This window comes from Hordeum vulgare, chromosome 6H, assembly GCF_904849725.1.
Source record: "Hordeum vulgare subsp. vulgare chromosome 6H, MorexV3_pseudomolecules_assembly, whole genome shotgun sequence".
NCBI classification, from domain to species: Eukaryota; Viridiplantae; Streptophyta; class Magnoliopsida; order Poales; family Poaceae; genus Hordeum; species Hordeum vulgare.
Window position 1 is genome coordinate 325,565,024 of NC_058523.1, and position 72,089 is coordinate 325,637,112.

The 72,089-nt window shown below is 41.9% G+C and overlaps 1 protein-coding gene across 1 annotated transcript; it reads left to right on the forward strand.

The window, feature by feature from the left end:
- Positions 1-23,000: 23,000 nt before the first annotated feature.
- LOC123405965 (plant intracellular Ras-group-related LRR protein 2-like) lies at positions 23,001-25,361 on the forward strand. The gene is made up of 3 exons (XM_045099473.1): positions 23,001-23,696; positions 24,000-24,166; positions 24,305-25,361. The coding sequence occupies exons 1-3, from the start codon at positions 23,001-23,003 to the stop codon at positions 24,936-24,938; spliced, it is 1,497 nt and encodes a 498-aa protein (XP_044955408.1). The 3' UTR covers positions 24,939-25,361.
- The last annotated feature ends 46,728 nt before the right edge of the window (positions 25,362-72,089 follow it).

Consider the following 72,089-nt stretch of genomic DNA (forward strand, 5'->3'; position numbering starts at 1 on the left):
TACTTTGCCGCTATTGCTGTCACTTCTGCTACTGTTACTCTGTTGCTACTGCTGTTACTTTGGTGCTACTGGTTACTGTTGCTACTGCTGCTATCATACTACCTTGCTACTGATACTTTGCTGCGGATAGTAAATCTTTCAGGTGTGGTTGAATTGACAACTCAACTGCTAATACTTGAGAATATTATTTCGCTTCCCCTTGAGTCGAATCAATAAATTTGGCTTGAATACTCTACCCTCGAAAACTGTTGCGATCCCCTATACTTGTGGGTTATCAAGACCTTTTTCTGGCACCATTGCCGGGGAAGCCAAAGTCAAGAATAGTCTCCCGTCAACGTGCCTTTTTCTGGCGCCGTTGCCGGGGAAGCACATCTATATTCTCTGAGTCACTTGGGATTTACGTCTGCTGGTCACTATAAGGAATCCGATAGATCCAAGAACTAAAGTCTTGCCCTCCACTACGAGGACAGGTAAGGAACTGCCATCTAGCTCTGCACTTGATTCACCTTCAGTTATGAGTAAGTTTGCGACACCACCTCCTGCTAGAAATCTTGATATGTCGCGTGTGCTTGATGATGCTACTTCTGCTGCCCATGATGCTTATGATGATGCTATGCTTGATACTGCTTTGCCTGATGATGCTATGCTTGATACTGCTTTGCCACTAGGTGCCCTTGATGCACAAATTGCTAGAGTTGCTGCTAGATGTGATGATACTTCTGAAACTGCTGATACTATTGAAGTAAAACCTGCTATTTTGCCTGCTAGAACTAGCTCTCCTAGAAATGAATTGCCTGATATGCCTGAGCGTTATGTTATGGAGGGAGAGATAGCTGAGGACCTTCTTGCTTGTAAGGATAGCTATGATGTTGAGAAATTACTGCTCGAGTGGAAAGAAAAATCTCTGAATGCTAGGATTAAATACGACCCGAAGTTTGCTACTTCGCCTATCTTTGTGACCGATAAGGATTATGAATTCTCTGTCGACCCTAAGCTAATCACTTTGGTCGAATCTGATCCTTTTCACGGTTATGAGTCTGAAACGGTTGTAGCCCATCTTACCAAACTGCACGATATAGCCACCCTATTCATGAGTGAGGAAAAGATCCGCCACTACTATATCCTCAAGCTGTTTCCTTTCTCGCTGAAGGATGATGCTAAGACTTGGTTCACTTCTCTTGCTCCTGGCTGTGTGCGTAGCCCCCACTATATGTTCTACTACTTCTCTGAAAAATATTTCCCTGCCCATAAGAAGCAAGCTGCCTTGCAGGAAATATACAACTTTGCTCAAGCTGGAGAAGAGAGTCTCCCACAAGCTTGGGGGAGGCTCGTCCAGCTACTGAATGCTTTGCCTGATCACCCTCTTGAGAAGAATGAAATACTTTATATCTTCTATAATGGACTTACCGATGCTTCAAGAAACCACCTAGATAGTTGTGATGGTTGTGTTTTTAGGGAACGAACCGTAGAACAAGCTTAGATCCTATTGAATAACATCCTGTGCAATGAGAATGCTTGGACTATTTCCGAACCACCTCCTAAGCCAACTCCAAAGAAAAGAGGTATTCTATTCCTCAGTCCTGAAGTTATGCAAGAAGCTAAGAAATCTATGCGAGAGAAAGGCATTAAATCTGAAGATGTCAAAAATCTACCACCTATCGAAGAGATCCATGGTCTTGATAACCCGACACAGGTAGTAGAAGTAAATTCTCTGCGTAGGTTTGATGAGAGTGATATTCCTTTTGATAAACCTGCTAGCTTGTGCCTGGATGAATTCGATAACTTTGTTGCCAAACAACAGAGTCTCAATGATTATGTTAGCAGACAATTGGAACAGAATGCTCGTATGCTTAGTCATTTAAGTGCTTGTGTGGACAGAAATGTCAATGATCTTAAGCTCCTGAGTAAACATGCCTCTATGGTTACTACTCAAGTAGAATAAGTACTTAAGGCTCAAAATGACTTGCTCAATGAGTTGAATGACAATTCCGTTAGAGTCGTCACTAGAGGCGGTAGAATGACCCCGAAACCATTGTATCCTGAGGGTCATCCTAAGAGAATTGAACAAGATTCTCAAGGAGTTAGCTCTGATGCACCTAGTCATCCTAGAAAGAAGAAGAAAGATCATAGGGATTTGCACACTAGCAACCCAGATGTTGATACACTTCAGAGTCCAAACGATGCCTCTGTTTCTGATGCTAAAACTCAATCTGGTGGTGAACATGAACCTAATGATAATATCAATAGTGATGTTCACGTTGATGCTCAACTTAGCAATGATAAGGATGTGGAGATTGAACCTGTTGATCTTGATAACCCACAGCCTAAGAATAGAAGATACAATAAGAATGACTTTGCTGCTAGGAAGCATGGTAAAGAAAGGGAACCATGGGTTCAGAAACCCATGCCCTTTCCTCCCAAACCATCCGAGAAAAAGGATGATGAGAATTTTGAGCGATTTGTTGAAATGATTAGACCTGTCTTTCTGCAAATGCGTATGACAGGTATGCTCAAAATGTCCCCGTATGCTAAGTACATGAAGGATATTGTGACTAATAAGAGGAGGATACCTGAGGTTGATATTTCCACCATGCTCGCTAATTATACCTTCAAGGGTGGAACTCCTAAGAAACTAGGTGATCCCGGAGTGCCCACTATACCTTGCTCTATTAAAGGAAACTACGTTAGAACTTCTTTAAGCGACCTTGGAGCCGGTGTTAGTGTTATGCCTCTCTCTCTTTATCGTAGACTTGAATTGGATAAGTTGACACCCACTGATATCTCTCTGCAAATGGCCGACAAATCAACTGCTTTCCCTATCGGCATTTGCGAGGATGTGCCTGTTGTGGTTGCGAATGTCACTATCTTAACAGACTTTGTTTTCTTGGATATTCCCGAGGATGATGCCATGGCGGTCATCCTTGGAAGACCCTTTTTAAACACCGCAGGGGCTGTTATAGCTTGCAACAAAGGCAATATCACTTTCCATGTCAACGGTAATGAGCATACGGTGCACTTTCCGAAGAAACAATATCGAGTACATTGCATCAATGCTATTGAAAAAACTTCATCGATCCTTATTGGGAGCTTTGAATGCCCTATACCTCCTGTTAAGATGAAGTATGACTTGCTTGTTAGGGAGATACATATCCCCATTGAGGTGACCTAGTGCCTATTCGAAAATTCTCCATCTTCTTTTGCGATTCGAAAAGGTTTGTCAAGGAGACTTGATCAACCTCCTTGACGCATTTCTTTTGATGACCATGAGATGGATGCATCGAGGAGTCACAAACCTCTGTTCCAAGCTTTCACCTTCGGTTGCTTAGAAGAAAAATGATAGGTTTAGTTTAGTTTTCCCAGTTTTCTGTTTTAGCGTCCCGTAGAAAAGTACCCCGAAAATAAAAGTTCTCCGAACATCCTGAAAATCAAGTATGATTTTTTCTGGAATTTTTGAAAAATACTGAGACGAAGAGCTAGTCTGGGGCCCGCACCAGTGGGCCACAAGCTATGGAGGCGCGGGCACCCCCTGGCCGCGCCTACCAGGCTTGTGGGGCCCACGTGCACCCCCTCCACTTATTCTAGCTCTCATATGCTTCTCCTACCTCCAGAAAAAATCGTTTCGCAGCTCAAACCCGTGTTCTTGCCCTTCTCGCTAGGATTTTCGATCTCCTTTCTCAAAGCACCATTCTCCGAACTGTTTTGGGAAAATTGCTCCTTGGTAAGTGACTCCTCCATTGGTCCAATTAGTTTTTGCTCTAGTGCTTTATACTTTGCATATATTTGCTGCCTTGGTGACCATGTTCTTGAGCTTTGCATGCTAATTTTAGCTGGTCCCAAGTAGTTTTGATGTGTAATATGGCCTCTAGGCACTTGTGGGAGTAGTTGCTACGAGTTTAGTTGAGCCTTGTTCACTTTTCCTTAGAGTCACTCAAAATTTCAGAAAAGGAAGATGTTCAGGAGAAACTATCATGGTGGTTCCTCAAGCAAGAGAGGTCCCCATCTCGCGATTCGGGAGCCCGATCCTTACCAACCAAGGAACTCACAGGTACAACCATGTGAATGGCCTTCTGATGAATTCATGATTGAGGCAGGTTTCAAAGACGAGTTTGAAGCACTTGTCCACAACGTCGGACTCGAAGAATTCATCTCCGATAAATGTGAACAATATGTTGCTCTCACTGCCTCTGTTGTTCGTAGATTCAAATTTTCAGTTGGCCGTGATACATCTGTACTGTTTGATCTCTATGACAAATCGTATACCATGGATTTAGAGGATTTCATTAGAATTTGCAAGATACCTATTTGGGGTAGTCTCAATGATTCTCCTAAGTCTTCGGTTAGAGATTTTTTCTCTGGTATAACAGTTGGAGAAACTAGAGATATTACACAGGCCACCTTGGGGAGCATTCATTTTCCTGCCTTGCATTACTTTTCCCTCTTCATAGGCAGATGCATTAATGGCAAGATTGAGCATTGTCACCTCTGCGCACCAGACCTTAGTATTCTTAAGAGCGCAGTAACGGGTGATAGAAGTTTCAACACGGGAGCTATAATAGCAAGGAGGCTGAATAATAATGCTAATGAAGGGGATTTCTTTGGTGGGATCTATGCCACTCGCATAGCAAATTTTCTTGGAGTACCTATCCGCGAAGGAGATCCCCCGCTCCATACAACTTTCCTTGACCGTGTCGCTTTGACACGCTACCAGTTCCTTGAGAGGGATGATGAATCCCCCCTATACCGTTTAATATTTAACCGGCAGCGTGTTTTCCATATTACCCTTCCTGCTCCTGCCTTGTTTGACTTTCAGGTAAAACGGAGATATTACATAACGAGAGGAGAGGCAAAGGACTATGAGAGGGAGGCAAAGGTTGCTCGTCTCCGTGAGGCAGCTATTCAGGCAGTGGCTGCAACGCTCCCGTATAACCCCCATTATGATTTTGGGTGTCGCCCGGACCATCCTTGGCAGTAGACCAACTTAGGCCAAAAGCCTAAGCTTGGGGGAGTACGTGTTTCTCACCGACTTTATATTCTTGCTTATGCTTTCACTTTGTTAGTCGGTGTTCACACTTTGCCACTGTATCATCCATGCTAGTTTATTTCTTTTTCTCGTTTTCTTTTCTTGTGTCTGTCTAGTTTGAGAGAACCCAAAAAGATTTTCTTTTCTTCTTTTTCTTGTTGGGAGCTTTCCCGTGTAAATGGTTTTCTTTTTCTTTGGGTCAAGGTAGAAGACCATGGTTACAATGTTTAGTGGCTCTCGCATGCATATCTGTTTATCTGTTAAAGAGCCATATTACTGTGTCTTCTCCTTTGTGTTTGCTTGCAGATTCTAGCTTAGTCCAATGCACAAGCACTCTTATTATTGTTCACATCGTTCGGTCGTGCAAGTGAAAGGCAATAATGATGATATATGATGAAGTGACTGAGCCTGGAAAAGCTGGTATGAACTCGATCTATTTTGTTTTTGTTAATATGACTAGCTCATCGTTCCTAGTTCAGCTTTGTTGTGAGAGAAACATATTTGCAATGACAACTTAGAGATCATAGTTTCTGATGCCATGCTTAATTAGCTAGGAGCTCATAATGGTTTGTCTTAGATGCCCGCATGAATGTTGAGATGACTATGATGTAGTACGATAGGATGGTATCCTCCTTTGAATGATTCAAGTGGCTTGACTTGGCGCATGTTCACGCATGTAGTTGAAACAAAATCAACATAGCCTCTATGATATTAATGTTTATGGTGATTTATGTCCTACTCATGCTTGCACTCAATGTTAGTTAATCTCAATGCATTTTGATGACTGTTGTCGCTCTCTAGTTGGTCGCTTCCCAGTCTTTTGCTAGCCTTCACTTGTACTAAGCGGGAATACTGCTTGTGCGTCCACTTCCATAAACCCAAAGTTGTTCCATATGAGTCCACCATACCTACCTATATGCGGTATCTACCTGTCGTTCCAAGTAAATTTGCATGTGCCACTATCTAAACATTCAAGAAATAATCTGTTTTGCATGCCCGAACCGCTCATATGGTGACAGGGGGCTATCAGTACCTTCCATGCTAGGCGTGTTATCCTCGATATGTGTTTATTCACTATCATTCACAAGAAAGGGGCCGGTAATTGGAATTCCCAGTTCCATGCTCAAATCGAAAGGATAATTTCAAACAAAACTCCCCCTGGATTGATGTTGGTATGGACGGACCCGAGTATTCGGCTAGTCGTGGAGTGTGATTGATCGATGGTGGGGGAGTCAAAACTTTACTTTTTTGTTTGGGAACCGCCTATAGCATGTGTAGCATGGAAGATGGTGAGAACTCTTAGTCATTGTGTTGACAATGAAAGCATGCCACCCAAAATTATTATCTCTGTTTTCAAAGTTTGAGCTCTGGAACCTCTGCAAATCAATGCTTCCCTGTGCGATGGGCCTGTCTATTTATGTTCCTGTTGAGTCATCCTCGTCTTGTAAAAGCACCAATTAGAGAGCACCTCTGTCATTTTTATGCTTTGCTTTTAACTGTGTTGAGTATGACTGTGACTGGATCTTCTTTGGCATGAAATACAATGTTTAGTCAGCCCTTGGTCTTGGAAGGTGCTCTGCATTTATGTTTTGCGGTCTCAAAAAGAGCTAGCGAGATACCATCTGTCCGTACTGCTTCATGATTGTTTTGATTGAAGTGTTGACGTTTGAGACTTATTATTATTTGCTCGCTAGTTGATTATGCCATTGATATGAGTTTACCGTGAGACCTAGATGTCATTTTCTTTTGTGGTTTGCTTGTGATCTTGCTGAAATTCTGGTTATGAGTTAGACATAGTTGCAACAACAAGATCAAACAGAGTTCGTTAAAGTTTTTCTTTTGTCTCTTTCAGTTTGTCAATTGAATTGCTTGAGGACAAGCAAGTCTTTAAGCTTGGGAGAGTTGATACGTCTCCGTCATATCTACTTTTCCGAACTCTTTTGCCCTTGTTTTGGACTCTAATTTGCATGATTTGAATGGAACTAACCCGGACTAACGCTGTTTTCAGCAGAATTTCCATGGTGTTGTTTTTGCGCAGAAATAAAAGTTCTTGGAATGACCTAAAAATTTACGGAGATTTTTTCTGGAATTTATGAAAAATACTAGCGCAAGAATCAACGGAGGAAGTGGAGCCGTGAGCCCACAAACCCACCAGGCGCCCCCCTGGCCGCGCCTGGCAGGCTTGTGGGGCCCACAAAGCTCCACCGCCTCCAAATCGAGCTCTATTTAGTGTGTTTCCTCCGGAAAAAAATCAAGGAGAAGAGTTCATCGCGTTTTACGATACGAATGCGCCACCACCTCCTGTTCTTCATCTGGAGGGCAAATCTGGAGTCCGTTCTGGGCTCCGGAGAGGGGAGATCGTCGCCATCGTCATCATCAACCTACCTTCATCGCCAATTCCATGATGCTCTTCACCGTTTGTGAGTAATCTCATCATAGGCTTTCTGGACGGTGATGGGTTGGATGAGATCTATCATGTAATCGAGTTAGTTTTGATGGGGATTGATCCCTAGTATCCACTATGTTCTGAGATTGATGTTGCTACTACTTTGCCATGCTTAATGCTTGTCACTAGCGCCCAAGTGCCATGATCTCAGATCTGAACCTATTATGTTGTCGCCAATATATGTGTTTTGATCCTATCTTGCAAGTTGTAGTCACCTACTATGTGTTATGACCCGGCAACCCCGGAGTGACAATAGCCGGAACCACTCCCGGAGATGACCATACTATGAGGAGTTCATGTATTCACCAAGTGTTAATGCGTTGGTCCGGTTCTTTATTGAAAGGAGAACCTTAATATCCCATAGTTTCCATTAGGACCCCGCTGCCACGGGAGGGATGGACAATAGAGGTCATGCAAGTTCTTTTCCCTAAGCACGTATGACTACATACGGAATACATGCCTACATTAGATTGACGAACGGGAGCTAGTTACATATCTCTCCATGTTATAACTGTTACATGATGAATAGAATCCAGCATAATCATCTATCACCGATCCAATGCCTACGAGTTTTTCCTACTGGTCCTTGCTATGTTACTTTGCCGCTACTGCTGTCACTCCTGCTACTGTTACTCTGTTGCTACTGCTGTTACTTTGCTGCTACTGGTTACTGTTGCTATTGCTGCTATCATACTACCTTGCTACTAATACTTTGCTGCAGATACTAAATCTTTCAGGTGTGGTTGAATTGACAACTCAACTACTAATACTTGAGAATATTATTTCGCTTCCCCTTGAGTCGAATCAATAAATTGGGGTTGAATACTCTACCCTCGAAAACTGTTGTGATCCCCTATACTTGTGGGTTATCAGGCAGCAGCAAATGCAGAGGAGCATGCAGCAACAGAGGAGAATGCAGCATGTTTAGAGGATAATGCAGCAGCAGAGGAGAATGCAGCAAGTTTAGAGAATGAAGCAACTGAAGTAGCTATAAGATAGGAGGAAGTTATTTTGTCTATAAGAGAGAAAAGACCTAGAGAGGAGGAAACTTCAGTTGAACCATCATCTGATGTGGAATTTGAAACCATGGCTTACGAAGGTTTTGAAGCTATAAGAGAGGAGGAAGTTATTATGTATGAAGTTCCTTTAAAGATTAGTGAGCCCACAGATGACCGTCAACTGGTCATCACTTCCTCGATCAATCAAAACTCACCAAAACCGCCACCACCAGAAATGAAGATCAGAAGCAACAAGACAAAGCTTTCAAAAGCACAAAATATCCCAGCCAGGGAAACCAAAAGCAAGACGGTTAACCCATCCCGGAACATAAGGAGCAAGGCAAAGATTTGAATTTGAACTTGAATGCAAGTCATAAACTTTGAATAATTTGTAATAATAATTATGTCGTCAATTTGAAGTACTGTGAAAATTTGTAAGGTGTAATAATTCTATATGTAGACTTTGAATTTGAACTAGTGAGGCAAACTTTGAATTTGAACCAACACTTCAGTCCATTCCCCTGTGGTGTGAGTTGCACAGTTTGCTGAACTATTATAAACGTTAGGTGATCAATCCAATCTCTTTTGCGTCTACAAAACTTGTAGTCATGAGAAATGTGCTCCAAATGAGCTCCCAAGCTAGGGTAAACAACCCCATTTGTAATCAAGTTTTTTTGGACCTACTCCAAATGAGCCAAATATTTTTTATTAACACCAAATCAATCTATATAGTGTAGATTCGAAGAATCGCTATTTATTGAATTAATCTTTCCATTTGTACATTTTTTCCAAAAAAATATACTTTAATAGAAAAACCATTAAAAACACGTTTACAATATGAAAATGGAAAACTAAGTTCAGATCCTTCTTATTCACTTTGAAATCAAGCTTTGGTGATTTTTTTTGATTTTTTTTAATTTTCAAAAACCGAAGGGAAACCCTACCTCCTCTCCTTGGTTTCTATGAAATGTTGTACATGATAGCTCATATGTGTGAAGGTTTTTTCATGAAAATGTCCATAGACAAATTTATGATTTTTGGTTGGGAACATGTCACACAAGACAACATTGTGCGCAGGTTTCATATTTTTTTGATTTTTTTAAATTAATGGTGCTCATTTTACCTCGATCGTGCCACTTAGGGTTTTTTCATGAAAATGACCATAGACCAAGTTTAGTATTTTTCCTCGTTAGTGTGTCTTATAAAACAACGAACGGCGAAGGTTTCATATTTTTCGATTTTTTTTAAATTAGTTATGCTCAGTCAAAGCTTTCATAACCTCGTTGACCATCTCAAAACCCCTTTAAACCCCGCGGGGTTTCGCCTAACCCTAGCTCCCAACGTCAGCCGTCCGATCATACCCTAGCGCCAAGCGACAACCCTCAGATGTGGTCTTCTAGAAGTAATTCCGAGGGCAGGCTGTGAGCATGCTCCGCACCGTTGGATCACATGGACGGCTCCACATCGTTGGATCGTGGGGCGATCTGCGAGACTTGTTGGTTGTGCCTCCCCTTTCTTCGGGTACCCCCTCCTCTGCTTCTTCTTCTCCGACGACGAGAGGAGCCACTCCTCTGCTTCTTCCTCTCCAGCGACTTTGGGCGATATGTCGAGCTCCACTTCAGCCACCCGCCCCTCGTTCACCCAGTATGGTCCATTTCCCTTGGAGCGATGTCCTGACTGCCCATGCAGCGCGCCATTGATACGGTTGACTTCGAAGGAGGTCAAGAATGGAAACTATGGGTGCGAGTTCGTGAAATGCGAGAGCAAGCCAGAGGGGCAGGTAGGATCTCATGATTGTTCTCTGATTTCTTTTTCCATTTGCTTTTAATGCTTTTTCGATGTGGGATTTAGGGTTCATGTTTTCGTTTCAGATCGTGAAGAAATGCACACATTTTGAATGGCTGGATGACTATGTTAAGCGGATTCAATTGAATGGGGCCCCAACCCGGGAGCTCAATCTGCCTTCAGCAACAACGAATTTGGTCTCTGAAAGTGCTGCTCTAACAGTTGGGGATGCAGATCTGAAGGGGGAAATAAAGAAGATGAACAAGAACTTGAAGCAGATGATTTAATTGAACAAGCAGGCGAATCTGATAGCTTTAGGATTTTATCCCTTTTATTTTTGTGTAGTTGCTCTAGGATTTGCTTAGTTGCTCGTCATCACTAGTTAGAGATGTTATTAGTGTGGCGTCATGTGCTCTAGGATTTGGTTAAATTTGTGGATCATGTGCTCTATGCTCTATGTTGCTTAATTTGTGGATCATGTTAGTTTCGGGTACCCATCAGTTTCGTCACTTTTGTACACTTTCGGTTTCTTCAGTTTCATTGTGTTGAGTGTCATTGCGTCTGGTTGGGCCGTCTCACTGCGTTGAAACTAAGCTTTGGTTGGGCCATCTCATTGCGTTGAGTGTCGAAGGCCCACGCGCTAGCTCTATTTTTTCCCTTGATTATTACCATGGTAAATCCATTTATTGCCATGCCGAACAAAAATAGTGCATGATGGTAAATCGATTTATTGTTGGACTTGCACATGTCAAATTTATTTGTACTCCACATATCATGGCAATTTCCTTCTGTATATTGCCTACGGCACAACACTTTCATTTTTTGACTGCGGGTATTATAAACAAGCTTTTGTTGCAAGAAAAATACTGTATACACGATTTTTTTGTTTTTGTTTTTTTATTAAGAACATGTAAGGCTTAATTATGTAGATCATGATATCCATCTGAAACCACGTCTAAAATAAATCTCGGTGGCACCATTAGCCAGCATATCAATCTAGAGAGCATGTCTAAGCTCGGCTATGGCACCATATCCATCTAGAGAGCTTGTCTATGGCTCGGCTACGACACCATATCCATCGACCGATATCTCACGTACTCCATAACATAAAAAGTAGCAACCATAGCATACTTCTTACATAAAACATAGGGTATCCTAAACTATTCAAAAAGTAGCTTGTTTTTTGTTCATACAATATACGGAATAGGGCCACCAACAATTCAAAAAAATAGCTTTTGTTCTTCTTTTCAACATCATCATGGCTCATTTTTCTAGCTTTAGTTTCCTTTTTGACACTTCAACTACTCCATTATCCGCACGTTCGAAAACTTGACCCTACTCTAAATGGGCGAAAAACTTGCTGGTTTCATTGAGGAATGCAGAAGGGCTCATGTACGGCACCATATCCATCTAGCGATTTATCTCACGTCAAATAAGATAGAAATAGCAAGCAAAAACACTGATAACCAATGACATATCAAATAGGTATAGAAATATATAGCAAGCATAACCAAGTTCAGGTACAACCAACGACATAATTAAGTTAAAAATATATAAAATATAAAAAGCCCTAACACCCTAGGGCAAGACCGGGACTGGGGCTTCACCACCATCTTCACCGCGCCTTCTCTCCACTACTCCCTCTCCATGCCGTCCTGGACAATGTAATAGGTGAGGCTGTGCATACTATCGCGGGTGGGGAAGATGCAGTCGAAGTTTGTGTAGATGTTGTGGGTTGTGAATGCAATGAATTTGCATCCACACCAAAACACCTTGCCGAGGAGGTAAGACGCATCAAAACTGTTGGTGAAGGTGACAGTGAGCCCTATCGGCGGACTCCTAGAGTTTGGACCCACATCATCGAGTCGAAACATCACCGGTGAGCACGCAGGGAGGTGGGCGAAGCCCGCACGGAGGAACCACTTGGCAATACCCCTTGAACCCCTCCAGCGTGAGATCGATCACACGCGGAGCGTCCTCTCGACGACGACGCGAGGCGAATACAGTCTCTCCGGCACGATCAGGGAGAGCTCGAATTTGGGGCTGTAGTACTGCATCCTCGCCTCGCTTTGAGAGTGCTCTGGGTTTGGGGGCGGCGCAAATGGATGTTTGGAGAATAGGTGGAGGGATGGTGGTCTAAATAGGGAAAGGGGAAGGGAAGGGGAGTGTGCTACTTCTCAAACAACAGCGCGAGAAATTGACACGTTGACGGAGATTGGGCTTGCGTTGGTTTTTCCCTTGAAGAGGAAAGGGTGATGTAGCACAGGAGCAGTAAGTATTTCCCTCCGTTTGAGAACCAAGGTATCGATCCAGAAGGAGGGTCTCGTCAAGTCCACAGTACCTGCGCAAACACAAACAAGCTTGCACCCAACGCTTCAAAGGGGTTGTCAATCCTTTCAAGATTGTTTGCAAAGTGAGATCTGAAGGCGTAAAGTGCAACGAAGTAAAAAGTGTAAGGCTGAAAATATGGTGTGGAGTAGACCCTCGGGGCCATAGTGTTCACTAGAGGCTTCTCTCAAAATAGCAAGTAATACGGTGGGTGAACAAATTACTGTCGAGCAATTGATAGAACCACGCAAAGTCATGACGATATCTAAGGCAATGATCATGCATATAGGCATCACATCCGAGACAAGTAGACCGATACTTTCTGCATCTACTACTATTACTCCACACATCGACCGCTATCCAGCATGCATCTAGTGTAGTGAGTTCATGACGAACAGAGTAACGCTTTAAGCAAGATGACATGATGTAGAGGGATAATCTCAAACCAATGATGAAAACCCCATCTTTTTACCCTTGATGGCAACAACACGATGCGTGCCTCGCTACCCCTTCTGTCACTGGGTGAGGTCACCGCACGGAATGAACCCAAAACCAAGCATTTCTCCCATTGCAAGAATCATAGATCTAGTTGGCCAGAAAAAACCCACAACTCGAAGAGAATTACAAGGATATGAAATCATGCATAAGAGAGATCACAAGAAACTCAAATAAGATTCACAGATAATCTGATCATAAATCCACAATTCATCGGATCTCGACAAACAGACCGCAAAAGAAGATTACATCGGATAGATCTCCATGAAGATCATGGAGAACTTTGTATTGAAGATCCAAGAGAGAGAAGAAATCATCTAGTTACTAGCTATGGACCCGTAGGTCTATGGTGAACTACTCACGCATCATCGGAGAGGTCATGGTGTTGATGAAGAAGCCCTCCGTGTCTGAATGCCCCCTCCGGCAGGGCACCAGGACGTGCCCCAGATGGGATCTTGCGGAGACAGAAGCTTGTGGCGGCGGAAAAGTGATTGCGATTGTCTCTTGATTTTTTTGGGAATATTTGGGAATATATAGGCACAAGATCTAGGTCAGGAGACCTCCAGGGGGGCCACAAGCCTGCATGGCACGCCCCCTAGCCATGGGGTGGGGGATTGTGGGGCCCCTGGGTCTCTTCTGGCTTGGCTCCCAAGTCCTCCGATCTACTTCCGTTCCAGAAAAAATGTTTTTGGGGATTTCTTTCGTTTGGACTCCATTTCAAAATCTCCTGTGAAAGGGGTAAAAAAACATGGAAAAACAGGAACTGGCACTTGGCACTGAGTTAATAAGTTAGTCCCAGAACATAAATAAAAAACATGCAAAACATCCAATGTTTGACAAGATAATAGCATGAAACCATCAAAAATTATAGATACATTGCAGACGTATCAAGCATCCCCAAGCTTAACTCCTGCTCGTCCTCGAGTAGGGAAGTGATAAAGAATGAATTTTTGATGTGGAATGCTACCTAGCATAGTTGTCCTTTGCAACTTCTTTCACGTGACATGAATGTTCAGATCCGTAAGATTCAAAACAATAGTTTTCTATTGACATGAAAACAGTAATACTTCAAGCAAACTAGCAAAGTAATCATGAACTTTCAAAATAACAAGGCCAAAGAAAGTTATCCCTACAAAATCATATAGTCTGGCTATGCTTCATCATCCTCACACAACTAATGTAAATCATGCACAACCCCGGAATTGGCCAAGTAATTGTTTTCACACTCTTACTTTCTCAAACCTTTTATAACTATCACGCAATAGATGAGCGCGAGCCATGGATATAGCACTATAGGTGGAATAGAGTGTGGTGGTGGTTGTGAGACAAAAAGGAGGAGATGGTCACACTGACTCGGCGTATCAATAGGCTATGAAGATGCCCATTAATAGATATCAATGTGAATGAGTAGGGATTGCCATACAAGAGATGCACTAGAGCTATAAGTATGTGAAAGATCAAGAGGAAAACTAGTGGGTGTGCATCCAACTTGCTTTCTCACGAAGACCTAGGGCAATTTTGCGGAAGCCCATCATTGGAATATACAAGCCAAGTTATAAAACGAAGATTCCCACTAGCATATGGTAGTGACAAAGTAAGAAGCTCTCAATCATGAAGAACATGGTGCTGACATGAAGGACAAGTGTGGAAAAAGATAGTAGCATTGTCTCTTCTCTCTTTTTCTCTCATTTCTCTTTTTTTGGGGGCTCTTAGGCCTCTCTTTTTTTCTCTTTTTTTTGTTTTTGGGCTCTTTGGGCTCTTTTTTTATTTCCTCACGTGGGACAATGCTCTAATAATGATGATCATCACACTTTTATTTACTCACAACTCAAAGATCACAATGATGATGACTCCATAGTGAATGCCTCCGGCAGTGTACCGCGATGTGCAACGATCTAGTGCGATCATGCAATGGCAATATGAGAGTGACGACACAAGTCATGAGACGGAATGGTGGGAGTTGCATGGCAATATATCTCGGAATGGCTATGAGAATGCCATAGTAGGTAGGTACGGTGGCTATTTTGAGGAAGGAATTCGGTGGGTTTGAGTACCGACGAGAATTGCGCGGCACTAGAGAGGCTACCAAGGTGGAAGGTGAAAGCGCATCTATACCATGGACTCACATTAGTCATGAAGAACTCACATACTTGTTGCGAAAGTTTTTATTAGTAATCGAAACAAAGTGCTAAATGCATACTCCGAGGGGAAGGGTTGGTAGGTGTACGCCATCGCGCGATCCCGACCTCAACACAAAGGATGACAATCAATAGATCAATTATGCTCCGACTTCCTAACATAGCGGTTCACCATACATGCATGCTACGGGAATCACTAACTCCAACACAAGTATCTCTAGATTCACAACACCCTACTAACATAACTCTCAATATTACCGAATCCATATCTCAAAAGTAATTGAGAGGAATTGAAACTTCTCTTTCTACTCAATGCACATGAAGATGGAGGTTTTTGCATCCTCTTTGGGTACCTAGCACATGGGACTACTTTCATAGCATAAGCCAACTACCAGATCACGCACTGCCGTGCTCTAAAGATATAAGTGAAGCACAAGAGCAAAAGTATCTATCTCAAAAGATATAAGTGAAGCACAAGAGCAAAAGTATCTAGCTCAAAACATATAAGTGAAGCACAACGAGCATTCTAGCAAAATCACGATGATTGCATGTCTCTCTCTCAAAAGGTGTGCAGCAAGGATGATTGTGACACAACAAAAAGAAAAGACTCCTAAGATACAAGACGCTCCAAGCAAAACACATATCATGTGGTGAATAAAAATATAGCTCCAAGTAATGTTACCGATGGATTGAAGAGGAAAGAGGGGATGCCTTCCCGGGGCATCCCCAAGCTTAGGCTTTTTGGTGTCCTTGAATTTGTCTTGGGATGCCTTGGGCATCCCCAAGCTTGAGCTCTTTCCACTCCTTATCTCTTTGTCCATGAGAACATCACCCAAAACTTGAAAACTTCACAACACAAAACTTAAACAGAAACTTGTGATAACATTAGTACAAGAAAACAAACTACCACTTCTTTTGGTACTGTATTCTCACTTTCCCATGGCTAGTACCCCCGATACTAACCATAGTTTCATCAAAACAAGCAACCAACTCAACAAAAACAGAATCTGTCAAAAATAGACCAGTGTGTAGCAATATGTATACTTCGTATAATTCTGCTACCTCAAAAAATCTGAAAAATTACTACGGTCTGGGGAAAAAGTATATCAATCAGCAGCAAAAAGAATCAACTCAAAATATCTTCCTGAATAAAAATGAAAAATCATCTCGTGAGCGAAAAGTTTCTGTCTTCTTCCAGCAGGATCAAACAACCATTAGCAAGACTAATCATAAAGGTTTTGCTTGGCTCAAACACAAAAATAAACACAAAAAACACAAACACAACAGAATTATGAAAGTGTGGACGCAACAAAACATAAAGAAAAAGATAAATTCATTGGGTTGCCACTTGCCTCCCAACAAGCGCTATTGTTTAATGCCCTTAGCTAGGCATAGGAGCGATAGAATCACGTATCGTCGTCTTTGGTGCTCAAACCATAAGTGGCCCTCATCATGGATTCGTAAGGCAATATTATTTTATTTCTAGGAAAGTGTTCCATGCCCTTCCTTAAAGGAAATTGAAATCTAATATTCCTTTCCTTCATATCGATGATAGCACCAATAATCCTTAGGAAAGGTCTACCAAGAATAATAGGGCATTTAGGATTGCAATCAATGTCAAGTACAATGAAATTCACAGATACATAGTTCCTATTTGCAATGATAAGAACATCATTGATCCTTCCCATGGGTTTCTTGACAGTAGAATCAGCAAGATGCAAATTATGAGAACACTCTTCAATCTCATTAAAACCCAGAACATCACATAAAGACTTTGGAATCGCAGAAACACTAGCACCCAAATCACACAAAGCATTGCACTCATAGTTTTTGATTTTGATTTTGATGGTAGGTTCCCACTCATCATGAAGCTTTTTAGGGATAGAGACTTCCAATTCAAGTTTCTCTTCAAGAGCTTTTATCATAGCTTCGACGATATGATCGGTAAAGGCTTTGTTTTGGCTATAAGTGTGTGGAGAGTTCAACATGGATTGCATCAAAGAAATGCATTCAATCAAGGAGCAACTATCATAACTGAATTCCTTGAAATCCACGGTAGTAATTTCATTACTACTCAAAGTTTTAACGTCTTCTACTCCACTTTTAATGCTTTTAGCATCATGGTAGATGGACTCCAAATCATTGGGGCACTTTTCAACCAAAGTGGATTCATATCCAACCCCATAATCGCTAGGTTTGACACAAGAAAACAAAGATTCAACGGGAGTCACACCAAGCACTTTAAGATCTTCGTGATTCTCATCACGAGAACACGCCTTTTTAAGCCATTCATGTCTAGCACGATTTTGGGCGGTTCTTTCTTGGCTCTCAATCATGGAAACACGCATAGCTTTCAAAGTTTCATCCATGTTGATTTTGGGAAGAGCACATCTAACTTTCAAAGCATCAATGTCACAAGAAATTCTATCCACGCTTTTAGCCAAATCGTCAATTTTGAGTAGTTTTTCCTCTATGGACGCATTGAAAATCTTTTGAGAGTTGATGAACTCTTTGATATTACTCTCTAGATCAGAGGGTAATCTATTGTAATTTCCACGAGTATTGTTGTAGGAGTTGCCAAAATTATTAGAGGAGTTACTAGGAAAAGGCCTAGGAACATAGTTTCCTCTAAAAGCGTTGTTGTTGCCTAAGTTATTCCTACCAACAAAATTAGCGTTCAAGCTACCATTGCTACTCTCAGTCAAAGAAGACAAAGGCATATCATTAGGATCCAAAGGAGCACTTCTACTGGCAACCAAATTCATTAACTCATCCATCTTACCACTCAACGAGTTAATTTCTTCTATAGCGTGTACCTTCTTACTAGTAGGTGACCTTTCAGTGTGCCATTGAAAGTAGTTTTTCATGATGTTGTCTAAGAGCTTTGTGGCTTCTCCTAACGTGATTTCCATGAACGTTCCACCTGAGGCGGAGTCCAAGATATTTCTAGAAGCGAAATTCAAGCCAGCGTAAAAGATTTGAATAATCATCCAAAGGCTCAAGCCATGAGCGGGACAATTTCTAATCATTAATTTCATTCTCTCCCAAGCTTGTGCAACATGTTCATGATCAAATTGCTTGAAATTCATGATATCATTACGGAGAGAGATGATCTTAACCGGCGGAAAATACTTGGATATATAAGCATCTTTGCACTTCTCCCAAGAATCTATACTATTTTTGTGCAAAGAAGAAAACCAAGTTTTTGCGCGATCTCGCAACGAGAAAGGAAAAAAGCTTCAATTTAATCACGTCATTATCCACATCTTTTTTCTTTTGCATATCGCAAAGCTCAATGAAGGTATTGAGATGGGATGTGGCATCTTCACTAGGAAGGCCAGAGAATTGCTATTTCATAACAAGATTCAGCAAAGCGGCATTGATTTCGTATGAGTCCGCACTAGTGGCGGGAGCAATCGGAGTACTAATAAAATCATTAATATTAGTATTCGAGAAGTCACAAAGTTTGGTGTTTTCGTTCATGGTGACTTCAGCAAGCAAGCAAGCACACAAGCAAACAAAGAGCAGGCGAGAAAAAGGGCAAACGAAAAAGGCAAATTGTGGGGGAGAGGAAAACGAGAGGCAACTGGCAAACAAAGTAAATGCAAGAGATGAGTTTGCGACACCTACTTGGATGAGTTCTTGACTTGATCTTCCTCCCCGGCAACGACGCCAGAAATCCTTCTGCTACTTCTCAAATAACAGCGCCAGAAATTGACCCGTTGATGGATATTGGGCTTGCGTTGGTTTTTCCCTTGAAGAGGAAAGGGTGATGCAGCACAGGAGCAGTAAGCATTTCCCTCAGTTTGAGAACCAAGGTATCGATCCGGAAGGAGGGTCTCGTCAAGTCCAGAGTACCTGCGCAAACACAAACAAGCTTGCACCCAACGCTTCAAAGGGGTTGTCAATCCCTTCAAGATTGTTTGCAAAGTGAGATCTGAAGGCGGAAAGTGCAACGAAGTAAAAAGTGTAAGGCCGAAAATATGGTGTGGAGTAGACCCTGAGGGTCACCCATAGGCTTCTCTCAAAATAGCAAGTAATACGGTGGGTGAACCAATTACTGTCGAGCAATTGATAGAACCGCGCAAAGTCATGACGGTATCTAAGGCAATGATCATGCATATAGGCATCACGTCCGAGACAAGTAGACCGATACTTTCTGCGTCTACTACTATTACTCCACACATCGACCGCTATCGAGCATGCATCTAGTGTATTGAGTTCATGACGAACAGAGTAACGCTTTAAGCAAGATGACATGATGTAGAGGGATAATCTCAAACCAATGATGAAAACCCCATCTTTTTACCCTTGATGGCAACAACACGATGCGTGCCTCGCTACCCATTCTGTCACTGGGTGAGGTCACTGCACGGTATGAACCCAAAACCAAGCACTTCTCCCATTGCAAGAATCGTAGATCTAGTTGGCCAGAAAAAACCCACAACCGAAGAGAATTACAAGGATATGAAATCATGCATAAGAGAGATCAGAAGAAACTGAAATAAGATTGATAGATAATCTGATCATAAATCCACAATTCATCGGATCTCGACAAACACACCACAAAAGAAGATTACATCGGATAGATCTCCATGAATATCATTGAGAACTTTGTATTGAAGATCCAAGAGAGAGAAGAAACCATCTAGTTACTAGCTATGGACCCGTAGGTCTATGGTGAACTACTCACGCATCATCGGAGAGGTCATGGTGTTGATGAAGAAGCCCTCCGTGTCTGAATCCCCCCTCCGGCAGGGCACCAGGACGTGCCCCAGATGGGATCTTGCGGAGACAGAAGCTTGCGGCGGTGGAAAAGTGATTGCGATCGTCTCTTGATTGTTTTGGGAATATTTGGAAATATATAGGCGCAAGATCTAGGTCAGGGGACCTCCAGGGGGGCCACAAGCCTGCATGATGCGGCCCCCCTAACCGCGGGGTGGGGGCTTGTGGGGCCCCTGGGGCTCTTCTGGCTTGGCTCCCAAGTCCTCCGATGTTCCTCCGTTCCAGAAAAAATCTTTTCGAGGATTTTCTTCCGTTTGGACTCCGTTTCAAAATCTCATCTAAAAGGGATCAAAAACATCGAAAAAAAACAGGAACTGACACTTGGCACTGAGTTAATAAGTTAGCCCAGAAAATAAATAAAAAACATGCAAAACATCCAAAGTTTGACAAGATAATAGCATGAAACCATCAAAAATTATAGATACGTTGGAGACGTATCAGAGTGGCACCGGCCGCGCTTTGGATTTGCTACGTTCAAACGAGCCGTGTCGATCGATATGCCACATTAATTGCCAACAGGTTTTAATTTCCACGTTGAATAGATGCGAGTGGATCAAAAAGTGTGAAACAATGCTCTCTACATCAAGGAGACACGTGTAGGAGATGATACGAACCAGCAGCAGCAACCGTCCTTGCGTCCGTGGCAGCTCGCGTGAAAAAGAGTCCGGTCAGCGTCCATGGCGGCTCGCGTGAAAAAGAGGCCGGTCAGCGCATCGTGGCGGCGGACGGCGGCGCATGCAGGTAGGGTAGCTACGTGCATGCATGCAGGCTAGCTGGACATGTCGTGCATGCATAACAGGCTTCTGTCGTTGTGACGCGCGCACGGCCCAACGGGCTAACCGCAGCACCATCTGTCGCGACCCCACTCATCAGGTCCAACGGGTGACACAGTCAGGGCGGCCCCACTCGTCAGAGTTAACGGTCAAAGCACTGACCCGACGGCATCCACCGTTTATGATCAGTTCTGAGGGTTTCGGTCAAGGGAGTGGGAAAAAGTGACCAAAAGTTAAGAGCCTGTGGATAAATAAGTAGAGCTAACGAACAAGGGACACAGAAATAAAAATCCCTTCTATGTTGTTTAAATCTAATATACTAGGGCGTGCTTAACCTTTTATGTTAGTATCTTCACTTTTATTTGATATGCTGAAATTTTACATATCCTTTCGAATCTTAATAAATTAATTTACATGTTATACATTATTTAAAAATAATTGTTCAATGTTGTCGCAACACATGGGTGTCATTTAGTATACAAAATTGCCTATGCTTTGATAAATTCTCGTCACACTATAAGGATAGGGCGTACTTGCCTCACATTTGTATTTTAAAAATAGTATTTTATTAGGGCCACATATAAAATGTTGCTCGTCTAGGGTGGAGTGTTTTTCTAGGAGAATAACGGCAAAACATGCGACAGAGTAACCCTGTCCGCCACCCGTGTCATCTACCCCTCTCGTCATCGGCAGGACGCGTTGCCACGCAAAGCCGCTAGTGGAGGAGAGGTACGGACCGGGTGGTTGCTTTGGAGGCGTTGGAGGGTTGATATCAGATCTCGAAGGTGATTGGTGCTCGAGCGGCGGCCTTCGTCAAGTGGTGCGCGATATCGATGTTAGTAAAGCCGGCGATGGCGGGAGGGATCCAACACAAAGGTCTTCACCGGTGACCTGTCCTGGCTGGATCATCGTCCGAGGGTAAGAATAATGTTCTCCCTGCCCTATCCCCGTCTCACCGGTATGTTTTCACCGGTGGAAGCCATATGAAGTTGTATCTTGGGTGGTTCTTTTGGGATCCACCGGATTTAGTCGGCTTTCGTGGTATTGCCCTTATCAATGTTCTTTTCTATGGGGCAGCCATTTGCGCCATTAGTGTCTTATGGTTTACATCGATGACTTTTCACCCTCTGCTTCTATAAATTTTGATGTTTTAAAAAGTTATTCTTGTCGAGGTGAAGGTCTAGAGGCGACATCGACCTATGCTTACAGTGCATTATAAATGAAAGATTTTAAATACAATTTTTATAAATATGTACTCGTAAGGACTTGTTATTCCTTAGGTCTTTTCACATAGAGACACGGAGAGAGAGAGAGAGTATTTCTCATGTGCATGGCAGAATTGATATTCCACGTTTTATGTTTAGGGCGTATCACATGGTAGAATTTCTGTAACATCCTGTTTTCTAGATAATCGATCGATGCACGGAAACATCTCTCGATGTCCTCCCCAACCCATCTTGATCCTTCGTATATTTCTGTTTTATTACTTGCTTGATTACATGGTTGAAAGTCAAAATTCCGGAACCATCTTGAGGGAGGTCCAAACTGTGGGAGCTTGGCGGTGCCCATCTTTGTCGCACGGCGTTGTGCTTTGATGCACCGAAAAATCATCTTCACGTTCTTATCCACGCGTGCCTCCTGGATCACAAGCATCGGCGGTCATCTTTTCCCAACTCCCAAGAATAGAAACATCGATGCCCACCGTTCAAATTATCACACGTGGACCATATTAGGGAATATGCACTAGGCTAGTTTAGTTCATTCCACTCTTTAGTTTAATCTTGACTCATAAACTACATAGTAAGTACTCTTTATTTAGTTTATTTAAATTAATGTCTTGCATTGTGGGACGGAAGAAGTACTATTTTATGAGCAAGTAGACGGGGATATCGAACAGTTTCCGACATGGACGGTCAAATATGAAATGAATTGCCCCAAACAGATTAAGTTTGCCAAATGGGATTCCAAATTTGGGCAAATAAAGCCTAACTTAACTTAAATCGTACGTAGACCACATGACAGGGCGGCATGCGACGCTGCATCCGGACCGTTGCTAGTCGGTCCAACGGCGTAGACACGCATGCGTTGAACAGTCAGCCCACACAACTTCCCCGCCACATATAAATATCGGAATCCTTGAGGGATCTGCCGCCCGCTATCTTCTTCTTCGTCTCTTCCGAATTCCGATCCCCGGCCTCAGCTTCAAGCCGGAACCTCCATTCCGCAGCCGCCATGGATCCGTCGCCGAACTCGCACCCGATCCTCTCCTATGTGCTCTCCCGCCTCCCCTCGATCAAGACGGGGTCCCCGAGGCTCTCCTCCCCGCGCGACCTTGAACAGCCTCCGCCGCCGTCCCCGTCCCCGCGCGCCCCGTCGGGCCCCGCGGAGTTCGAGCTCGTGGAGCGCATGCCTGGCCTCCGACATCCGTCCGTCCTCGCCTCCATGACGCGCGCAGTCGCCGACATCACCTGCGCCCGCGACGCGATCCGCCACCTCGGCCCCCGCCCCGACCACGAGCTGCTCGACTCCTCCCGTGCCTTCCTCCTCTCGTACTCCCATGGAAACCTCGCCGGATTGGGGAATCAGGAGGAGATCTACGAGAAGGTGGTGGCGAGCCAAGAGCTTCTCCGGTTAGACGAGGAGCACGAGGCTTACGGGGCCCTGCTGCGCCAGGCGGAGGAGAAGCTGGAGCGGGTGTACCGGATGGCGATGCACGGAAGGGACGTGGTGGGAGGTGGCGGCAATAGAGGGGAGGACGAGGGATCGGGCGGTGTGGACGAGGAGGTGGTGAGGCTGCTCAAGCAGGCGGAGGAAGGGAGGGCGGTGGAGCAGGTGCGCCTCGCCGACCGCCAGCTGCGCCACCTGCCTGAGCCCTTGGGCCGGATCCGCGGCCTCCTCGTGCTCGACGTCTCGCGCAACCATCTCCAGGTCAGGGTTTGCTAACGCCGCCTCCGTCTCTCCCCATCCCCATGCATATATCACACGTACAGAGTATATAGGAGTACGATCGATCGATGGGAGATTCTGGTAATCGTTCGTCCGATCCGGGAAATTCGGGCCTTCGAACGTTAGGTTGATTTGAGGCTCTATATATACGTGTAACAAGGAAAATGGATTTCCATAGTTTACTTGCACGTTGCAAATCCTGTTTCTCCACAAGGCACAAGGGTAATTTGGTTCGGCAATACACATAGCACAGTGCTTACCGGTGGTTTTACATGGAGATTGCAGGCTGTCCCCGATGCCATAGGCGGGCTTGAACATCTGGAAGAACTCCGCCTCGCTTCCAATGTGTTGGTCTCCCTCCCGGATTCCATCGGGCTCCTCTCCAACCTGAAGGTCCTGGACGTCTCTGGCAACAAGCTCAGATCTCTGCCCGACAGCATCTCAAAATGCAGGTGACCAACCAGCCAGCCATAGCCCCCCATGCATGCATTCGCAAGGCATCTTCCTTCTTGGCGCTAGCTAGACCCATTCCAGTTTGCACTGTAAACTAGCTAGAAATGCTCGCTAATCGTCTCAATTCGGGACTCCAGGTCACTGGTGGAGCTGGATGCCAGCTACAACGTTCTGGCGTACCTCCCGACGGGCATCGGCCACGAGCTGGTGAACCTGCAGAAGCTCTGGGTGCAGCTCAACAAGCTGCGTCAGCTGCCGTCCTCCATCTGCGAGATGCGGTCCCTGCGCCTCCTGGATGCGCACTTCAACGAGCTCCGCGGCCTGCCCTCCTCCTTCGGCAAACTGGTGGCGCTTGAGTCGCTCAACCTGAGTAGCAACTTCAGCGACATGCGGGACCTGCCGGCGTCGTTCGGCGACCTGGTCGGCCTTCGCGACCTCGACCTCAGCAACAACCAGATACACGCGCTGCCGGACTGCTTCGGAAGAATGGACCGGCTTGAGCGGCTCTGCGTGGACCAGAACCCGCTCGTCGTGCCGCCCATGGAGGTGGTGGCCAAGGGCGTCGGAGCGGTGAGGGAGTACATGGACAAGAGGCTGCAGGCCGAGGAGGAGCGGCGGAAGAGCGCGGCCGTGGCGGCTGAGAGCCCCAAGCCATCGTCGCCAATTGCGTGGCTGTCCCGGAGCATGTCGTCTCTGAGCACCTGGGTTTCGGACGTCGCCGGGCCGGAGAAGGCGCCGGAGGAGGACAAGTTCCTCGAGCAGGAGCTGTGAGCCAGCCCCTCCTCGTCTCGGTGCTCGATCGATCATCGATGTATATACAAGTTCCTCAGCTGCAGGTAACCATTGCTGAATTTGCGTCTGCCTGGTAGAATGGGACAACCGGCGATAACCATGCATGCGTGTGAGCATTTTTTTTCTTCTTTCCCTTTCCTAATCTTCTTTTTATGTTTTTGTGCTTACTGGACCATCGTCCGTTTGCTAGTTTCAGTTGCCGTGTTGCATTTGTTCAGTAATGGAACTTTGCAGCGCATTAGTTAGGTGCTGACAGAGGGCACGCTGCTGTAGAAATAACAGGTGCCTTGGTAGCAACAGTAATTACTTGTATAAGCAGGGTGCCTTCGACTCAGCATGACCAACTTTAAATCCTTCTCTTGTTTGACGTCGTTAATTCTCTGACACGGGATTGTAATTTTTGCTTTGTCTCTGAAAATGTCGACTCATATCAGCTCCAAACTCCTTTTCCCCCCTCGTTTATGCTACTTCCCGAAGTGCGACATTTGATTTTTTCTTTCCAAGTAATAAAGTCAGAAGTAACAAGTAACAGTAACACTCTGTGCATCTTTATTTTTTTAAACCGAGTTTCCCCCTTTTCATTACTAGAACGAAAATACAAAGTTCCACATCAAACCAGGAAAGAAAATGTAAGGAGAGAGTGAGTTTAAAGCACTGCTAGAAAATCCACCGCATGTGACCGTCATCAAAACAAATGTTATAGGGTAAAAACCTAGACAGCACGTAAACATCAACTAGACCTATTATAATCAAAAGGCTACCACCAGTTCAACCCGAACAAACAGAGGTTCAAAGTCTAGCGCGATGTAACACAATTGAAGATGCTTCGATCATCATATCTTCATATGGCCACCTTCTAGACCTCCCCGACCAGATATGACGACTTCACCGCTCTGCATCAATCTTTCTTGAGTTGTTGCAGACTTTCATCAACATCATGGTCCCATTGTGAATCATCTCGGCTCCAGCGCAAAGCCTTTCTGCATCCCCGCCTCTGTGAAGTCGTGCCCAATATAAGAGAAACGAACATGCTGTGAACACTATCTCAGAGAGATTTGATCAGCTTTTTTCAAAGGTGGCCTTGTTTCTCGCCAGCCTGATAGCCCAAATCACAGCTCCAAGAGCCACAGTATAGAACTGTTCATCACCAGGAAGGAAAGTAAAACATCACGAAAAGAATTGATAGTAGTTACTCGGACATAAGTATGTTTCAATGGTCACTCCAATTGATCTCCAAACAACTTTGGCAATTGAACACTCAAAAAACAGATGACGTGAGGTCTCAACCTCTCTATAGAATGAACAAACATGATTTCCACGCCAGTTGCGCCTGTTCATCACGTCTCTAGTGAGAACATCATCTTGAGAGAGTTGCCAAAGAAAAACTTGGATTTTCAGTGGGATTTTGGCCTTCCAAACCCATTTGTAATTACATCCACTAAGGGGTCTCTCAAGCCATTTATACATAGATTTGGTACTGTATCGGGTAGTTTTGTTCAAACCTCAAATAATCTAGTCACTTTCTCAAGTGAAGGTCATGTTATTTACATTATCACAAAGCTCATTCCACTGGCTAGACAACACAGGGTCTAGCCTTCTTCAGAAGAAAAGAGAACAAAGAGTCCTTGCCAACTTATCTATCGTACAATTTTGAGTATTGCAAATCTCGAATAGGCGAGGGTATTTGTCCATAAACGGGGCTAACCCGTTAATAGGATCTTTCCAGAGGCGAGTCATATTTCCAGACCCAGTTTTAATTCTTCTGCCCATCATGTACAAATCTTTAACTTTCGAAAGGTTTTTCCAGCAAGGTGAGTTAGAGAACCACGGCCCCACATCAACCACAGATTGATTACAAAGGTATATTTCTTTGACAATGTCTTGCGAAAGTCCACATTAAGTTTCAACTTTCCACCACCATTTAACCATAAGACTAATGTTTTGTTTATGGAGGTCTTTGATCGTGAGCTCCCCTTTATCTTTGGATCTACAAACTCTACTCCATTTAACCAAATAGTAGTGGCGCTTTTTGTTGCAACCCTGCGAGAAAAACCTCCTTCTATGATTATCTAATTTTTCCACAATTGTTTTGTTCATAAGCCACATAGATATATGATATAAGGAGATATGAGTTATTTCAAAATCAAGGAGAGTATGTCAGGCCCCCATAGAAGCAGCATTGCTAACCCAAGCATCAAATCTCTTCAAATATTTACCAGCGATAAATTCCGAGTCAGAAGTTTTAAGATTGGTAAAGCTAACACGCATACCCAAGTACTTGAGGGGGGAAGTGACCAACATCACAATTGAACAAATCAGCATACAATTTTCATTGTGATAATCACCCCAATAGTTAAAACCCCACTTTTCTGGAAATTAACCTTGAGACCAAAAATATATAAAAGAAGTTTCAGGTTAATAGCTTTGTCAACGTCATGATCGAGGCAGATGATAGTATCATGTGCATATTGTAAACAACCACTCTTTAGAAATCAAGTCAGGGGCCATACCCACTAGGAGATTATTACTCTGACCATTCTTAATCATCTTCGTGAGACACTAAGCAGCAAGGTTAAACACAAACGGAGAGAAAGGATCCCCTTGACGCACTCCTTTAGCACTCTGGAAATAGGGACCCACAGTACTGTTGAGTTTAATACTCAAGTTCCATTATACAGAACCTGTTTAACCCAACTGCATCATTTATCATTAAAACCCTTAATTTTATGAAATTCGAGAAGAAAATCCCAATTAAATTTATCATAGGCTTTTTCAAAGTCCATCTTCAAAACAACCCCAACTTTCTTTTTAACATGGGTGTAGTTTAGCAATTCACGAAGAGAGAGAACCCCATCCATAATATTTCTACCCTTAACAAAAGCGTTTTGTGTAGGTCTAATGAGTTTATCCGCATACTTAGTTACTCTCCTATCCATGACCTTAGTAACCAATTTGTGGGGACACTCTGAAGGAAAATAGGAAGAAATTGTTGGATTCTCTTAGCCCCGGAGATTTTCGGGAGGAGAGTGATGATGCCATAATTCAGGCGTTGTAAATCAAGCGTGCCTTTGTGAAAGCTAGCAAAGATCCACATTATATTAAGCTTCACCGTTTCCCAATAGCGCTCATAAAATTCAGCATGGATGTTGTCAGGGCCAGGGGCCGTGTTGACCTCCATGTCAAATTCACGAGTCAGATCTGCATTATACCCCTCATTTAACTTTTCATCTGCAGACCAGGTATCAGGATCTAGATGAAACTGGTTATGAGGGGCATGCCCAAATAAATGCTTATAGAATTCGGTGGCATGATTTATGAGATTAGCAGTACCTTGAATCTCTACATCCCCGCCTTTTAAGGAATGGATAGTATTCTTCCGCTTACAACCATTAGCAATTTTGTGGAATTAGTCACTCTTGAGACCCCCCTAAACAACCACCGCTCATGAGATTGTTGAAACCGATAAATTTTTTCGGGTGTCAACAACTCGTGGAGCTCAAAATTGACATCAATTTTCCTATAAAAAGTTCACGAGAGAGGGGCTATACTCCTCTAATTCTTCCAACACGACAAGCTATACACTCAGCTCTTCCTTGCGTTTTTTAGTATGACCAAATTTATATAGCCCGATCCTTTGAAATAGGATTTAATCCTTTTTGGCTTGATATTTAGGATATCAATGGGGTATGAGGCAGCCACTTTCCTGGTCCAAATCTTGCGAGCTAGCTCCAACAACTCCTCATTTTGACCCAGGACAGGTCAAACTGAACTCCAGGACCTTAGGAGTATCCCTCCCTTCATTATCATTGTAAATCAGGAGAGGGTTATGGTCATAAATTTCATGAACAAGTTTTCTGATGGAAAACAAAGGATACATAGGTTCCGAGGAATCAGACATAAGAACTCTATCATGTTTTCGAGCGTGGAATGAGATTGATTATTAGACAAGGTGTATTTACGACCACTCATATAGATCTCTCTAAGACCTAGAGTGTTAATAATAGAGTTGAAAGGATCAACATATTTGCAATGTTGCAATTTTATGGTTTTCTCCCCACTGTCTCAGGATGTTGAAGTCTCCACCCACTATGCAAGGAATATCTATTTTAGTGCAAAAAGCAGCAAGCTCTTGCAGTATCTTTATCGATTTAAACTTAGTGTTTCATTGCAACCAAGTTAGACCGGATCTCCTCCCCTTCTACGGCTGCTCTAGCAGCGGAAGGGTGGGGGAACCCCTGGATCTGTGTGTTTGGTGTGTATATAGAATGTGGGTGTGGGTGGCTGGCGGCGACACTTGGGTCAATAAGGTCTCTCGGATATGTACTCCCTCTTGTTGGCATTCTTGGTGACGGATCTGTGGGTGCAAATGATGGTGTGGTTTTCTCTGGGTGTGAGCGTTGTGGTGGAGGTGACGCGGGCATCGTGGAGATTTTGTTCCCCGACCTCTTGGCCATGGTGCATGCTATTTTGTGCTTGCCATGGAGGTGGTGGGGGTGGTGCACCGGCCTGATAGAGTTCGTCGATGCGTGGCTTCGCCGTTTGTTTAGGAGTGATTGTTGGACTCCGGATCTATGTGCTCTCTTTGGTGTTTGTCCAGCACAAGTGGTGACACAGGTACTGGTTTAGCTCTTCTTCGGTGTGCTGGTCCTTTGGATCACTGGTGGACACTTCCAGCCGTCAACAATCCGCGCGCACAACCAAGGTTTTTGCTAGCTCCGAAGGGAGTGGCAGCGACGACGGCGACGGCGCGCCCTCATCCGTGTATGGGTCGATGCTGGATCGGCTGCTCAAGTAATTGGATGTGATTTCCTACTACCCCATCTTAAAATAAGTGTGGTTGCTCTAGTACTAAATTTGTACTAACCTTGTACTGAATTTGCGACGCTTATTTTGGAATGGAGGGAGTACTTTTCTGGTTGCATTGTATCACTACTTAATTTTAGTAGTTTGGGGGTCTTTGTCGAAAAAAGTTAGATCGGTGTTGGGCGTAAGTTTTTTTCTTCATCAGATTTCATACAATGGCGTCGTGTAATTGAGCCACCATTTAACTAGGGGATGCTACCAGACGTACTCCATCGCCTATAGCTTTCCATGTCATTGTCATATCCCTAGAATAATGTTTGTAAATAATTACATTAGAGTGTAGTATGGATCATGTCTAAATTCAAAGAAAAACTGAGTTGAGGAAAATTCAAAGCCTCAAAATGGAATAAGGGCTAAAACCCTTAAAAACACATTCAATAAGTCTAAAATGCCCTTCTTTAATGTTTGAATTTTTTGGCAAGAGTTATTAGTTAAAACAAAAAATTTACACATTTTAAAAGGATTATTTCTGGTCAATGAACTTAAATCAATATGTATTTCATTTTGGGTTTGTATTCAAAATAAATAGAAAATAAATTCAAAACCCCTAAAATAATTTATGTGCACTTGCCTTTGTCCACTAAAGCAACATAAATTTATTCAGATTTTTTTGGCATTGGTTTGAAATATGTTTGAATATAAAACAGCGAAAAAGATTCAAATGAAAAAAATGAGTAAAAGATAAAGAGATAGAAACATGAAGCTTACCTCGCGGCCCAGCCCACCACAGGATAATTGATTTTGACCCCCATGTTCGCTAGACTTTGCTCTTAGACCCCCTTGGTTGCACGCCTTGCTTTGAACCCCTTCAATGGCCTGATTTCTTGTTGATTGCCTCCCTCACACTATTATCTGTTTTATTAGATAATAGTTAAAGAAAATAGCCAATATTATATTTGGATTTTGTCAAATCTGCCCTGTGTACTTTTCCTCAAAGCGACTACGGGAGACGAAGAGGACGACCTGGGGGTGTTCATTCTTTCCAGGAGCTGCCTCCAGCTGTGAGAGCTGCTGAGTCGTGTCGTCCATGGCTGCTCCGTCCGTCGCCCTTTATTGCTGCCTCCAGCCGAGCTTCTCCCCCGTCCGCCACTCTCAATTGCTGACGCATGAGTAGTTGTTGAACAGAAGGCCGATGCTCTGTGCCGCCAGCTAGATGTAGGAGTGATGACGACATGACTATCTTGGATGTTATCACAGTCATTGCATATCTGTATTTATTTGATCGGGACTCTCGCTCTGGTACCACTTGATAGAGGGCGAGGGTCCCGATCTTTCGATGAGAAGGTGACTATCGATTTGGTGGAGACGACTTTGACGATTAGACTACAAACGTGCACGACGTTGCGCCTTAGCAATCGCTAAACCAATCTTCGGTTATTGACCATGCCGGAGCACAATCAACCTGACCACGAAGATCTATTCTCGCAAGCAATAGAAGAACAAGCAAGAATATGATATTGCAATCTGAATATTGAGAATATAGATGAAGTATTGATAAGCGCGGGGATCCGAAAACGGTCTTAGTCTGGTCGTTGGACACAAACGAAGTACACGAAGTTGCAATGGCTAACTTTTAACTAAACAAATCCCAAGCAAAAAGCTACTAGGTGGATCTACTTATAAAGGAGCAAGGGGTGGCGGCCAAGGAGGTGGGAGGACGTCCCAAGGCAGCCTAAAACTAACCCTAGGTCGTACAAGGCCTATGGGCCCAAGTGGAGGTGACACAACACCTTTGGACTTGTTGTTTGACTCGGATTCTGCTGCAACGCCATATTGTTAGGTTGATATCTCCACGCTCCAGAATTTGAAGGTGATTTCAACTGGGATGTAGAAGTTCTTGACATTTTGGTACAGGCATGTCTGTGCCGTCCAAATCTGAGTCCATAACGTGAGAGACTTGGACTCTATCTTCTCTTGGGCTAAAAGTGAAGTGAGAGAACCTATTGAACAACAACTAATTATTTCCTTTGACATGAGAGGACCTCTTGAATAGCATCCAACCATTTCCTCTTTCCTTGTCATCACACGTGGTTCATACAAGTGTTCGGTCATTCTGCATTTAGGCATAAAATAAAAACAGGTGAAGTATTTTTGTTCCGGATAACATAAATAAATTATTGCATGACTTTTATCAGAAATCACCTCAAATAAATACAAATATGCAATGATTGTTATAATATCCAAGGTAGTCATGTCCTCATCAAGGAGTTCGCGTGAGGGGGTCGACGGGGGTTGCGAGCGCGTAATTCTAACCCCGCCGTCGCTGCTGTGCAGCCCCACCATGTAGCATGGCGGCGAATAGGAGGATGAGAAGGGCGAAGGAGAGCGGGCGGAGGGCGGCAACCATGGCGTGGTTGTCATGGTGGCAGCTTGCAACCTCTGCCTAAATATGAAGTCGGTTTTGACATGACTTGAGTGCAAGGGGCTAGGTTTGACTGTTCTTTTTTATTTGATGTTTACTAGTAACAATGCACGTGCAACGCACGTCTCCACAAACATGAAGTTCAAGTGAGTATAAAAATTTGAAATCATATTATTCGATGACCGCCTTATTATGTCTAAAGAAAAGAGGGAAGGGGAAATACAAACCTATCAATTATCTTTTGTGGATGTCATGTGAAGTTCGAGCACACCAAGTAGAAATCACAATTGTATAGGTATATATTACAGATCAAGGATAATCGACTCGATGAACAACTTCTTCATAGAGAAGATAATGTCATAGCCTATTTAGTCTATTTTATAGTAAAAATGGAATCAAACATCTCATGAAGATTTCAGAATGTTCAATTTTCTTGGGTGATCTTGGATGGAACATATAAACATTGTCCAAGTGAACAAGGTGGAGATACAAACTTGGAGCGAAGATAAAAAAACAAATCAGTCTTGGAAAAAATCAATTAGTTCCTTCTTGGATTCATGCTTCTTTTCATCTTCGTAAGTTGAAGGACTGATGATGGAGATAAGGCCACCTATGGGAGTCACAACGGGCAGCGCCTATGAGCTTGAAGAGTATATCGATAATGGCAACAGTTTTGCCCCACTCACTTTCTTGCGGCTTATCCTAAAGTAGAACTACGGTTCAGAGAGATTCCTATTACGTATATTGTTGTAGAACATGTCAAAGTCAAAAACAAATCAATAAAGCATTAGATTTATAGTAAGAAAATATAGAGGGAATTTAATATATTATAAACCAGCTTAGTTCTGGCAATATTAAACATGAGCTAAAGATGTCACCATGGTATCAACATCTTAGCACCAGAGAAAGTCTACTGCTACTACTACTGTAGAATGGCAAATTGTACAACAAGGAATGACACGAGCAGATTAGTGGCTATAAGAATTATTGGTTCGCAAAGCTAACCAACAAAGAGAAAAAGTATCCATTTAGAATAGCATGCATCTCCTTTATGTGCTACTCCATCCGTTCCAAAATAAGCGACTCGACTTTGTACTAAACTTAGTACAAAGTCGAGTAACTTATTTTGGGACGGAGGGAATACATATTTGTGCCTTATTGAAATAAACACTTCCACTCTATGCAAAGAATTTAAAAACTATAGGAAGATATTCTAGATTACAAAAATGTAACTTCTGGATGACAGCCAAGTTAATAGTTAAAATAAAGACCATCCATTCAGAAAAAAGTTAATAGTAGTTGTATAAGAAATGATGCACTGATATCTCTCGCAGGTTTCCTTCTTATTCACACTTCAAAATTCAAATAAAAGACTATCAAAAACAATTCTAACAGTCTAGTCGGTTTTAGAGGATTTTCCGTATGTGATACATTCCTGAATGTTGAATCTCAGCGATGTTGGTTCCTCATTTCGTAGGCTAGTGTTGATCCTAGAAACGTGCAAAGCTATGGTTCAACAAAGGCTGTAATTTAACTTTTACTGAAATATATGCTATCTATTGATCTCTTTCTATCTTACGGATGAGATGAATGTAATTATGGAAAGTATAGCCAAATCAAATCTTAGTCTACACTGGACACCACCAACTAATTTCCGGAAAGGATAGTCAGAATTATTTTTAGTCTCCACTAATATAGAACAATGACTCTGAACTCAGGAGGTGGATGAGGATTAGCATGTACAGAATTTGCCAAGGAAAATGAGATCTCTTTTTGCATTTACAGTCATTGCAAATAATATCATGTATGAACAATGCAACAGAATATAAATACTACAACGGATGAAAATAATGAAACGAAGAACATACCATGAATACCTGACACCTATCGCGGTATTCATCTGGAAGCACGTATACATAGAGAAATGGAGAAATAAATATTACAGTACTTCAATGAGAATCATGTATATGCTTGCAAAATTTAGACAATCAGCTCCCAAGTAACAATCATTATACTGTGGATATCGTAACCATGCCAATAGTTTTGTTATGTCTACATCATGTAGCCCACACTTCAAGGAATAACTAACAACAAAAGAACACCAGGATGTCCATAATATTATGAGACTACCATGGTAACATTAAAGTATTGGACAAAATAGTTTCACGGGAGCAACGTGATCGCAAGCTAGATCTCAAACAAGTCAAAATGAAACCGAAAGTTCTCGATTGGCATCTCATATAATAACAACGATTTAAAATGCTTCATCCTCTCTTTTTCAGATGCCAATACCACCGAAGTTTGTCTACATTACAACATTACATTCAGTCACTCAAGATGACTCAGCAAAATGTCCGACTGTGTATATTCCCCAAATACCAAAATAGTCTCAACTTGTATCTTAGGGTTAGGATAATAAGACCACAAGTAAAGTCACCCTCAGGCGTCAGGAACCAGAATTATATTGTTCGTGGGGAATAATCATACAATACAACTACATAGATTAAACATTTGATTTGAGTACTCTTGAATGGAGGTGCATGCTCCTGGTATCAACGTAATGAAAAATGTGCCTGTTTCATGCTTTATGAAACATCAGTTATCACCTAGTGGAACACTCTCTAGATGAAGAGCAAAATAGGAGAAATAATAGTTTTCACTAATATATGAAAACAAATCATGGGACACAAGATGAAGATTAACCTTATTACCATAAATGCAAAGATTTGCAATGCCATAATAAGTAATGCAGCTTATTACCATATCTCCCAAGGATTTGCAGTAGATAGGGCAAGTGTAGTGTCTGCAAATGTATGCTTGAGATTGCCAATTGGCAGAACCATTTTTGATAGCCAACAGCCAGATATATTATCAGACAAACAAATTATTATTTACTTGCTAATACATGAAAGCAAGTTAAATGCATGAAGTGACTACAAGGAAGAACTCTAATTGATGTGCATGCTATGAATAAGAAGTAATAGCAGATTGGACAGTTTGTCTCTAGCCCCTTCTCTCGACATTTGTGAAGCGGAAAGAAAAAATCTTAACCATCCTAGAACCACGCGTGCAAAATCGAATCATATGCCAAGTGACTACTACAAAACATCTATTATTATTGCCATGATGCATGAGACAAACTTTTTTATAAATTTTCCATGTTATCAATTAATACATTGTTCTCTAGAAAATACCATGTTGTAGAGAACAAAGTTTCTATAAATTGTCATTCCACTATTACAATTTTTTTGAGGCACTGCTACTCATTCTAGAACATACTCCCTCTGTTCCTAAATATAATTCTTTTTAGAGATTCCACTATGAACTACATATAGATATATATAGACATACTTTAGAGTATAGATTCACTCATTTTGGTCAGTATGTAGTTCATAGTGAAATATCTAAAAAATTCTTGTATTTAGAAATGGAGAGAGTAGTAAACATGGAATAAAAAATCTCATGGAAGATTTCAGAATGTCTATTTTCTTGTGGTTTGATAGGCTCAGCGACACCGCCAGTGGGAGTCGACGGGGCACCATTCACCACCTGGACAATTTTGTTCCCATTCTCAGTTTCTCTCAGCTTCTCCTGAAGTGTAGTAGTGGCAAAATTACTCAATAAGCATTAGTTTCATGTAGGAAATTAACAGAAGGATTTTAACACTGTCTGTATGACATGGATGGCATGCATGCCATAGTTTCTCTAAGCTAAGCTTAGTTCTAGGAAAACTAAGCATGAACTATAAATGTTCCGCAAACACCGTACTATCAACATCTTAGAAGTGGAGAAAGTCTACTATTCCGTGGTGGCAAGCTGTACAATGAGGAGCTATAATAATTATTGCTTCCCAAAGCTAATCAAGAAAGATAAAAGAATCCACAAAAAATTTAGGATGACCAAAGGCATAGAAAGACCTACCTACTTGAGATGATTATACCCACATGAAAATACAATGTAGTATAATGTGAAGGTAGAAAATGCAAGGCTTCGTAAATGTTTTAAAATGAAGATATACAATGGATAACTCCTATACATGTAACTGGAAACTTGTGTTTCAGTTTTGCAGAGGAAGGACAACTACTAATGCTATGGAATCCAGTTTAGGGAATAGCAACGGATATTCATGTTTTAGTTCTAAAAGGATGCAACAACGGTGGCTACACCCATGTCCACATGTGTCCTTACCAGCTGTAATGATTGCCACATCCTGGGAAGTAGAATCAACTCGGCGAACCCGAGGTTGAGGTATCCGCAGCGATTCCTGTGTCCATAGCGGTCGCGACTCGCATCGTGAAGCTTGGATGTTGCTGTCATGGCAAGAGGTTATACATCATTAGCACATTGAAACCCACTAAATGGCATTGAGTATATATGTTTTCGTAACTTGCTCATACACCTCGCCTCTACTTAACGAATGACAAACAAGACAATTAACTAAATCCAAAAGAAGGGTGCCTGGTTCCATCATAGGATGATGGGGTTCCTACTTATCGACAACGAAAAGAATCCAATAGATCCTAAACATGGTGACATGGTAGAATATAAATTGTGTCGACTAATAAGAGAAGTTGCACAATAAACAAAATAGCAAAACTGCCAGCTGGGAGGTACTAATGCAAATAACACGTCACGACCCATGAGTCATCAAATAAACGGCCTGTTGCCTAGGAATCTCTATGTACATACTGATCATTACATGAATTCAAGATAGAGTAAGTATATTCGTTTTCAATATCAATCATCAAGGTCAAGTATCACAGAATGAATGTCAGATCCATCATTAACTTCTTGAATCAAATTAGGAAGTCCTTTCTGTATGAGAACAATGTTATTCTGTATCCATTTATTAAGAAGCTGCAAATGTTTGGTTTATTTTGTGATTGCTTGCAAGATGCAATTTAAGATGAACAAACAATACTGATGAGTTGGGAAAACAGCAAGCCTGTAAATGAGAACAAAAAACTCTAATTTACCATATTCTCCTCCTAATAGAACAAATTCATCTTGAGTATTCCACAACCTATAATATGTATAGTTGTACACATAGCAATGAACACATGTTTGATAGAAGAAAATCTCATTGATGAGAAAGTCTACAACACAAGATAAAAAAATACCATCAACTTCCACTTGCATAACATGTAGGTCAGTTTATCTGGAGTTGCGGGTTGTATTTTTCATTCATTCTTATGTAAAGAAAATACCCATTGAAGATAACACATACAATTTGTCTTTCATGTGAAAGGAATACCTCTTTGCATTTGCATCGATGCTATTATATGTCAACTCCTCGAGAATCCTTCAAGATGAAACATGATAATGCTTGAACGGAAGGAGTTGTGGTTACTTTGCGACAAGCGTTTTGTGTTCTACATTACGTATTCACGTAAAAATAAGCTTGGACCAGCCAGTAAATAATGAAAAATGTAGAGGTGGAATAAATGTTGGTACTATCCACTATATTTAACTTTGCAAATACTTGTGAAAAAAGATACAGTAAATTAGCAAAATCACATTTGATTCAGAAAAATTGTCACTTGTGTCACCTTATCGTCTTGAGGTGCTCGCTCGCCTCCCGTTGCACAGGCTAGACAAGTGCTACACAGTGTGATAGGGGCGTCGGATCGTTGAAGACGGCAGGATTTATGGCACATATTTGGATGTATTTTTTTGGCAGATCACATTATATAAAAATATACAAATAAGATCAACCTCTGGGCAGTTTATTTACATACTGGTTGATCGGTCCCTTTTCTAGAACCAATCTTCTCAAGCTGTTTAAGTTGAAAGTGACAAGACAAAGATTTATGGCACATCAAACATATTTTTACGATCCATGAGCAGAATCAATAGATATGCATATTATTATCATTTCCAGGCCCTGAAAATTGGTACAACAACATGAGCATCGAAACCAAAGTTTTATTTACACTAAAATCTTATGAGATAGAAGTGTTGACTCTCATAAAAGTGAATAGTTTTACCACACTAATTAAATTGAAGTCGGATTCAGGCTTTGTTTACGACCACGTAGAAGCTTGTAATACGAACCGTTGCACGTGCTACATAGTACAGATTTGTTCTACTGAGGAATTTTTTTTCTGATCCCGAATATTGGTCAAGTGCATAGATCATCTGTCTATCAAGAGCAGAATCTAGCTACATATTAATTAATATGCACATGGCCTAAGCAGTTCATGTAAATTAATTGATCCTAACCACGGATCATCATGCATCATAGCCTCCGGCATGGACGAATGTACCTGGCAACAGAGCAACTCCCAGGCAGGACGCACTCAGTGACAATCAATGCACGAATAGATGAATCGGTGATCCAATGATTGCAATGAAGAAGAGGAAGTGTAGGCGGCATACTAAGGGAGCGGGGACGGTGGATTGTCCGATGACCCACGAACATGATTGGGATCCCTTCTGCATTCCACGGATCCAGAGGAGGATTGGGCAGTGGCGTATGAAGGGGGTGGGGGCGCCCATTGTTGTGGCCACCCTGGATCTGCGCCACCTCCGTCTGGACGCGCTCAACGCCCGCTCGGGCCACCGTACTGACAAGTTGAATTGAGGAGGAGTAGCAGGACGACGTGGGAGCCAAGGCAAGTTCCCATCGGAGAAATCCATCGTCCGTTCGAACCCGCTCCGTCGTGCAGTGGGGTACGACGGAGGGTGGGCGAGCTGGGGGAAGGCGGCGGCTGGGAGGGGAGGGAGAGGAGTCGGGGCTGGTGCGGTTTCAGGGCGCTTTGCAAAGAGAACGTGGGGCTTCACGGTGTTAACGAAAGATTTCGTTAACAACGATTTAAGACCCTTGATTATGTAATTAGATGGTCTAGATTGTAAGTTGGATCTGCCTTCTCTTTCTTTTTAAGTGGTAGTATATAGTAGATAGATGTACTAACACATTTTTTAACCATGCTAATGGGGTTATCAGCAAAATTTAGATAGAACTTGGGGTCTCAGAGCAAAGCATACGAACGAGGGGGGTCTAAGAGCAAAGGAAAGCAAATGGGGGGGGTCAAAATCAATTCTTCTACCCACCACGGGTTGGATCGTCTTCAATCTCGTGCCTAGGTGTAACGACTAAGATGCGGTCCTTTCCGATTTGGGAAACGAGGCCCCGAATTGGAAAGAAGTGCATCTAAGCGTTTCGCAAACATGGTAACATAGCACATACATAATATCAACAGAATGACAATAAGGGATTCAATTGCCATCTCATAAATATATCAGAGTTACATCACGCATCCAAACAAGGTAGTTCCTCTACGGACTACAAAACAAGGGAAATGACTATGCTACCCTGCATGCTGGCCCACGATCACGACCACGCCTCAATCTTGTGGATAGTTCACATACAGGCGGTCGTTCTCCTCATCGTACTGCCACGCCAGCTACGTGCCGTTGGGATCACCTGTCTCGGGGGTACCTGAACCTGTTGGTGTTGTGAAGGAATCTGTGAGCCACAGGGACTCAGCAATCTATGACCTCGGTGCTAGAACTAGTCAAGTTATTAGGTTGGAAAGGTGGAGTATTTAGGTTGCAGCATCCTAAGCTTTATATGGTGGCTAACTTACGTATAACTTGAATTGAAGGTGGTCTATTCTAGCGGTCGATGATAGATGATCACTAAGTGATCCTGAACACCTACCTACGTCAATCATAACCCCACCGTGTTCCCAATCGAAGAGAGATCTTCGACAGGGACAGTCACGGTTACGCACACAATTGGCAATTTTATTAGCTTATGTTTAAGTTATCTATTACCGGATGTTAACAAAATATTCCAAGTTGCCACATAACCGCGGACACGACTTTCCGAAAGATTAAACCCTGCCGGGGTGCTCCAACTAGTCCATCACAAACGTACACGGGCCACAAAGTAATCCTCTATCACGAATCTCGTGATCTCGTCGGATTCCTTAGAGGAAAACCTCAACTCTGGGGAGAACCAAAGCTTCACCAGGATTCCTATACGCAAGATATATCAATAAGGTAAGACAAGACTAGCAGGACCTCCCTCGTGTCGACGACCCTGATAAGAGCCGCGTATCTCAGTCTCAGGACATGACGGATGAGCGACGCGTACAGTGGCCTGATAGAAATCTCTCAAGTTGCCCTGAGTTGGCCCCGCACAATGCTCTAGTTTGGACCAACACTCATGAGGAGCACTGGCCCGGGTTGTTGATTAAATTCCTCGGGGAGGCCATTCCCTATGAAAATTATTATTAAGTGATTAGCAAATTAAAAACCAAGGTTGGGTCCTGCCGGAAAAGTCTTAACACTGCGCGATTTATCGAGGGGGTCCCCATAACAACCCCGAACGTGTTAGGAGCGATCATTATGGAATCAAACACCGGTAGCCGGTAACTATGGCGGCAATAACGGAACAAAGCACCCGGCAAAAGGCTAGGCCTTCTGTTATTTACCAAGTATATAGGTGCATCAATTAAATAACAGAATTAAGATAATGATATCAAGCTCATGTTATCACATGAGGCAACTCACCTCCATCTAGCAACACTAACATTAGTAGCTGAGCAAAGCCTACTTAGCCATTCAAGATTTGCTAGGAAGGGGTAAGTGTTTGGGTTTCATGGCATATCAGGAGGAAATTATTTCAGTGGTAGGCAGCGAGCATATGAAAAAGGAAACATAAACTAGCATAACAAGTCTAGAGATGGAATCAAGGTCATATCATCTTGCCTGTGATATCCTCATCCTGGAACTGCTCTTGTTCGTCCTACACGTACTCTCCGGAATCCACATACTCGTTCTCCGATCTCGGTGCTACCCAACATAAGAATAACATCCAATGAACAACAACACCTCAAGATGCAACAAGCACATGATGCATGAGATGAATATGAGCAGGCATCACTATTCTACTCACTAGCACAAGCATGGGAAGTAAAAACATGTTCCTGGACAGAAATGCACTGTAATATATCTTGACATGCATGAGATTGACATTATCAGATGCGTCTCGTGAAAACGATGCAAAACCATAAAAAGAACATTACAAACAGAGCTACGGATCAACGGGAAACAACGAAACAAGATATGAAGTGCTACGTGTCAAATTCATCACAACACACACCAATGGCACAACTCTGGTATTTCCAGGTTGCCAAGACATAAAACAAACCATCATGGATAGGGTGGTGCAAACAATATCACCACACCATCAACTAAGCACTCAAAAACATCAAAATACTAAAACTACACAATCTGCCATAAACAACATCATAGCACTTTGTGAGCTACATGCAAATCACCTACAACCACCCAAATATGCCAAATAAGATATGTGGCAGTAGCTATACAAGAGTACTACAAGCACAAGCAAAAATATCACGCAAAGGAGTTTCACACAGAAAGTTACACAACTGCAAACTTGCCCAAAATATCAGGTTTCAGGGACTTGGTGAAAATTCCACATTCTCACTATCTGTCTATGCTCTGAAGCATTTTTAGAGCAGCCAAAACAATATCTATAGGACTCCAAATGGAATGAAAATTTACAGAGAGCTAGACAAACATATAAGCTTCAACTTTCCAATTGAAAGCTTAGGCTGAATCACAACACATTGACCTGCACAAGCTCATCAACAGGAGAAGAAAATATAAACAGATTCTCAGACTCAGATTTTCACTAATCTGGAATTTCAGCCACATGCCTACTTTGATTAGGCACAACTTGCACATATGTATTCCTAAACATGAAATGAAACCAACATGTGGTAGAGGGGGTCACCCTCTACTACCACAACCAAGAAACAAACCCTTGGGCTCACCACATCACATGGAACCAAGCTCTAAACATGGAACAAAACTGAAATATGTCATCTCCAAAAAATGTTCCAAAGGAAAAAATGACTTCACCAATGGATTCCTGGGATGATTCTACCCCAAAATCATATAAAATACCTATGCACTTGCTTGGAACAAATGAGCACAAACTAGGAAATGAAATCTACATAGAATCCTATCTAGTGAATAGTGCATCATCACATGTGCTATTCACTAGAACAACACCCATATAAACATAAGCACACTCTCAACATTACCTAGGTGCACATGAGGGGTATACCTGATGCTCATGTTCCTTAGCACACCACCACACACCACACACATCAAGCATAACAAAATGAAAACATCTACACAACTAATAGATGTCACTACTAACTTATCTCACATAAATGCTTCTACTCTACACATGTTATCTTGCACATGTGCTCCCCAAGTCATATCTTGCCATGACATGGGTGAGACACACACCCAGCCACAAACATACACACTAGTTAGGATACACTCACACACATGATATGTGGTGAGGGGGGAACCCTTCCACACACATACACATGCTTGCACAAGGCCACCACCACATTACACCTATATCATGCACTATTTCAATGTGTGATACCACACACATATATACCATCACCAACACACTCCCACACCACAATACACAACCTGCACCATCACCTATATGCACCACTAGCTACAAGGACTAGGCAACACCAATGTATGACTTGGAACAAAAGGAATAGAAGCCACATGCTGTTGTTAGCTACAAAAATATATACCTCAACTCTGCCTAGTGCACACAACATTTACACAACCCAGGAAACAGAAAAAGGAAGAAAGTACACAACAACAAATAAAATGGGGGGAAGAGGATTCGAACCCTGTATCCCCTGGAACACAATACTGCACTCTAGCACTCTGCTAGGGAGGCTCTGCTTGACGGAACAGGGGCATAGAGCAGGGTAAGCTGCCCTGCTGCGGCATGCCACTGCCAGAAATAAAATGCAAAAGGGGGGGGGGTTGCATCCCCTGGAACTCGAACCCACGAGCTCACGAGAACACACTCATACTTATACCACTGCGCTACGATTCGGACGTCTGGCAGAGGAGAGGACTAAAACAAGGTAAAATAGCCCGAGCACCTGGTGCTCTGCTTGGCACGCAGAGTCGCCGGCGACATGAAGGACACCGTGCTGCCGTGCTACTGCTGCTGCACCATGAGGGGATACACCCCTACTGCTAATGCTCGACTACTACGCCGTGCTAACCTACACCCTGCCGCGCTACTACACGAGCACACACCGAAGCACACAGAAACACACATCAACACGCGAGATCTACTCCCTGACAGAGAACTCCGGCGAACCCTAGATGAACTACTCGAGGAGAAGGAGGGAGGAAGGAAGGATCCTCACCTAGGGAGGAAGATGGGGATGCCGAACTGCTTGGAGGAGAAGCCAGAGGGGAAGAAGCCGATCTGAAGGAGGCCCTGCTGCAGACGAAGTAGAGCCGAGGAAGAAGAAGAAGTTCACAGGGGCCGATCTGTTGACGACGAACTGGCCATCGGTGAGGTCACTCCCCGGCCTCACCGAGGACGGGAATGGGGCGCGGGCACCTTACCCGTGTTCCTGGACATGACGGCGGCGCCGGACGCCGACGGGAGCGGGGTAGATGCCGGCGAAGACCTTCTCTCACTCTCTGCACCTGGCTACAGAGACTTACCTCTGGGGGAGAAAGAGAGAGGAGGGAGATGGGGAATGGAGTGGCGGCGGCGGATGGGGGAGAGGGGAACCCTAGTCTGAGGGGCATGGACGCCCACGCTTATATGGGGGGGGGGGTCCTCGACGTTTGTGCCTCACGGCGGCATCTCTCTCTCTCAGCCAGACTGATGGAAAGGGGCGCGCGGGACTGTAGATGGCGTCACAGGAGGAAGTAGGGACGTGGAGCTGGGCCACCGCGAGAGGGAGAGTGGGACGGGGCCACCAGGAGGGAGGAAGCCCACCAGGTGGCGCAACATAAGATAAAAGAGAATCCCTGGGGCTTTTTCTATTTATAGGAAAAGCTAGAGAAGAAATAAAGCAAAGCAAAATTTATTGGGGATAAAATCAAACAAAAATACCCCCTGGTCATGGAAAAGTATGACCTATTTGAATAAAATGGAAAAGAAATATTAGTGGCAAATAAATATTTACAAAACAGCATTATAGGATCTGTTTAGTATTTGTTTGCTCCTTTTAAACACCTATCCAGATCAGCAACTTCACATCTCCACATCCATCTCAAAACAACCTAAAACATGGGCATTTTTAAATCAGGAAAGGAAGAAGTGAGTCTTGAGCTTGGAATAAAAGGGAGAGGGAAGGGTTTTTAAAACCTAAGCAAATCACAAGGTTGTCCTACTAACACATGCAATCTAACAGAGTTGCACCACACGACACATTTCACAAACCACATATCACACAAGATCACAATGCAACACCACAAGGACATGGACATGATATGTCATGGCATGCATGCATGCAAGGAAGAATAAGTGACATCACATGAAATCATAGCATAGATAACTCTCATGTCCATGACAAGTTGGACCCACATGAAGAAGTTTCCAAAAAGGGAAGGTTACACACTTGGGGCATTACACTAGGCGTGTCGCCTGCACACACACCCGGAACCACGTCCCGAGCCACCTCCTGCTCTTCCCTTATCCCCATCCACTCATCGAGGAGACGCCATTGAAGCCCCTCTCACTCCTCCCTATTCCTCTCACATTCCAGCGCACTATCATCGATGTACGTCGTCGTTCCAAAGCTCAGACAACTTGTCCAGAAGCTCTGCCATGATGTGCTTCATCTCCAGGAAAAGTAACACATCTTAGGATGCCCTGAATCTCGCCATCACCGCATTCTTCTCTACCTCACCCTTCGAGGAAATTGTCGATGTCACGCCTTACCCGAGCCCATTGACCGGCCCTTTGAGTTCTCCATTAGCCCCTCTCCTTTTTTCCTCACATCCCGTGCTCAATTTGAGCCGAGAAACCTTTCCTGCGAACCCTAGCTCCGGCCATCGCCATGACTGACGAGCTCGTCGATGCAGAGCTTTCCAAGCTTCCCCATTCCATCTATCTAACTCCTCACGAACCATAGATGCCTCCTAGCCCCTTGGTTTCGATGTTTGCAAGACACAACACCACACCCATGTAACCCATGCCTGCAGCCACTACAAACCTCGCCGATGGACTCGATTCCGACAACCATTTGGTCCAGAGCACCGTAGAGATGAGTCGCAACTCAAACAATTGCCTCTAGCTCTATCCCGGGTGCATCCGCCGCGATCTTTGGTCACCCACAGCTAATCTATGATTTGCTGATGTGATTAGCTGATGTGACGCGTGCTTAATTAGTTCTAACTACATGATTAGGCTAACACTAGACACTAATTAATGGGACTCCCATAGCTAATTAACTCAGGATTAGTTTCTTGTTAGGATTCGTTAGATAGCAAGTTACCCCACATATCAAATTTGGCAGCAGCCTAGTCAGATTTCACTAGCCCCATGCGTCAATCACTATGTCTAGCTATTGGTGAGTAACAAAGTTATTTATTGATTTTAAATATAAATCAAAACTGGTTTATTATTTTAAGAAAATACTTGCAAATTCCAAGAGATCATAGAAATTGAACTATAACTCCAATGAAAATAACCTATATATGAAAAAAGATCATAAAAATCCAATGAATCTATTTATAACATGTTCATGCATATTTGAACAACTTAACATCACTTTTTAGGACAATTGATGGAAATGTAATTTTAATAACTAGTTTTGGAGTTGGACTTTGTTACATTGCTTTATTCCACTTCAATTAAATGGCTAATTATTGCATTAGGTGAATACAATACCTTAACATGCCATATCATAAATTTGGATGTGCATTGCCATGAATTGAGTGTTGCTGCCTTTCTTTGTTGGTGTTTTCTTCTTCTCGATTGAAGTTGTTCCGGTGTAGAGATCGACATCACTCATGAAGAGCACAACTATCTTCAATAATGTCAAGCAAGCAAAAAAACTTGATCATGTCCATACAATCCTACTCTCTTGACTTGATCTCATTTCAATGCATTACGATGATTACCGATTCAACTATCACATGTGTACGCTAGTTCAACCCAACTCATTTGCATGACCTAGTGTTGTGAGACTACAAAGCTTACCATGATCCTAACATGATTATGAGTCATTGCTTAAAACCATGATGTGGCCCTTCACCATGCTTGCTTATGATGCTTACATTTGCCATGGGCGATGCTTCAGAAATGATTATGATCATGTTGTCATGGTTGAAGGTTATAAACTTGTGAATTGGACCAGTAAAGGTAGATATGAAAGGCCACGCATGAGTACATGGTGAGTTGTCTCATTGATGCCGCACTTAGTATTTAGGACCTGAGTTCTTGTGTATGTGCTCCACATAAGAGAGTACGACCACACATCAGGAAAATGAATACCCGCACGACCTATTAACTTGCCTCGGTCTATTTCCAGGATTCGTAAGTAGTTTGAGGTGCTCATAGGATGTGCGACGTGGTTACCAAGCGAAGTACCATCTGTCGAGGTGGGTTTGGGATAACCGGAATCATGGCGCAACATACCAAGTGAAGTACCATCCAAACAGGTGGGCCTGGGATGCCCTATACATAACACTTGGGATCCATATCCTAGAATCGCTCGGACCCACAATTACGGCTAGAATCATGTGAGTGGTACCCAGGACTTGAATTGTTGTAAGTTAACGTTCATGGTCATCATCCTTGCTAGTATCCCGCTTGAAGGGTGCCACGATCAAGGTGAAGATCAAGGCGGTAACTGATCGTTATGTGTGTGAAGAAGTACACCCATGTAGGGTTGAAACCTATTCGAATAGATGTGTCCATGGTTAAGGATTGTTTGGAAACTTATACAATTCATAGACAACTTTAACTGTTATTGTTGTGGTTTTGTGATGACATATTTCCTCATGAGAAGACAAAGTTGTGAGGCCATCGCTGCTAGGTGGAAGCTTGGATGGGGTTAATCGGAACCGAGAAAATGCGAGTTTTACCCAGGTTTGCCCCCTCACAGCGGAGGTAAAAGCCTAGATCCTACTTGATTGCTATTGATTGTGGTGCTCTTGATTACAAGGGTGCTATTTTTATTCCTTTATCTCGTGAGCTATCAAAACATCTATCTCGAGACTTGTGTGTCTACAAACATGTCCTTGTGATGACCGAGGGACTCCCTTTATATAATAGCTAAGTCCCTGGGGTTACAAGAGATTCCAACTTATACACGCGGTCAGAGTCCTACTCTATGTCCTATAAGTCCTCTGTGTCTTCCAACTTTGGGGTCTCCGTCTTGTATTTTGACTTGGTGAAATTTCGTCTAAGTCTGGGTCCTGTAGCATGTCGGGTGATGATTATTCCGAGGTCAAGATTTTTGCCTGGTCAAGATTGTTGTCAGGTCAAGATTGTAGTCGGGTCAAGATTATAGTTGGCCGACTTAACTCCAGAACTGACTTAACTCCAGAGATGACTTCTCTCTAGAAATGACTTAACTCTTGAGATGACTAATCCTCGGAGTCATGTCTAGCCGCGGGTAACTCCTCCGATATTAGCCTCCAGGTTAACTTGAATACTAGCTTGGTGTGCGTTCATGCTAAGCTCTTGAAATAAAAATAATTAGTACACTAAGGGACCGGCTTGCTGAGATGACTAGTTTATTCAGTAAACGACTCCTGAAAAGTTCGGGTCTATTTTTCAAACCAACACGCCGACTTCACAATCAACTTATTGATGTTGGTCCCTCACAGGAAAATATTGGGAATAATAACCCATATCACATTGAGTGGGTTTCTCTTGTGCTTCGGCTTAAAGAATATTGGGAATAAAGATCCGTATCATGTTTGAGCTGGCTTGCAACACTTTTGGGCTTAAAGAGATGAACTTTGCAAGCCTCCACCAAGAAAATGAGACCTGGCTCGTGATACGTCTCCAACGTATCTATAATTTTTGATGGTTTCATGCTATTATCTTGTCAAACTTTGGATGTTTTGCATGACTTTTATATATTTTTTGGGACTAACTTATTAACTCAGTGCCAAGTGCCAGTTCCTGTTTTTCCATGTTTTTGACCCCTTTCAGGGGAGAATTTGAAACGGAGTCCCAACGGAATAAAATCCCCCAAAAGAATTTTTCTGTAATGGAAGAAGATCAAGAGACTTGAGAGCCAAGGCAGGGGGTCCCCAGGGGCCCCACAAGCCCCCACCCCGCGGCCAGGGGGGAGGCCGCGGCCCTCAGGCTTGTGGACCCCCTGGACCTCCTTTGCCCTACGTTTTGGGCCTATATATCCCCAAAAATTCCACAAAAAATCAGGAGATCATTGAAAGTACTTTTCCGCCGCCGCAAGCTTCTGTCTCCGCAAGATCCCATCCGGGGCACGTCCTGGTGCCCTGCCGGAGGGGGGATTCGGATACAGAGGGCTTATTCACCAACACCATGACCTCTCCGATGATGCTTGAGTAGTTCACCATAGACCTACGGGTCCATAGCTAGTAAGTAGATGGCTTCTTCTCTCTTTTGGATCTTCAACACAAAGTTCTCCATGATCTTCATGGAGATCTATCCGATGTAATCTTCTTTTGCGGTGTGTTTGTTGAGATCCGATGAATTGTGGATTTATGATTAGATTATCTATGAATCTTATTTTAGTTTCTCCTGATCTCTGTTATGCATGATTTCATATCCTTCTAATTCTCTTCGAGTTGTGGGTTTTGTCTGGCCAACTAGATCTATGATTCTTGCAATGGGAGAAGTGCTTGGTTTTGGGTTCATACCATGCGGTGACCTCACCCAGTGATAGAAGGGGTAGCGAGGCAGGTATCGTGTTGTTTCCATCAAGGGTAAAAAGATGGGATTTTCATCATTGGTTTGAGATTATCCCTCTACATCATGTCATCTTGCTTAAGGCGTTACTCTGTTCGTCTTGAACTCAATACACTAGATGCATGCTGGACAGCGGTCGATGTGTGGAGTAATAGTAGTAGATGCACAAAGTATCAGTCTACTTGTCTCAGACGTGATGCCTATATGTATGATCATTGCCTTAGATATCGTCATGACTTTGCGCGGTTCTATCAATTGCTCGACAGTAATTTGTTCACCCACTGTAATACTTGCTATTTTGAGAGAAGCCTCTAGTGAACACTATGGCCCCTAGGGTCTACTCCACACCATATTTTCAGCCTTACAATTTTTACTTCATTGCACTTTCCGCCTTCAGATCTCACTTTGCAAACAATCTTGAAGGGATTGACAACCTCTTTAAAGCGTTGGGTGCAACCTCTTTTGTGTTTGTGCAGGTACTCTGGACTTGACGAGATTCTCCTACTGGATTGATACCTTGGTTCTCAAACTGAGGGAAATACTTACTGCTCCTGTGCTGCATCACCCTTTCCTCTTCAAGGGAAAAACCAATGCAAGCTCAAGAGACAACAGAAGGATCTCTGGCACCACTGCCGGGGAAGGACTTTTGTTGACGTAGGAGAAGGATTTCTGGCGCCGTTGCCGGGGAGGATCAAGTCAAGAACTCATCCAAGTAGGTGTCGCAAACTCTTCTCTTGCATTTACTTTGTTTGCTAGTTGCCTCTCGTTTTCCTCTCCCCCACTTCACCAATTTGCCTTTTTCGTTAGCCTTTTTCGTTTGCCTTTTCGTTCGCCTTTTTCTCGCTTGCTCTTTGTTCGCTTGTGTGCTTGCTTGCTTGCCGAAGTCACCATGAATGAAAATACCAAACTTTGTGACTTCTCGAATACTAATAATAATGATTTTATTAGTACTATTATTGCTCCTGCCAGTAGTGTGGAGTCATACGAAATCAATGCCGCTTTGCTGAATCTTGTTATGAAAGAGCAATTCTCTAGCCTTCCTAGTGAAGATGCCGCATCCCATCTCAATAGCTTCATTGAACTTTGCGATATGCAAAAGAAGAAATATGTGGATAATGACGTGATTAAATTGAAGCTTTTTTCCTTTCTCGTTGCGAGATCGCACAAAAACTTGGTTTTCTTTTTGCTCAAAAATAGTATCGATTCTTGGGATAAGTGCAAAGATGCTTATATATCCAAGTATTTTCCGCCGGCTAAGATCATCTCTCTCCGTAATGATATCATGCATTTCAAACAACTTGACCATGAACATGTTGCACAATCTTGGGAGAGAATTAAATTAATGATTATAAATTGTCCCTCTCATGGCTTGAGTCTTTGGATGACTATACAAATCTTCTACGCTGGCTTCAATTTCGCTTCTAGAAATATCTTGGACTCCGCCTCAGGTGGAACGTTCATGGAAATCATGTTAGGGGAGGCTAGAAAGCTCCTAGACAATATCATGACGAACTACTCTCAGTGGCACACTGAAAGGTCACCTACTAGTAAGAAGGTACACGCTATAGAAGAAATTAACTCGTTGCGTGCTAAGATGGACGAGTTAGTGAATTTGGTTGCTAGTAGAAGTGCTCCTTTGGATCCTAATGATATGCCCTTGTCTTCTTTGATTGAGAGTAGCAACGCTAGCTTGGACGTTAATTTTGTTGGTAGGAATAACTTTGGCAACAATAATGCTTTTAGAGGAAACTATGTTCCTAGGCCTTTTCCTAGTAACTCCTCTAATAACTTTGGCAAGTCCTACAACAATACTCGTGGAAATTACAACAGATTACCCTCTGATCTAGAGAGTAATATCAAAGAGTTCGTCAACTCTAAAAAGATTTTCAATGCGTCCGTAGAGGAAAAACTACTCAGAATTGACGATTTGGCTAAGAGCGTTGATAGAATGTCTAGTGATGTTGATGCGTTGAAAGTTAGACGTGCTCCTCCCAAGATCAACATGGATGAAACTTTGAAAGCTATGCGTGTTTCCATGATTGAGAGCAAAGAAAGAACCGCCCAAATTCGTGCTAGACATGAATGGCTTAAAAAGGCGTGTTCTCGTGATAAGAATCATGAAGATTTTAAAGTGCTTGGTGTGACTCCCATTCAATCTTTGTTTTCTTGTGTCAAACCTAATGATCATGGGGCTGGATATGAATCCACATTGGTTGAAAAGTGCCCCAATGATTCGGAGTCCACCTATCTTGATGCTAAAAGCATTGAAAGTGGAGTAGAAGATGTCAAAACTTTGAGTAGTAATGAAATTACTACTATGGATTTCACGGAATTCAATTATGATAGTTGCTCCTTGATTGAAGGCATTTCCTTGATGCAATCCATGTTAAACTCTCCACACACTTATATCCAAAACAAGGCTTTTACAGATCATATCGTCGAAGCTATGATAAAATCTCTTGAAGAGAAAATTGAATTGGAAGTCTCTATCCTAAGAAAGCTTCATGATGAGTGGGAACCTACCATCAAAATCAAAATCAAAAACTATGAATGCAATGCTTTGTGTGATTTGGGTGCTAGTGTTTGTGCGATTCCGAAGTCTTTATGTGATGTTCTGGGTTTTAATGGGATTGAAGAGTGTTCTCTTAATTTGCATCTTGCTGATTCTACTGTCAAGAAACCCATGGGAAATATCAATGATGTTCTTATTATTTCAAATAGGAACTATGTACCCGTGGATTTCATTGTGCTTGACATTGATTGCAATCCTACATGCCCTATTATTCTTGGTATTCCTTTCCTAAGGACTATCGATGCTATCATTGATATGAAGGAAGGGAATATTAGATTTCAATTTACTTTAAGGAAGGGCATGGAACACTTCCCTAGAAATAAAATAAGATTTCCTTATGAATCCATGATGAGGGCCACTTATGGTTTGAGCACCAAAGACGACGATACGTGATTCTATCGCTTTTATGCCTAGCTAAGGGCGTTAAACAATTGCGCTTGTTGGGAGGCAACCCAATGAATTTATCTTTTTCTTTCTGTTTTATTGCGTCCACACCATCACAATTCTGTCGTGATTGTGTTTTTTGTGTTTCTTTTTGTGTTTGAGCCAAGCAAAACCTTTATGACTATTCTTGGTAATGGTTGTTTGATCGTGCTGGAAAAAGACAGAAACTTTTCGCTCACGAGATGATTTTTCATTTTTATTCAGAAAGGGCTTTTGAGTTGATTCTTTTTTCTGTTGGTTTATATGCGTTTTCCCCAGGCCGTCGTAAGTTTTCAGAGTTTTTGAGGTACCAGAAGTATACGAAGTATACAGATTGCTACAGACTGGTCTGTTTTTGACAGATTCTGTTTTTGTTGAGTTGGTTGCTTGTTTTGATGAAACTATGGTTAGTATCGGGGGGTACTAGCCATGGAAAAGTGAGAATACAGTAGCCCAACACCAATATAGATAGAATTATAGTTTGCTACAATACCAAAAGAATTGGTAGTTTGTTTTCTTGTGCTAATGTTATCACGAGTTTCTGTTTAAGTTTTGTGTTGTGAAGTTTTCAAGTTTTGGGTGATGTTCTCATGGACAAAGAGATAAGGAGTGGAAAGAGCTCAAGCTTGGGGATGCCCAAGGCATCCCAAGCCAAATTCAATGACACCAAAAAGCCTAAGCTTGGGGATGCCCCGGGAAGGCATCCCCTCTTTCGTCTTCAATCCATCGGTAACATTACTTGGAGCTATAATTTTGTTCACCACATGATATGTGTTTTGCTTGGAGCATCTTGTATCGTAGGAGTCTTTTATTTTTGTTGTGTCACGATCATCCTTTCTGCACACCTTTTTGAGAGAGAGACACATGCACTCATCATGATTTTTGCTAGAATGCTCGTAGTGCTTCACTTATATCTTTTGAGCTAGATACTTTTGCTCTATGTGCTTCACTTATATCTTTTAGAGCACGACGATGCATGACTTGTTAGTTGGCTTATGCTATGAAAGTAGTCCCAAATGTGATAGGTTCCCCAAGAGGATGCAAAAACCTCCATCTTCAGGTGCATTGAGTAGAAAGAGAAGTCTTGATTCCTCTCAATTACTTTTGAGACGTGGATTTGGTAATATTAAGAGCTATGTTAGTAGGGTGTTGTGAATCTAGAAATACTTGTGTTGAAGTTAGTGATTCCCGTAGCATGCACGTATGGTGAACCGCTATGTTAGGAAGTCGGAGCATAATTGATCTATTGATTGTCATCCTTTGTGTTGTGGTCGGGATCGCGCGATGGTTAACACCTACCAACCCTTCCCCTAGGAGTATGCGTTTAGCACTTTGTTTCAATTACTAATAAAAACTTTCGCAACAAGGATGTGAGTTCTTCATGACATTGCTAGCCTCTCTAGTGCCGTGCAATTCTCGCCGGTGCACAAACCCAGCATATGCCTTCCTCAAAACAACCACCATACCTACCTACTATGGCATTTTCATAGCCATTCCGAGATATATTGCCATGCAACTCCCACCGTTCCGTCTCATGACTTGTGCCGTCACTCTCATATAGCCATTGGATGATTGTAAGATAGCTAGCGAGATGTTTCAACGTCATACGCCATGCTAGATCGTTGCACATCCCGGTACACTGCCGGAGGCATTTCCTATAGAGTCATCATCATTTTGAGCTTTGAGCTGTGAGTAAATAAAAGTGTGATGATCATCATTATTAGAGCATTGTGCCATGTGAGGAAATAAAAAAAAGGGAGGCCAAAGAGCCCAAAAATAATAAAATATAGAGAAAAGAAAAAAAGAAAAAGAAAAAAAAAGAGGCCTAAGTGCCCAAATGAAAAAAAAGAGAAGAGAGAAAAAGAGAGAAGGGACAATGCTACTATCCTTTTCCACACCTGTGCTTCATAATAGCACCATGTTCTTCATGATTGAGAGCTTCTTGCTTCGTCACTACCATATGCTAGCGGGAATCTTCATTATATAACTTGGCTTGTATATTCCAATGATGGGCTTCCTCAAAATTGCCCTAGGTCTTCGTGAGCGAGCAAGTTGGATGCACACCCACTAGTTCTACTTTCGAGCTTTCACATACTTATAGCTCTAGTGCATCTCTTGTATGGCAATGCCTACTCATTCACATTGATATCTATTAATGGGCATCTCCATAGCCTTTTGATACGCCGAGTCAATGTGACCATCTCCTCCTTTTTGTCTCACAACCACCACCACACTCTATTCCACCTATAGTGCTATATCCATGGCTCACGCTGATGTATTGCATGATAGTTATAATAAGTTTGAGAAAGTAAGAGTGCGAAAACAATTACTTGGCCAATACCGGGGTTGTGCATGATTTACATTAGTTGTGTGAGGATGATGGAGCATAGCCAGACTATATGATTTTGTAGGGATAACTTTCCTTGGCCTTGTTATTTTGAGAGTTCATGATTACTTTGCTAGTTTGCTTGAAGTATTATCGTTTTCATGTCAATAGAAAACTATTGTTTCGAATCTTACGGGTCTGAACATTCATGTCACGTGAAAAATGTTGCAAAGGACAACTATGCTAGGTAGCATTCCACATCAAAAATTCATTCTTCATCTCTTCCCTACTCGAGGACGAGCAGGAGTTAAGCTTGGGGATGCTTGATACGTCTCCAACGTATCTATAATTTTGATGGTTTCATGCTATTATCTTGTCAAACTTTGGATGTTTTGCATGCCTTTTATATATTTTTTGGGACTAACTTATTAACTCAGTGCCAAGTGCCAGTTCCTTTTTTCCATGTTTTTGACCTCTTTCAGAGGAGAATTTGAAACGGAGTCCAAACGGAATAAAATCCCTGAAAAGATTTTTTCTGTAACAGAAGAAGATCAGGAGTCTTGAGAGCCAAGACAGGGGGTCCCCAGGGGCCCCACAAGCCCCAACCCCGCGGCCAGGGGGGAGGCCGCGACCCTCAGGCTTGTGGGCCCCCTGGACCTCCTTTGCCCTAGGTTTTGCGCCTATTTATCCCCAAAAATTCCACAAAAAATTAGGAGATCATCGAAAGTACTTTTCCACCGCCGCAAGCTTCTGTCTCCATAAGATTCCATCTAGGGCACGTCCTGGTGCCCTGCCGGAGGGGGGATTCGGATACAGAGGGCTTCTTCATCAACATCATGACCTCTCCGATGATGCGTGAGTAGTTCACCATAGACCTACGGGTCCATAGCTAGTAAATAGATGGCTTCTTCTCTCTCTTGGATCTTCAATACAAAGTTCTCCATGATCTTCATGGAGATCTATCCGATGTAATCTTCTTTTGCGGTGTGTTTGTCGAGATCTGATGAATTATGTATTTATGATCAGATTACCTATGAATCTTATTTGAGTTTCTCCTGATCTATCTTATGCATGATTTCATATCCTTGTAATTCTCTTCGAGTTGTGGGTTTTCTCTGGCCAACTAGATCTATGATTCTTGAAATGGGAGAAGTGCTTGGTTTTGGGTTCATACCTTGCGGTGACCTCACCCAGTGACAGAAGGGGTAGCGAGGCATGTATCGTGTTGTTGCCATCAAGGGTAAAAAGATGGGGTTTTCATCATTGGTTTGAGATTATTCCTCTACATCATGTCATCTTGCTTAAGGCGTTACTCTGTTCGTCATGAACTCAATACACTAGATGCATGCTGGATAGCGGTTGATGTGTGGAGTAATAGTAGTAGATGCAGAAAGTATCGGTCTACTTGTCTCGGACGTGGTGCCTATATGTATGATCATCGCCTTAGATATCGTCATGACTTTGCGCGGTTCTATCAATTGCTCGACAGTAATTTGTTCACCCACCGTAATACTTGCTATTTTGAGAGAAGCGTCTAGTGAACACTATGGCCCCGAGGGTCTACTCCACACCATATTTTCAGCCTTACACTTTTTACTTCGTTGCACTTTCCGCCTTCAGATCTCACTTTGCAAACAATCTTGAAGGGATTGACAACCCCTTTAAAGAGTTGGGTGCAACCTCTTTTGTGTTTGCGCAGGTACTCTGGACTTGACGTGATTCTCCTACTGGATTGATATCTTGGTTCTCAAACTGAGGGAAATACTTACTACTCCTCTGCTGCATCACCCTTTCCTCTTCAAGGGAAAAACCAATGCAAGCTCAAGAGACGACAAAAGTATCTCTGACACCACTGCCGGGGAAGGACTTTTGTTGACGTAGCAGCTCGCTCAAACTTTCACAACTAGAAAGTGTTCTTCTATTTTTATCACCATATTACATGTAGCACCAAATTTTCGAGCTTATGAGTTCATGATGACTTGGTGCTTTGCATAAAAATAATATCTTGACAATGTAGCCCCCAAGTGCAGAGTTGACTTGCTGTAGCAACCTGGGATTTGAACTTACTTTTGAATGTTGTAGATATATAGCTACAAAGAGTGTAGCCCCCAAGTCTTAAGAGTAGATCGTACTGATAGCTTAATACCTGCTTAAACATAAATGCTGCAACTTTGGAGAAATTTGGGTTGTTCATGTGAGTCAAGAGTTGTAAACTGAATATTTTGCATTTCACATGTATAGCCTCGAAGGGACGGCTCATCAGTATGTGATGGGCCAGGTCTTAAACTAGGAACTTATGATCTGTTTGAACAACTGAATCTTGCATCCTTCAAGTGGCGGGTCGCATACCTGCACCGACATGGGACTTTTTAGAAAATTTGTAGATCTTGAAATGAGTACTGTAGCCCCCCAAGTGCCGAGTCATTTGCTTGCAGCGACCCATTACTTTTCTTGTGAATATCCTTGATTATTGAACTGATAGTAAAATCCAGATAATCCGTAGTCCCCGAGTGTCGGGTCGCAAGCCTGTAGTGACTTGGTAGTGTATGACAATAATATAACCCATCTTGAACAAATATTAATCTATTGAAAGAATCCTTGGCCGTGGTTGTAGTGCAATTCTATAATTTATTGTTTGTATGAATATCCTGGAGTAATGCCTTTGTGCTTGAAATGAACCCCTGGTCGTGGTTGCAATACAACCCAACAAAATATAGTGTTAGAAATCCTTTGAGTGCTGCATTGTAATGTATAACACGGTTTGGATTTTTCATAACCCAGTTATGTGTGTGACCTGGTGAATTATGTAACCCAGGATTTTGTTTTATGACCAATCGGTAAGTGCAATAGAAAAAGTCTAGACAAATATATACTTATAATAAAAATTAGTTAAAATAAAAGCCAACTTTCGAGGCACAACATAAGACAGGATTTCGAGGCTCAAGTCTTGGTTCACTTCCCTATTGAGGAAGGCCTTGTAGCCTCTTATGGTTTGTGATAGATCTTTGAAAGCCGTCTCTCACATGACGAAAGCCGGTGTTTTAACTTTGATAATTCAGGGTCGACTGAGGCCATGAGAGGCATCAACGCAATTGACTTATCAAGAGTACAATCGGTCATCTTATCGGAGTAGCATCAAGCTAATAGGCAGGTTTGACCAAGTAGATTATGGGAATACCGGGTGAAGAGGGATAAAGGCTAACACGATGAGTCGAGAGGCCCCAAGTGACCACTGATCAAAGAATAAAGAGAAGTGACCAAACTCTGGGTCTAGATGTGTCTACTTTATTCCATTGATCATTATCGATCAAGATACCCATTATTAGTGTGTGCATTGTGGCACCCATTATTAGTGTGTGCATTGTCGCAACTAGTCTTCTTCGATAACCTTACTTTTCGCCAATAAGACATGATACCTATGTTTGAACTACGTACCATGGCAGCTAGTCCTCTTTGGCAACCTTTAAGTTTTCGTCAATAAGGCGGGATAGCTATGTTTGAGATACGCATCGTGGCAGCTAGTCCTGATTGGCAACCCTTAATATTTTGCCAATAAGGCAGGATATCTATGTTTGAACTGCGCATTGTGGCACCTAGTCCTCTTTGGCAATTGATGTCTACTACACAACTTTATTCTTGTAGACGTTGTTGGGCCTCCAAGTGCAGAGTTTTATGGAAAACAAGAAATTTCCCTCAAGTGGATCATCTAAGGTTTATCAATCCGTGGGAGGTGTAGGATGAGGACGGTCTCTCTCAAACATCCCTTGAATCAAATACAAGAAATCTCTTGTGTCCCCAACACACCTAATACAACAGAAAATTGTATAGGTGCACTACTTCAGCAATGAGATGGTGATACAATTGTAGCATTGATAGTAGAAATAGATTTTTATAATTTGATTAAATAAAAACAACAAGGTAGAATTTGGTAAACAACGAGCAAACTGTTGTATAAATGATTGGAAATAAGACCTAGGGTTCATACCTTCACTAGTGCAATCTCTCAAAAACGCAAACATAGTCGAATCATATGATCGCCCCTCAACGTGCGACAAAGAATCACTCAAAGTTCCTATTAGCGGAGAACGTAAGAACAAATTACTGTAGGAAGCAAACCACCTCAAAGTTATTCTTTCCTGTCAATCTATTGAGCTATTCCTATAAGTATCCCAAAAAACCCTAGAGTTCGTACTAGAATAACACCTATGATACATATCAATCAACCCTAATATCACCTAAATGCTCCAATATCACCGCAAGTATCCATGGGTTAATTATTCGACATGCATCAAACAATTTCAGATTCATCATATTCAATCCAAGACAAAGAACTTCAGAGAGTACCACGAGATTTCTATCGGATAAAGTAGGTCAAGAACGTGTGTCAACCCCTATGCATAGATTACCCCAATCTCACCTCGGGAAACTACGATTTGAGTACCAAGACATATATCAAGTGAATCAATAGAACATGACGTTGCCACCACACGTATCGACATGCAAGACAAACATCAAATGATATCAAATCTAATATTCAATTCTACATAACAAAATCTCAAAGGGACGATTCAATTCATCATATAAATATAGCAAGGGACAAACACCATATGACCCAACTATATTAACAAAGCCCATGATACATCAAGATTTTGACATCTCAAGCTAGCAGCGAAGTGGAATTTCTAGGTTTGTTTTCGGGGGTTTCTGGATTTATAGGAATTTGTAGCGTTGGAATCACGTTAGTCAGAGCCACGTGCGTGCCACAAGCTAGCAGGGCGCGCCCAGGGGGTGGGTGCCCCCTGTTGGCTTGTGGATCAAATATGGCCCCCCTTCGGTGGTTCTTTGCTCTGGTATTTCTCTATTCTCTAGGAAAAATCGTCAAAACGTTATGGGCGATTCCAAGAAATTTTATTTTCTGCATAAAAACAACACCACGATAATTCTGCTGAAAACAACATCAGTCCGGGTTAGCTCAAAATAAATAACATAAAATGCATCAAAACCATATAAAAGAATTATAAACATAGGTGTATATGGCATGAATACATTGTAAATTATTGGTATGTGTTTGGATCTTTCCCCACCACATGGTGCTTGCGAACTAATAAATTAAGGTTTGAATAAGAAGTGAGTCAACGTGAAAAGTAAATAGAATGAAAGTAAATAACGTAAAAGTAAATAAATTATCCCTTCACAAAGTGAAGTAGTGATTTGCGAAGGTGCCAGAGCTCGTTGTTTAAAACAAAGATGATTATTTTTTGGCTGGTGTGCCTTTCCTATTATTGTTACAACAAGGGATTTCAATATCTTCCATGCCAATCACATTATTGGCGTTCCCAAACAGAATTGAAATTTTACTCCCCCTCAACCATTCAAACACTTTCCATGGCTAGCCGTATCCACGGGTGCACTCCAAACAATCAACTTTCTAGGGGGGTTCTTTTTTATTTGTTTTTGTATTATGCAGGACTAGGAATACTTTTTACTAGCCTCTCTCATGTAATTACAAGTGAATAAACACTCATCATGAGAGTAACTGCTTAGCGTGGAAAATATTAACCGCCCTGATCGCTCCATGAGCGGTACAGGAACACAAAACATATGTTTATTTGAAGGATTTAGAGGTGGCACATGCAAATTTACTTGGAATGGCAGTAAAATACCATATATATAGGTAGGTATGGTGGACTCTAATGGAATAAACTTGGCTCAAGGATTTGGATTCACAAGTAGTATCTCTACTTAGTGCAAAATTGTGCATAGTAACAGATTCTAAACAAGCAACACACGTTGGAGGATCCATAACATTTTAACTTCTATGAAAATATACCCAAATATAAGCATTAAGTTGTCTTCCTTGTCCAACTTCAACTATTTGATCAAGGTTAAAAATAATTAATGGGTATTCACAATCATAAAAGGTGTCCAACATAATACTCCCTCCATCCCAAAATAAGTGTCTAAAGCTTAGTACAATTTTGTACTAGAGCTAGTACAAAGTTGAGACACTTATTTTGGGACAGCGGGAGTATATTTTTATGTGAAAATTCTCTTCCTTATAATAATAATTCATGAATTGTTTGTATGACCAATATTGTGATTGTCAAACTTTAATATATTTTACTCTCCAAACCAAATGTGAAACTACTACTATGAATAAAGCACATTGATAATTTCAGATTTATGATATTTCATTCATTCACAACTTACTCTTAGGAAGTAGGTGAAGCACAAGAGTAAACATCAAACTACTCTTGAAAGATATAAGTGAAGATCGATGAGTATTCAAACAATTAAGTAACTATGTGAGGACTGTCCCTCAATAAATATTTTAAGATATGAGATTTATTTAAAACAGAAAATTAAACTAAAATACATTCCAAGAATAGCACATATCATGTGGACAATTAAAAATTTAGGCTCAACATAGGCTAACTGATATTCGTTTGATGAAGAGAGGTGGGATGCATAACATCACCAATCTTAGATTCTTGGGACTTCTTATAATATTTACTTGAGGTTCCTTGGTTATCCCCGAGCTTAAGCTTTCTTATCGTGTTCAATCCTCTCACATCCCGGTTTGACCCAAGTCTCAAAAACTTCATCCACAAAAAAACTCAAAAAAAGTTGTGAGATTGGTTAGTACACATAATAATAAATCAACAGTTCATGTACTGCCAAGATACAATGCATAATAATTATAAAATATTACATACTTCATATTATCATTTCCACAACTTATATCTACAAATATAATCCATGAAAACTCTAGGATAAGTAGATAACAGAACTATGACAACAATCTGTCCAAACAAAACAGTCTCTAGCAATCTATTAAAATAGTGCACTTTTGTATCTCAAAATAATTTGAAAATTTAAGAAATGATAAAGAATTTGTATGAAAGTACTTTGTAAAATTTTCAGAAACTTTCCACCTTCCAGTAAAATCACATAGTTCAAATACTACAACAAAAGTTTATGTTTTTGTACAACACACATTACACATGCAGTTCAAGCCTTCTTAAGGCAATTCTTGGAACTTTTTAATGAAAAACAAGATTATAAATAACATCTAACAGAGAAAAATTAACTAGAATGGTGCTCCAAGTAAAACACATATTATGTCATGTACATTTGTTTTTTGCACTAGACGTAAAATTTTCTATTTTTTTTGCACAGAATCAAACTAACAAGTATCCACCATATCCAAAAGGATTTACTTGGGACCTTATTGAAATAAAAGAAACAAAACATGATCAATATTGTAGACTAGTCATGTGACCACACAAAAACCGAAAGTATAAATATTGGGTTGTCTCCCAACAAGCGCTTTTCTTTAATGCCTTTTAGCTAGGCATGATGATTTCAATGATGGTAACATATAAATGGTATTTGAAATATGCAAGAGAGCATCCTGAATCACATGTCATGCACACTTAAGTCTAACCCACTTCCTATGCATAGGGATTTTTTGAGCAAACAATTTATTGTAGCAAGAATAAACTTGCATAGGATGGCAAAACAAGCATGACTTCAAAACTTTTAACACTTAGGGAGGAACCTTGATATTATTGTAATACCTACAAGCATATGTTCCTCTATCATAATAATTTTCAATAGCATCATGAAAGAACTAAACAATATAACTATCAAATAAAACATTTTTTCATGATAGACAAGCGTAGAATTTTCATTATTAAACACACAAGCAAACTTCTTATCATTCATAATAGTGGTGGGAGCAAACTCAAGAAAATAAATATCATGTGATACTTGATTGGCCTAAACCAGTTGAACATTAAAATCATGATGACAAGTTTCACTATAATCATCATAGATAGCAACTTTCTTGTCATAATCAATTGAAACTTCATCCAAAATCGTGGAGTCATCACTAAATAAAGTAATGACCTCTCCAAATCCACCTTTATCATTATTCCAAAAAGATTCAACACCCTCCAAAATAGTGGGATTATTAGTACCTAGAGTTTACACTCTTCCAAACCCACTCTCATCAATATAATCATCATAAACAGGAGGTATTCTTTCATCGTAATAAATTAGCTCACCAAAATTGGAGGGCTAAAAATATCATCTTCACCAAACGTAGCATCCCCAAGCTTGTGGCTTTCCATATCATTAGCATCATGATATCTGAAGAATTCATAATAACAATATTACTATCAGGCTCATCATTCAAGGAATTCACATTAAGCATTTTTATAAATTATTCCTATAACAACTGAGCACAATTTTTGAACCATTATTTTCACGAAAGACATTAAAAAAGAGAACCAATTGAGGCAACCTAAATTACATTTTTTGTAGATTCCTTTTATAAAAAAACTAGTGAAAAACAAGAAACTAAAAGATTTAATTGCAATATCTAAAGATATACCTTCAAGCACTCACCTCCCTGGCAACGATGCCAAAAAAGAGCTTTATGTCTACTATGAGACTTTATTATCATAGACGTTGTTGGGCCTCCAAGTGCATAGTTTTGTAGGACACCAAATTTTTTCCCCCAAGTAGATGACCTAAGGTTTATCAATCCATGGGAGGTGTAGGATGAATATGGTCTCCCTCAAACAACCCTGCAATCAAATACAAGAAATCTCTTGTGTCCCAACACACCTAATACAATGGAAAATTGTATAGGTGCACTAGTTCGAGAAAGAGATGGTGATACAAGTGTAGTATGGATGGTAGAGCTAGATTTTTACAATCTAAATAAATAAAAACAGCAAGGTATAAAGTGGAAAATAGTGAGCAAAAGATTGTATAAATTCTTGGGAATACAGCCCAGGGTTCATACTTTCACTAGTGCAATCTCTCAATGCTAACATAGTAGAATCATATGATCATCCGTCAACGTGCGGCAAATAATTACTCCAAAGTTACTATTAGTGGAGAACATAAGAATAAATTGTTGTAGGCTGCGAACCACCTCAAAGTTATCCTTTCCGATCAATCTATTGAGCTATTCCTATAAGTGTCACAAACAACCCTAGAGTTCGTACTAGAATAACACCTATGATACATATCGATCAACCCTAACATCACCTAGATACTCCTATATCACCTCATTTATCCATGGGTTAATTATTAGACATGCATCAAACAATTTCAGATTCATCATATTCAATACAACACAAAGAACTTCAAAGAGTAACCCAAGATTTCTATCGGACAAAGTAGGACAAGAACGTGTATCAACCCCTATGCATAGATTACACCAATGCCACCTCGGGAATCCATGAGTTGAGTACCAAAACGTATATTAAGTGAATTAATAGAACACCCCATTGTGACCATGTGTATCCACATCCAAGACATACATCAAGTGATCTGAAATCCAGTATTCAATCCGACATAACAAAATCTCAAAGGGAAGGTTCAATTAATCAAATCAAGATAGCAAGGGACAAACACCAGATGACCCAACTATATTAACAAAACCCTTGATACATCAAGATCATGACATCTCAAGAACATGAAATAGAGAGAGATATCAAACACATAGCTACTGGCACATAACCTCGTCCACGAGGGTGAACTACTCCCTCCTCGTCATGGCCTCCGCCAGGATGATGACACTAGTGTAGAAACGCCTATCTATGGCGTGGATAAAATAGCCTTGCTCGCGTGGACACCTGACACCACCAATAATTATCCTCAGCTGGCGAAGCTTCTTATGATTGTTCTCTCCTTATTTTTTAGAGTTATCAACGTCTGTCTTTAGTTTAATGTTCTGTATGCCGAGTTCTTTTTTCTGCAGCTTGAGGATGTCCCACTCATCTGTCAACTGATCCCTTAGCTCCCTCAGTTTGTTTGACTTAGTGAGGGCATTAGCACCCTCTGTGAGAAGACTATCCCTTTCCTTCTTCATCGCGGAAATGGCTTCTTCGAGTTTCTTGATGCTCCACTCTAACCTCTCTAATTTGCACTGAATCCACTTGTCCACGTCGCCCACCGATTCATTCTTTCTTGATGAAATGTCCATATGTGTTGTTTTGAATTGTGTACACAAGAAAATTAAACCTTGTAATAAAAGCTACAAAATAGCTAACCTTCTACAACAAAAAATAACTAAGTTTCTACAACAAAAATGAACAAAGTTTCTATAACAAAAATGAACTAAGTTTCTACAACAAAAAGAACTTAGTTTCTACGACAAAAAAGAACTTAGTTTCTACAACAAAAAAGTCCTATCCTATTTAATGTGCCTATCTAAACTTGAAGCCTTCCCTTTGAAATGTTGAGCAAAAGAGGAAACTTGAAGCCTAATAAGGTCAATGAGCTTAAGAAAACAATTGACATATTAAAACATCCAACATCAAGCAGGATTTTAGCAACAGGGAAAAAGAGCGAACCAAATGAACTATTGGTAACGTCGACAAAGTTGCCATGGTATCTACTGGAATATTTGTAATGATGTTCAAAACCAAAGTATCTCAATACAAAAACAACACAAAAAATATCACTACTTGGATATGACAGAATAATATCACTTTTGATAGGAAAAGGAATAAAGAGAAAACGAGTCTAATTGTGCAAATGAATGAGACTAGCACATATGTATGACAAAGTACATTCCTGAAACAACTATATCATTCCAATCTTTAGTTGGCAAATGATTTGTCCCAATCATTATATAACATAAACAAAAAGAAATGTTGCATATGATAAACAAACAAATTACAATGCATAAGCATCTAAGTGTTGTCAAGCTCTTAAAGTCCACTGCTTGGAACTAAAATCTAGAATCAAGAAAAGAATTATGTTGCATATTAGTTTACAGTGGGAGAGGCGTCGGACTTACCACAGAGGTGGTCGGGGGGCATGGAGAGTTTTGTGGGCAGCGTCGAGTGGAGGCGACAACGTCGTCGGGCGGGGCGACAACAACGTCTGGCGGGGTGGCAACGATGTTTGGCGGGGCGGCAGCGACGTTTGGCGGGGCGGCAGCGATGTTTAGCGAGGTGGCGGCGATGTTGTGTGGCGTGGCGGCAGGGATCGACGGGAGGACAGGGTGGAGTTGGGATCAAGAGAAGGACGAAAGGATAACTTTATTTACTGTCGGGAGCTTTTAAAACCTACTACTGCTGGCGCGAGCCTAATGGGCCTAGTGTGCAATGTGGGGCCTAATTTTGCAATGCCAACACTAAGAAAATAGCTATGGCATACAAACTTAGCCCACGCCAGCACTATTTGAAAATTTTAGTGCTGGCATTGGTGAGAAACGGCATGCCACCAACGTAAGTTGTGGCTAGCCATTTCTCCACTAGTGTGAAGATGGCCATCCGTGATGATTACACCCTCACACACGGTACCAGAAACACTCGAGATGGGTTTTTCTTTGATGCAAAGAGTTGAAGTGGTGGAGCGGAAGCTCTATGTTAGCTTTGGGGGGTTTCTGGATTTATAGGGATTTTTAACATTGGAACCACATCAACCGGAGCGAGTGGACCGGATAAGCTAACATGGCGCGCCCAGTGATAGACAAAAACTCGTTAAAGGATTCACGCCCGAGGGTGGCTTGATCTTCACGGTGTAGGATCCAAGGTGGGAGGGTAACTAGCTGCAAGCAGCGAGGGTAACTAGCTTTATACCTGCCAAGGTTGGATGTGACCCGTACATTGGGTATGGCTGACCGGAGCTACAAGAACTCCAAGCCGCTGTCCGAACAATCATAGAACCAAGGTCATCCCAGCAACAATTGACATGCTTGCAGTGGCACCACATCACATTCCACTTGATCTTGATACTTCCCAATGGAAAACTGAATGGTGACCACATTACTTACTTGTAGTGATCCACAATCACTAAGCCATTGCATCTTGTAGGGACTTGGGTGTCTTCTTTGTTTCAGTCCCAACCTCTGCAGCAAATCTGAACTTGCAATGTTATTGCAGCTGCCATTGTCAACAATAATTCTACAAACCTTGTTCTTGATGATGCCACGGGTGTGAAAAATAATATTTCGCTGCCCTTTCTCTTCTCTAGCTGCATTAATACTAAGCACACGATGGGAAACAAAGCAATCCCCCATGTTGGGCTTTGTAATCTCGGGGCCCACTTGGTAATACAACATCACAAACAAGCCTTGCAATAAATGTGACTAAAGAGTTAGCCATGGGATTTTGTATTACGGAACGAGTAAAGAGACTTGCCGGTAACGAAATTGAAATAGTTACAGAGATACCGACAATCGAATCTCGGGCAAGTATGTTTACCAAAGGTAATCCAATGTTGTTCAGAATCCCGGATGAGATCCCGTACGTCACGAGGGTTTCCAAAACGGCTGGAGACAAATATTGATATATAGGAAGTATCCATTTGGCTTCCGGAATGTTTTCGTGCATTACCGATGAAGTACCGGGAGTGATGAATGGGTTCCGGAGTTCCACCGGGATGGGCCACCCACCCGGGAGGGAACCAAACAGGCCCAAGGGTGACGCACCAGCCCCTCGTGGGCTGGTGGCCATCCCAAGGAGGCCTATTCGGCCGAAGGGCTAAAGGAAAGGAGGGTGGGGCCAAACCGAATTGGGGAAGGGACACTCCTCCTCCAAAATGTATTGGAGGAGGACTCCTCCTCCTCTCTTGCGCCAGCCGAACCCTAGGGCCTTGTCCCTAGGGAGCCACCCCTCCCCTCCCACCTATATATAGTGGAGGTGAGAGAGGCTTTTGGCACTTCAAGCCACTCCACAACCCTCTCTCCCTCCACCACTTCGTGACACCCTGTAGCTAGTTCGGTACGGAATGGCGAAGCCATGCTGGAGTAGCTCCACCAGCATCACCGCCACGCGATCGTGTTGCCGGATAATTTAGCTACCTCTCTTTCTGGATCAAGAATGCAGAGATCGTCATCGAGCTATGCGTGTTCTGAATGCAGAGGTGGCGTCCGTTCGGTCCTAGATCGGGACGAAGTTCGTGGGACGCTTGCGATTCGGATGCCGAAGACGTTCGACTACATCAACCCTGTTTCTTTACGCTTCCCGCTTAGCTATCTAAAGGGTATGTGGATCTGATCTCCCCTCTCATAGATGATCACCACCATGGATAGGTCTTGCGTGTGTGTAGGGATTTTTTTCTTTCCCATGCAACGGTCCCCAACAAGAATTCCTTCTTTGACTTGATCAATTTTGAACTCCTTCAAAATCTTGTCAAGGTATGTATTCATTGAAAGTTTTATCAAGCATCTTGATCTATCTTTATAGATCTTGATGCCCAACATTCAAGTAGCTTTATCCAGGTTTTCCTTTGAAAAAATCCTTTCAAACAACACTTTATTCTTTCTAGAAATTCTACATCATTTTCGCTCAACAATATGTCAACCACATATACTTATCAGAAATTCTATACTCCTCCCATTCATGTTGTTGTAAATATAAGTTTCTTCATAAACTTTGTATAAACCCAAAAGCTTTGATCACCTTATAAAAGCACACATTTCAACTCCGATATGCTTGCGCCAGTCCATAAATGGATCGCTAGAGTTTGCATGCCTTTTAGCATCCTTAGGATCGACAAAACCTTCTGGTTGTATCACATACAACCTTTCCTGAACGAAACCATTAAGGAAATGATGTTTTTACATCCATGTGCCAGATTTCATAACTTAAAAATGCACCAACTATTAACATAATTCCAAAAGACTTTAGCATCACTACAGGTGAGAAAGTATCATCATAGTCAAATCCTTGAACTTGTAGGAAACCTCTTTGCGAAAAGTCGAGCTTTCCAAATGGTGACATTTACCACCGTTGTCTGTCTTCCTTTTAAAGATCCATTAGTACTTAAAAGCCTTACGACCATCCAGTAGTTTTTCCAAAGTCCACACATTGTTTTCATATATGGATCCTATCTCGGATTTCATGGCCTCCAACCATTTATCAGAATCCGGGCCCACCTTCGCTTCTCCAAAGCTCGTAGGTTCATTGTTGTCCAACAACATGACCTCCAAGACATGATTACCGTACCACTTTGGAGTAGTACGTGTCCTTGCCGACCTACGAGGTTTGGTACTATCTTGATCTGAAGCTTCATGATCACCATCATTAGCTTCCTCTTCAACTGGCGTAGGCACCATAGGAACATCTCCGTGCGTATTGCTACTCTCTGGTTGAAGTGACGGTTCAGTAAACTCATCATGTTCCACCATCCTCCCACTCAATTCTTTCCAGAGAAACTCTTCTCGAGAAATGACCCATTCTTAGAAACAAACACTTTGCCTTCGGATCTGAGATAGAATGTATACTCAACTTTTTCCTTTGGGTATCCCATGAAGACGCATTCATTCGGCTTTGGTTTGAGCTTACCAGGATGAAGCCTTTGACATAAGCATCGCAGCCCCAAACTTTAATAAACGATAGCTTAGGTTTGTTTCCAAACCATGGTTCATGCGGTGTCATCTCAACGGAATTATGTTGTTCCCTATTTAAAGTTAAAGTGGTTGAATCTAATGTACAACCCCAAAAAGATACTAGCAAATCAGTAAGAGACATCATAGTACGCACCATATCCAGTAGGGCACGACTATGGCGTACAGACACACCATCACACTATGGAGTTCTAGGTGGCATGAGTTGTGAAACATTTTCCACATTGTCTTAAATGTATACCAAACTTGTAACTCAGATATTCAACTACACGATCACGTCGTAGAATTTTATCCTCTTGTCATGATGATCTTAACTTCACTGTGAAGTTGATTGAACTTTTTAACATTTCAGACTTGTGATTCATCAAGTAAATATATTCGTATTTACTCAAATCACGTGTGAAGTAAGAAAATAATGATGTCCACTGCGTGCTTCAACACTCATTGGACTGCAGACATCAAAATGTATTATGTCCAATAAGTCACTTGCCCGTTCCATCTCACTGGAAAACGAGGCCTTCAGTCATCTTCCCATGTGGCATGGTTTTCATGTCTCAAGAGATTCAAAATCAAGTGAGTCCAATAGATCCATCAGCATGGAATTTCTCCATGAAATTTACACCAATAGGCATGGTTCGCATGTGATACGTCTCCAACGTATCTATAATTTTTTATTGTTCCATGCTATTATATTATCTGTTTTGGATGTTTTATATGCATTATTATGCTATTTTATATTATTTTTGGGACTAACCTATTAATCTACAACCTAGTGTCAGTTTATGTTTTCCACGTTTTTGAGTATTGTAGATAAGGAATATTAAACGGAGTCAAACAGAATACAATCTCCGGAATGATTTTTCTTGGACCACAAGAAACACATCACACTTGGAGTAGGGGGCAGGGCATCTGCCGAGAGGCCACAAGCCTGTATGGCGCGTCCCAGGGGGGTGGACTCGCCCCCTGGCTTGTGGGTCCCCTGCAGGTCTCCTAACCCTATTCTTTGGCCTATAAATTCCCAAATATTCCCTTATCGCCAAAGGGAGCCACGAAACTACTTTTACATTGCCGGGAGCCTATGTTCCTATGAGATCCAATCTGGGAGCCTTTTCTGGTAATCTGCCGAAGAGGAAATTCATCAAGGAGGGCATCTACATCAACTTCATTGCGTGAGTAGTTCACCACAGACCTACAGGTCCATAGCTAGTAGCTAGATGGCTTCTTCTCTCTCTCTGATCTTCAATACCAAGTTCTTCATGATCTTCATGAAGATCTATCCGATGTAATACTCTTTTGCGGTGTGTTTGTCGAGATCCGATAAATTGTGAGTTTATGTTCCGATTATCCATGAATATTATTTGAGTCTCTTCGGAATTATTATATGCATGATTTCATATCTTTGCAAGTCTCTTCGATTTATTGGTTTGGTTTGCCCAACTAGATTGGTAATTCTTGCAATGAGAGAAGTGCTTAGTTTTGGGTTCAATCTTGCAGTGTCCTCACCCAATCACATAGTAGGGGTAGCGAGGCACGCATTGTATTGTTGCCATCAAGGATAAAAAGATGGGGTTTTCATCATATTGCTTGAGTTTATCCCTCTACATCATGTCATCTTACTTAATGCGTTAGTCTGTTCTTCATGAACTTAATACTCTAGATGCACGCAGGAGTCAGTCGATGTGTGGAGTAATAGTAGTAGATGGAGAATCGTTTCGGTCTACTTGACACGGACGTGATGCCTACATGCATAATCATTGCCTTGGATATCTTCATAATTATTAGCTTTTCTATCAATTGCTCGACATTAATTTGTTCATCCACCGTATTATTTTCCTTTATGATAGAAGACTCTTGTGAAACCTATGGCCCTCGGGTCTATTTTCCATAGTATATTTCCAGATCTATAAACCAAAAATACCAAAAATATATTCCTGCAATTTATTTACTTTTGTTTCCGCAATCTTTTATATCTATATCTATCAGATCACATCCTTGCAAATAACTCTAAAGATATTGGCAACCCCTTTATAGCATTGAGTGCAAGTGTTTGATTGTTTGTGTAGGTACTACTATTGGGGCCTTGCTTGTTCCTCATACTGGATTGATACCTTGGTTCTCAACAAACTGAGGGAAATACTTATCTACTTTGCTGCATCACCCTTTCATCTTCAAGGGAAAACCAACGCAAGCTCAAGAGGTAGCAAGAAGGATTTCTAGCACTGTTGCCGGGGAGGATACATCGCAAGATCACGCCTACCAAGTACCCATGACAAACTCATGTCTTGCATTTACTTTATTTTCCATTTGCCTCTCATTTTCCTCTCCCCCACTTCTAAAATGATTTTCAGAAAATACCAAAAAGACTTGCCTTTTTATTTGTTCTTTTCCGTTCGTCTTTTTGTTTTCTTGTTTGTGTGCTAGATCTATTCGTTGCCACCATGTCTGAATCTGGGGAGGTTTACATTGAAAATGATAGTAATAATCTTGAAGAGAATGATGATTCCCATAGAGAACCTACTATCATTCATACAAAAAAAACTCTGCATAGGTAGTGGCAATATCATTTAAAAAGGTGTTATTCAAGATTTATTTACTTGTGCTAGTATGCTACCTACTTTAGGAGGGTCAATCCTCAATAAAACTAATAGTCTTGCGGACGCCATAGCACTACTAATAATTGAACTTGAGAGACAATTTGTTCATATGCACCCTTGCATACAGAGGATTTTTCTTGAGTTCTCTAATATTCAACTTGCTTCCGTTAAGCATGCCACCACTATATTTCTAGCCCACAAGTTTAGATTCATTATGAAAGAGGCTAGTGAAAGTTTTGCTCATTATAAAATTAATGTCGGAGGTCCCCCCATTGAGGAGATCCTTTTTAATCAAGAAGAACTAATGAGATTGCAGTCCCCGGATTATGTGGCTTATAATGAAAATTTGAGAAAAAGAGTTCCTATTGAGGTCTTGGTTCATAGGATTTCTGAACTCAATGATGATTTTTCTGTGCAAAATAATGGATTAGAGTTCATTCTAAGATATAAACTTATGACCTTCCGCCAAAGGAAAGCCTACAATGATGAATTGATCATATACTATAGAAGGCCGAAGGAGGAACCTATTCCTCTCGCACTTGATCTTAATGACCCTTATCCTATTAAATTTAGCCCTTTTGACTATTTTTTCTTGACACAAAGGAAACTTGTTGCTTAAAGAAGGGTGTATGAGAAGAACATTGATAATCTCCCTTACTATTACGACAATACCTAGATCTATTGCATTATGCCTAGCTAGTGGCGTCAAAAAATAGCACTTGTTGGGAGGCAACCCAATTTTATTTTTATGCTTTTGTCTTTGCTTATGTTTTTGAGTTCTGCACACATTATTACCTCTATAATAATTGTGTTTTCTTGTTTTATTTAGTGTTTGATCCAAGTAAAACCTTTGGGATGGTCTACGGTGT

Bases quoted from the DNA above. Each gene is read 5' to 3' on its own strand.
- LOC123405965 (XM_045099473.1), top strand. From the start codon at position 23,001: ATGGATCCGTCGCCGAACTCGCACCCGATCCTCTCCTATGTGCTCTCC. The intron at 23,697-23,999 runs GTCAGGGTTTGC...TGGAGATTGCAG, and splicing joins TCTCGCGCAACCATCTCCAG to GCTGTCCCCGATGCCATAGG. The intron at 24,167-24,304 runs GTGACCAACCAG...TCGGGACTCCAG, and splicing joins GACAGCATCTCAAAATGCAG to GTCACTGGTGGAGCTGGATG.